Consider the following 72,089-nt stretch of genomic DNA (forward strand, 5'->3'; position numbering starts at 1 on the left):
AGATGAAGAGGACAGTGGTTCAGAAGGCTGGACTTGATGGTGAATTTGCCCTTAACCTTTCAGACTATCCAGTTGTAGTCAGTTTGATAGAGAACTTTAAAAAGACGGGGAAAGAGCACATTCACAACAGTGGTTTTTTTCTTTTTTTTTTTTTTGCATAATGGAATTTTCAGTGACCTTTTCATCTCTTCATTTATAATGAATGAATATGACTAAAAACAAAACACTCAGTACCATTATTTATTGTTGCATAGTCCAATTTAACTAGTGAACAGATTACAACAGCAATATATTTTTTAATTATTTTTGATAATCGCATTAAATAAGATAGAAGTAAATAAATAAGAATAAGAAGACTTGTAACCCAGTGGTTGTATGGAATATTTGTCCCCAGATTTGTCACTACTGGGGAGAGGACAAATATTCCACTTTTTTTCAGAAGTAAACCAATAACTTCATTTAAATTATTTCAGTTGTAATTTATGAGATTTGTTGTATTTTGAATCAAATTTTCCTTTGCAAGAAGCAAAAAGTGAATCATACTTATTTCAAAGTTAAGGATTCATTAGTTTGAATATACATTGATCCAAAAACATGACATCTTAGAGAAAACATGCATGTTTTGGTAGTGACTGTACATTTTTGCTAGTGACTGTTATGCTTTTGTAGCAATCACATCACATTACAGAATTTTAACTTGCATACTAAAACACTCTAAAACATGCTTAAATACAAACAAACAATCAAAAAATCTGCAATATTGTACTAAAATTTTGTTTATTTCACCCAAATATGAGGATTATGTATTCCCTTTACTCACTACCGAAAAAACTGACATGTTTTGGTCATGAATATTTTGGTAGTTATTTATTTTTTTGTAGTAATTTTATGGGATAGCACAGTTCTGAACAGTGGTACACAAATAAAAACAAAATTTTATGGAATAACACGGAAAAAAGTGTGCTTAGTTGCAGAATAAAAAGGTGTTCAGTAGTGATGTTCACACTTCACACTTTTTAACACATTTACCTCAATATGACGGGCCTATCTTCTCACCATGTATCTATGAGAGAGGGGGACAGAAATATTTCCTGATCATAAATTTACGGTGTAGTTAAAGTCAGTCTCAGCCTTTCAGTCAGCTATTAGCTAGGTATTTTTATTCATTTGTCAAATGTATCCATGCTGGCTTTCAGATTCATTTATAGTGAAGATAATAGGCCTTTTTGCAGGTTGAACTAAAAAGTAATGAAACTATAACCCCAAACAGGTTAATGTGCTTCATATCAAACCCTATTTCTGAAAACATTTCATATTGTTGAAACTTCGGAAATTAAAATGTCATATTTCTCTAAAAAGAACTCTGACAATACAATTCCAGATCAAGTGAAATGAAACTGTCATTTTATTATAATCATTTTATTCTCTCCTTTTGGTCAGAGATGTCGTTTCAAATAAAAACAAGAATCTTCACTTTCACTGGGCCTCAGAAAGCTGTCAAAATATGCCTGATTTTATAAATTCGAAATTCATAAATAGCATTTAAGGTTCAAGAGTTCAGAACTCCATCTGAGTGCTACACACATTGCTGACTGTAGTATGTGGCTCTTCCTGCAACAAATCTATTGAAACACACTGAACCCTTGTGGCCAAAACAAATGAATGCTTTGGTTTGGTAAGTAGACTTTAGTCAGGGTAGAGCCATATTCCATTTTCGACAGTTATAAAAATGAGGCTGTGAGGGACAGAAGTACGACAGTTGTACTGATTGTTCAGATAACAAAATATCTTTCCAAAAAGTAGTAGACAAAATGATTTTAAGCATAGAAGAAAATTACATGAACTAGTAGGACCTTGTGCAGTGCATACCATTGTTTTCATTTATCCAAAAATCAGTATGGCGGTACCCATAAGGTCTATCCCAATAAGTTTATATCACTCAGTTTCATTAACTACAGTAAGTTCATTTAATTTGTAATTTTACTGTAATTGTATTACTTAATTCCCATGAGTGAAACATTAATCAGTTTGTTTTTGATTCAAAAAATTCATTACTAATACAAAACAACAGTTTTATAACAAGTTTTATATAAAATCTAAAAATGTGCACCTGACAATTCACTGTTTTAGTCAAATAAATAAGAAAATGTTTAAGCGCCAAAACATCTGTGCGATCCACTTTTATTTCACATTATGTACATGTAATTTATTTTAAAGGACAACTGTTTCTGTCACTCGTCCAGAAGGGTCTCAGGTTTGTCATATCCAAATAATCTGAAGTCTGCTTCATAAAGATTGTACAGTTCTCTCCTGTCAGCAACTGAAATGTTTCGAAACCAGTCTCGTTCCCAGTTTGCAGCTGTCTTGTTGCGGTACCCTGGAGGAAAGCGAACCTGATTCTCCAGCCCAAGAATCTTCAACAAATGATCTGTATCCTCATCAAGAGTTTCCAGTTTGCCTACAAAGTCATACTCAATTTGGCACGGATGGCAGAGTCTGTACATCTGCTGCCAATGCTCATTAAATGGCTTCTCTTCCTCCGTCTTTGGATCTAACAGGTACTTAATAAAATGAGTAAAGGACAATCTGATACCTGCAGCAAAGGCTTCTTGAGCGGAGTCAGGGGGCTTTGAGATATTAGCATAATGATGAAGCATTACAGAGCCAAACTGTCTGTAAAAATCCTCATTAGGCAGAGCAAACTTGTTCCGGAAAGCAGAAATAAGTCGTACAAAAGGATCCCGCACAAAAAGGAACTTAGTGTAATTCTTTAGCTTGTTATGCATCAAAGGACGAGAGAAACGACCAAACAGCCTCCAGAACTTGTTAAATGTGAGATGCAGAGTAGCATTGTGGGATAACGCTGATGGTATGTCAAGAGGATCCAGATACGGAGCTCCATCAGGTGCCTTCAGGTTCTGGCTGAGCACAATCATGACTCGTTTCCAGTTGGTACAGGCTACCTTTGGTACAAAACAGTAAATAACACCATGATGATCATCTACAATGAGGTGGTCCAGAGCTTTGCTTGGAATCTGGTCAAATGTCTTCAATTTTCCAGGGAAACTGAAGCTGCTATCGGCAGAGCAAAGTTGTCTTATTAAATGCCTACGATGTGCTTGACGCAGTTCGAGGTGTGTTGGAGAAGACTGCATAACGGGCTTTGTTAGGTTGTGTGGGCCTTGATCATGTTTTAGGTAAGTTGTGATGTTTGGTTTGACTGACCCGCTTGACTCTTTCCAGAGAAATGAATCCTCACTTATCCAGTGTCCAGAGGACATCATGTTTGTGGGTAATGCAGGAGATGATGAAGCCACGTGCAGATAAAAAGTCCCATCGCTCACGTCATCCCAGTGAACTATTATGAAGAATATGATAAATAATGTTCCCAACAGAAGGAAAAACTGCAGCTGCTTTAGCATTTTCACTGGGAACTATTGAATGATGTGGAAACTATGGAAACTACCCAGCTGGAATATGTGACAATATCATCTCTGCAATGAGTCAAGTGGAGAATTCTGGAGAAAAACACAAAAATAAAGACATGTGGTTTCATTTCAAAATCTGTTCCCATAAAATATGATCCATCACTCACCTAAATCTTGTCTTCTTGTGCTCTACATTTCAGAATGTTCCACGTGCACACTGTTAAGAGGGCAGGATTGCTTGAAGCTACATATGTAAACTCACAGTAGGATGTGAACACAGGAGAAATGCTCCGCCTTTCAGCCAGAACTAAATCATATGCTGTTATTCCAGAGTTCAGCTCTCTTCCACAAATATTCACAGGAAACCACAGCTGAAAATAAACGGACCGGCTTGTAGTGTCGACTTCAGAATGACAGAAAATGACCAGCAACAGCATTGTCAGTTATTTTATTTCAAAATCAAATTCAATGGTTCACTTGTGTATTCTGTAGACTATTTTGTCTAGGATTTTCATCGGTGGCTGTAGGAGATTGCTGGAATAAAAAACATCTCCTGGGCCTAAAAAAACATTTTTGTTAACTTAGCTCGGACTACAAAACAATCCACAACCTGCCAACTACATTTCACTATTAAAAACGTAGAGGAATAGAAAGCTGTCGTTTGTAGGTTGCCTGTCCTCGTTTGATATCTGAGTGCTTTTGATGAATGGTGCTGGGTGGCGTTCCCCTGATATGTAACTTCTCAAGATGCACTTCTAAATTCATATTGACAAAATATCAAAATTTGCAAATTTTTAGGCCCGTTTCACATCTACAGGATAAAAGCGACACATATTGATTTTGAAACCCATATTAAAAAACAGAAAATCTTAATTGTGGTAACAGAAGTTCTGAATTTTCTAACAGAGATCACATCCAAATGCTAGCCTGCATAAAAATTTTGCTGTGAGACTGGAACGTCTGTGGGTCTGTACCTGTAAATTTAGAGAGGGTTTTTCACTTTAGCTACTGGGGGTGTTGCTGGGTATCCAGCACTGCTGTTGAGTGGCTGGATCATGTTTAAAGCTGGTCTCACAAGCCGGTTTCACTGAGATGCTTTCCAAAACTGGATATCTGGAAGGGTTCTGGCTTGGTTTTTGTACCAGTTATGGTATGAACAGATCAAGTTTAACAGCTTCCTAGATAATGTTTCTTGACATTGACAAATTGATGCTGATTTGATGCATAAGAAACATTTCTCATGATCATTGTTGAAAACAGATGTACTGCTTAAAGGGCACCTATTATGCCCCTTTTTACAAGACTTTCTTAAAAATCAAACCAGGGTCAGAAAGGTTCCCCTTATCAGTGTTGTTTCAGTATTACTCAGATAGTTTTCATTCATATTTTGAATTTTATTATCATTTCCATTTATTAATTTTTTAAATCTCCATTTTCATTTTAGTTAAAGTTTTAGTAATTTCGTTTTTTTTTTTTTTGTCATATTTAAAACTTTGTTAGTTTTTATTAGTTGTCTATATCCTTCTTTTATAATTATTTTAATAAATGTTAAACAATTTGTTAATGAGAAGTGGTGCCTACACACACACACACACACACACACATATACACACGTATAAATAATTTTAATTCAGTAAAAGGAATAGTGCACTTAAAAAATGTATCACTTTCGCACCATCAAATTGCTACAAACCTTTAAGAAGTTCTGTCTCATAATGAAAATAAAGACATTTTGAAGAATGTTGGTAAACAAACAGTTGGTGGTAGACACTGACTTTAATAAAAAATAAAAAAATACATAAAAACACAGTGGAAGTCAAAGATTACCTGATTGGTTACACACATTCCTCTACAAAAAATAAAATAAAATACATAGTTGTTGAAAAGAATGAAGAAATTCATACAGTTTTAGAACAACATGGTGAAAAGGTGAAACGTACATGAATCATTTTTAGGTGAACTACAGTAGCTACAACAATAACCATTTCTAATTGAAAAATGACTGATGACTAGAACTCTGTCTGTATGTTTAAGTGTTTATCCTGAGATGGGGAGCAGATGTCTCGACGTGTCTCTATGTGGAGATCCATATTCCAGTTCTCCAGCTCCATGAGCCTGCGTCTGAGCTCCATCTGCTCTCTGAAGGCAGACAAGAGCTGCTCCTGCAGTAAAGCCATCTCACCATGACTGTACTGCTGCACCTCAACTAAAAACAGCCCATATAGAGAAACCAGATGTCAATGATACATTTTTTTTTACTTTTTACCGCTGTTTAAAAAAAGATTCGCAAATTATTACTCTTATATGAATTTGAACAAATTACAATTCAAATAGTCAGTGTATTTCTGTTTAAAATCATGGTAATGAAAAAAGTTTATTTCAATATTATTTGTCAACTACTGTACCCAAGTTCTAAAACACAAATTTAGCACACCTTGAATTTCATGAACGTCTGCTTTCTTTCATTTGTGTTGCTCTTGACTCTGTCAATCTTTGCACGAAGTCAGTCGATTTCACGCCACAGATCAGCAATAATGTGTGTATAATGCGCCACATGATATGAAACATTCATCCAGTGGTAACTTAGCTCCAGTCTGGATCCAGAACACCTGAGAAGAGATGATGCTGACCCTCAGAGGACCTCAGATGATGCTTACCCTGAATCAACAAACAGAACTAACAAATATTGCTACAAGTGTGACTGCATCAAATAATAACTATTAATTATTATTATTATTAAAATTAATAATGTTCATCCTCTGGCTGACTACGTCTTGTATTAATTTTTCTAAGAAATCCTGTCATACGTGCACAAACTGACAGTCGCCACTTACAGTATAAGCTACTACTAAATATTGTAGAAAAATGTAATCTTCTGTAAAGCTGCTTTGTAACGATTTGGATTGTAAAAAGTGCTATACAAATAAACTTGAATTGAATTGAATTCATCAAACTATGTTTGAGATTTTAAAACAGAATAGCAGGATAGAGACCTGGGCTGCTTCTCAACAAAATTAAGTCACCAGTAATAACAGACATTCAGAATAGAACGATTACATAAGGATAATGTGACACTGAAGACTGGAGTAATGGCTGATGAAAATTGAGTTTGTCACAGAAACATACTGTTTTAAAATATATATAAAATGAAACACATATATTTTCAGTTGTAATAATATTGAAAAATATAATACTATTCACAATATAACTAAGTAAGCATGATATATATATATATATATATATATATATATATATATATATATATATATATATATATATATATATATATATATATATATATATATATATATATATATATATATATATACACACACACACACACACACACACACACAAATAATAATAATAGAAAACATTTAAAATCTTACCAGCCCCAAACTTTTGAATGGTAAATTTCTCATAAGCCTAAACTTAATACTTTTCAGTGAATCTATTTTTTAGGGCCGGGACTTTAACGCGTTAATTGAGATTAATTAATTACACAAAAAATAACGCTTTAACTAAGATTAATTAATTACAGAAAAAACATTCCCGCATTTTTAATAACTTATTTTTTGCACCGCGGAACGTTTCTCACTGGATGAGTTTCGGCGGACCGATTACACTGGAGCACCAACTAGCGTTCGCATATCACCGCAGCACACATCAAGCCTCAAGTATCACCCAAGGGGCAAGGAACTCGACCGGAAGTTGAAGTCGGGTGGGGGCTGCCATCTTTTAGCAGAACTTCACTTGCGTTAGCATTCCCATTGACTCCCATTCATTTTGGCGTCACTTTGACAGCGAATAACTTTACATCTGAGGCGTTTAAAGACTCTGTTTGTCCATTATTTATTTCTAAAGATACACGACAATGTATAAAGGGCTCCATTACCTTCTATGTTACATTATGGCCCCGTATAAACAGTTTTTGTAAAAAATAGGCTAACGATTGCGTCATAACCACTCGGCTCTCTGTCGCATTATCGTACAGACAGGAGGAGAAGCTCGCAGGCAATTAACTTAATATGGTGTACTGGCGTTACATTTTAAAATACTATACAAAATAATTAATCAGAATACTTACTCCTGCTCACTCACGCCAAAGAACTCCCCGCTCAAGCTCGCCGTCTCTGCAAGATTAACGATGGCAGTTTTTACGCACAGCCACTTAGAAGATTTACATCTGTCAGACAGGTTGCTGACGTCGTCAAGCTTCGTTTGAGTCTGCGCGTCAGAAATGGAAGTGCTAAAAAACGCTAAAACTGGGCTTCATTTGTCTCAATTGAGTTCCAGTGGGGTCGCTGTGTCCATTTCTTTTACTGTCTATGGTATCACCTCAACGCAAAACATATAGCAGCTAGCGTGGACTTTACACTTTATGTTGAACTATGAATTATTTTGTTGGTACAACAGTTTATGTTGAACTCTTTATTGTTTTGGCCAAGGTTATTGAGAGTTGGACTTAGTATGTTATGGCCTCTGAAGCAACAGAGAGATGTTTTCTAATAGTCAGTGTTTCCAATGTTCTGAATGTAATTGACAGTATTGTGTTTTACTTAAAAAACACTTTACAGAAGGTTCCAGCACCTATAAGCGTCCTGAATTTCTGAAATGTACTATTTCTAAATTGTTTCTAAATATGCTATTGCTACACTTCATGGCAAAAATTGCACTGGTCTGCTAGACTTGATTGAACAAAAATAAACAATATTTTGTTGCTTAAGCTTATGTATTCAGTCATTATTCAATGGTATACTATAAATCCATGTGAAAAAAAATTACTTCTCACTGTTCTCGGGTCAAATATTTATATGCGATTAAAATGCGATTAATTTTGATTAATTAATTACAAAGCCTCTAATTAATTAGATTATTTTTTTTAATCGAGTCCCGGCCCTACTATTTTTGTGTTATACTTCTTCAGTGGTTATTTTCAAATTTTGCATTAAAAGTTTTACACTTTATCCAGTAATAAGTTTAATATAATCAGCTGGTTCTACTATTAAGCATGTACATATGTTTACCTTGTTTCTTATATTTTTGGCTTTGTCAGCATTAACCATCGCATTTCTAGACTCTTCGAAATTGGAGCTGGCAGGAGTGATATAGGTTATAATGACTGTGCGACTGTTTCCTCCTAAAGCATCCTGAAATCCACATCAAAACATATTGCAACTGTGTGATAGCTGTAAAAACTCTAAAAACATCTTCTTTAAAGGAGTTTTATGGGACTTTATTTATTTATTTATTTATTTTTGCCGTACAATCCAGCGTGTTTATGGTTATGATAATCAATTTAAGTAATATGATACTAAAATATCCGTTTGCAATATAATTAAGCATAAAGGATTGTTTCTGCACAGATAAAATAACTGGAAGCTAATGTCTCTGGAATCCTTGCACATTAAGTTAAGTTGAAAAAAAGGTGGATACTTGATGGGGGACAAAAAACAAACACAACTGTTAATGCAACAAATTCGAGTTTTTAAAATATTAAACCACAGGAGAAACATCAAGTCATTTACATTTATAGTATGTTTATTATATTATATAACATACACAATCTTGTAGGCTAGTATATGGAGTTTATGGGAAATTGAATTAAAATAAAACATTAAAGGTGCTGTAGGGAACTTTTGTTAAAAAAATATTTTTTACATATTTATTAAACCTGTCATTATGTCCTGACAGTAGAATATGAGACAGATAATCTGTAAAAAAATCAAGCTCCTCTGGCTCCTCCCAGTGGTCCTATTGTCATTTGCAGAAAGACAAAAACAACCAATCAGAGCTGCGGTCCGTAACTTTGTTTGTGTTCAAAATGTAGAAAAATGAACATAATAAGCGAGTACACCATGAATCCATTTTCCAAACCGTGTTTTTAGCTTGTCCTGAATCACTAGGGTGCACCTATAATAAGTGTTTATATTCAGACTATTTTAGATTGCTTCGGGGGTACCGCGGCGGAGTAACCCAGTACCTTTGTGATTCTTGACATAAACAGAGAGAAGTAGATCCAGCTACGATGTTCTTCTGCAAGACGCAAGCAGTTCTGTTTATTAACCGCTAGAGCGTCAAAAGTTCCCTACTGCAGCTTTAAGTAAATTAAATAAAATACAAAGAAAATGTTCATATACATTTTTTTTTATGGTAGTCTGTGATTATCTGGCTCGGCTCGGTGTTCATCTTCAGTTCTCTCTTCACTGCAGTTCAGTCAGTGTACTGTTTGAGTAAATGAGTTACTCCGGGATATTGGTTTGTTTGAACTCAGAGGGAGTGTCAGCCACTTTAAAAAAGTGAACAGCTTAAGTCATTTGTGGATTAATGTGTATTAGAGATGCGAACCGTTTAAAACGATTCAGTTCGATTTGGTGAGCTGTTTCAAAAAGATCCGGTTACATCGAATGATTCGTTCACGGATATCACAAACTGCTTTGTTTTGAACTCTCTCTCACAACAGACACGGAAGAGAAGACAATGCTGAAAAAAGTCATAGTTTTTGCTATTTTTGGACCAAAATGTATTTTCGATGCTTCCAAAAATTCTAACTGACCCTCTGATGTCACATGGACTACTTTGATAATGTTTTTCTTACCTTTCTGAACATGGACAGTAGACCGTACACACAGCTTCAATGGAGGGACTGAGAGCTCTCAGACTAAATCTAAAATATCTTAAACTGTGTTCCAAAGATGAACGGAGGTCTCACGGGTTTGGAACGACATGAGAGTGAGTTATTAATGACATATATATTTTGATTTTTGGGTGAACTATCCCTTTAAGGCAGGCGATAGGACAGGCTCTACACAGAGAAGGTCTACTACTGCTGTTCCTTGAGAAACCCACTCAGCCGGAGTGCACATGGAAGTCTCTGGGATGGCTCAGGGGCTGCATCATTCAGAGACTGCAGAGCGAGAAGGTGCCTCAAGACTTGTTTCCTGTCCTGAGTCACCAGGTAATGACTAGATCCAGAAATGCACATCTTTAAAAAGACACAATCATCTGTGTTGCTCTTTTAGTGCTGAAGCATGCAGATAGCTGCCCACTGCACACACCTGGTGTGGCTTTCTATACGGAGGATCTTAATCTTCTTTCCTGTGAGACAGTGACCACTGCTGCTAACAGACAGAACATCCGCACTCGCGTCAATCACTCGAGAGGAAGGAGAGCAGTAGTGATGCACCTGCTGACACTTATACCCGTGCTGCGAGGTATGACAGCCAGATGCAAATCTCACATGTCAGTGCCCACTGGCTCGTTTAGTTACATTCGAAGTGGATTGGTATCTCTGTTGAAATTCCCAGTTCGTTAGTCACCGACGTGATGTTGAGAGTGACCAACTGAAAGAGAACAACAGTGCCTTCCGTGTACGTCTAATCTCCAAGATTAATGATCTCGTCACTGATAAAGAACTCGATGGTTTCCTCTTCCCAGTCCTCCACATTACTGTCCAGTTCATCTGTGTCCACACCTGAGAGATAATAATTCAATAATATAACTAATGGAAATACATGTTAGCAGAGTATGAGGATGATAGAAAAAGGAAAAGGGAAAAAATGTCAAAAAAAAGAAAAGAAAAGAAAAAAGGATAGTGTTTCTCAACTCCTCTGAGCTGAAGGCGCAGCTTCCTCTGTTGGTTATAAAGCTGAATGGCACTGTCTTTAAACCCTCTGTACTCTTCCAACATCAAACAACATTTGTCCACACACTCCTGCATCAAGAGCATTACGGAAACATTGTAACATTAAACGTTGTTAACATTAAGAATATAAATAATACGTAAATGCTGGGACAAGTCTTGGTTAGTCTAACGCAGTACACATTGCAAGTTTATTTTATTTTTTACAATGAATAAAAGAAAGCAAGTCGAAAGAATAGTAATATAATAGAGAACGCTACTGTTAGAGGGGTAATCTTAAAAATAAATAAATAGGGAACGCTGTTAAAGGGTTAAATTGTTTTAAATAAAAAGAAAACGGGTCAAGAGTAAATTAAAGAGATCTGTTTTAGGTTTTGAGATCCAGGGTCACAAATGAATCAAAGCCAATAATAAATGAATAATGATAAATGAATAATAAGTAAACAATGGATGGATAATTAATTAATTAAAATGAAAAAGACAAACATGTCAATGTAATAAGTTACATTTTCTATTGAATACATTTCTGTTATAATGATTTTTATATTTTTATATCTTATAAGTATTATTAAAGAACAGCCAGCTAAACACCTTTACTTAGTTATTAAGAATTATGAAGGAAAAAACAACTGACCTTAGAAGCCTTAGACTGGCTCGGTCTGTCTTTTTGCTCAAAGATTTGAGTACTTTTTTAGGTCCTTCTTAATGGCCTGTTAAAATAAGGAAAACCTCCATGTTAAAAATGTTATGGGTGAGGCCCTTATAATACAAAATAGTGTGTAGACATTACAACAACAAAAAAATATATATAGTAGAAAAGGCCATCTGTAGAAAAGTAAAGTCAACTGCACCATCTGCTGGACACTCTTGGGTATCCAGGTTAACAAGCATCCAGGCCACCGTAGTTATCATGCACTGATCACGCGACAGGGCAGCCAATCAAATCACTGTGTTATCGGATGACTGTTAAAATAGAACCTTTAAACTTCGTTTTGCATGGTCAGAAAGAGATGGTTTGTGTCGTTTTCTCCTGATTCCTGTCAAAGTCGTGTGCGTTAATGACCAAAAGTAAGTGTTTGCTTATCTTGGATGGTGTTGTTAATGCTGATTAAGATCATTTGTTGAGATGTTTATGTATAAGATTAGACGATCGCGCGGAAGACCCGCGGCTCTGCAAGATCATTTGTTTATGTAAACATAAGCGCTGTAGACCAAATATGTATACTTAGAATCTTCATATTCAAATAATTATTGTGATTGTGCAATATTTCCACCTAATTCGAATGCTAATCAGTTCAGAAGTGTGGTTAATGTTTCAAATGTACATTTAATGCATATCTCCATATGTTTACATGCTGCTTAGTTTCTAAGGTTTACATTCTATAAGTTTATATGCTAAACTGATTGTTTACATTTGATAATGTTATCTTGTTTGTTCTAAATCACTTGATTTATGTAATTTTATTTTTCCTTTCCTTTGTTTAGACCACAAATACACACTCATGCCTATATCCATATGACCATGCACAAGTTTGTATAGAGCAATGCCAACATACCAATGTAACCGGCAAACTTGATGGATATTAAAGTAACCAAACTGGAATTCCTGTCTCCGTGTCCTTACCGACACTCCATGGCGATGACCAAGAATTATACCTAAGAATCAGCACAACTTCCCTTCAAATTTGGTCCTTCGAGCCGGATCCGGGTCGTTACCATGGCAACTCCAGAGTCTGAAATATCTAAATCTGCTCCTGCCTCATCCCAGCGCCCACGCAGAGCAATCCAGAGGCCTGCCTTCTTAGACGACTATGTGGTCAACTATACTGGGAACCCATCAGGACAGACTGTTAAACCTAAACAGAAGGTAATGGTGACTTCAACCCCCATCTCCTCTCACCACCTATTTGGAACAGCTGGGGCATCAGAAGATTTCATGCTGCAGATAATGGAAATTACAAGGCAACAGAGCGAGACTGCTAGACGCCAAACAGAACTCTTGGAAAAAGTCCTGCTACACTGTACTCCTCAAACATCTGCTCACTCCTCACAAGCATCATCTCGGCATCAGACACCTAGAACCCAGATCCTGAAATCAGTGGAAAAGGGAAGGCCAAAATACGATGCCAGTCTTGATGTTGTAACTCCAGATCGTCATCCTTGGCCACAGCCTGGGAAAACCCAAAGCACCCAACCCCCTTTCGTTGAGGAGCTGTCTCAAATGCTGAGGAGAACCCAAATCAGAGACACTAATTTCCAGTCACCACCCCCAATGAGCAGAGAGACCAGTCTGTCGACACACCATTATGCCTCACCATGCTGCAGCCCCTCAGCAGATCCGATTAGAACACATGTACATGCCAGTGCAGAACCCTGGATGAAACCATTACCTCCTCTCCCAGACCAGAGACCGAGACAAACCACCCAGCTCCCATACTATCAAGTACCACCACCTTCTGAAGCTTTCCCAGTGCAAAGTCAGTTTGCTCCAGAGACTGAGCCAATGTCAAGAATTTCGTACCCAGTTACAACATCTCATCTTAGAGCTGATGCAGTGCCCTACATTCCCCATCCCTCATCATACTGGCCTCCAACAGTAGAGGGCCCTACCTTCCCAGATTTCATTAAAGAAGACAGAGCCCAGTATGTGGAACTTAGGATCGCCCTAGACAACCTGCTTCACCCCCAATTACCAGAGCATTACAAATACTCCATCCTGCTTAAACATGTAAAGGTACCTAATGCACACAGACTGGTGCTAGCACATGCAGAGTCAGTTACGCCGTATACTAATGCTCTACAAGCCCTTGACAGAAGGTATGGCCGGCCCTACCAGTTTGTGCTAAGGGAGATAGAGACTTTGGAGAATCTGCCACCTATCCATGCTGGTGATGAGCGGGCATTTGACAGCTTTTCCCTTAGAGTCCAAGCCATAGTCGGTATGCTCAAAGCCTTGAAGGAGGAGGGGATTGAAGAACTACACAGTGGATCAAATGTGAAACGCCTTCTGAACCGTCTTCCTCGTTCACAACAAACCCAATTTAGGAGACATCACCTCAAAAGAAACCCAGATAAGACCAAGTTCTCCCTCCTCGAGTTTGCAGATTGGCTACAGCTAGAAGCCAACTGTATGGAATTTGACCCAACTGATGAGACAAAACCCATAAAACGAGATCAAAAGGCAGTGATTCGGGGATATAGCAAACAAACGACCGTATTGCATGGTGTAGAACAAAGACAGGCCACAGAACCATTACCTGAATCCAAAGCAGTTCATCCCAAATTACCTACCAAGCGCAAAGCCGTCTGTCCATACTGTTGTGCAGAACATTACCTCAGCCAGTGTACCGTATTCACAACATTAACTAAGGAGCAAATGGTTGGATGGATCAAAGACAATAAACGATGCTGGAAATGTGCACGCTCCCACATGGCCAAGGACTGTGACCTAAAGAAACCGTGCCATCTTTGCCAAGCCAAACACCTCTCCATACTCCACGACATCAACCAAAGGAAAGGTGAGGTTACCAGTGAGAACAATAGTCTGTACAACTCCACCACAGAGACTCTTTACTTAGACCAACCTCGTTGTGGTGGGAAGGTGTTCCTGAAAGTTGTAAAGGTTACCATACATCATCAACAGAACGCTTTGGACACATTTGCTGTACTTGATGACGGTTCAGAGCGCACCATTCTGCTTGACACAGCTGCACAGCATCTAGGATTAAAAGGCAAACCTGAGCAACTGAATTTACGGACAGTACACCAAGACATCAGGGCATTGCATGGCACTTCCGTAAACTTCAGCTTATCCACTCCAACTGACCCCTAAGAAAAGGTTCAGCATTCAGGGGGCCTTCACAGCTGATCAGTTTGGTTTAGCAGAATACACCTACCCTGTGAGTACCCTGCAGGAAAGGTACAGACACCTGAGAGGGATTCCTATACCACCTCTGGTGAAAGCTTGCCCACTTCTTCTTATTGGTTCAGATCACCCTGAGCTTATCACTCCAATTGAACCAGTGCGACTGGGTCCACCTGGGGGTCCAGCTGCAGTCAGAACTCGCCTTGGCTGGACCCTGCAAGGCCCTTCCAAACATCTGCAGGAACAACTATCAGTATCCCATCGTCTGTTCACATCCAACTGCTCCCCATCTGTAGATCTGTTTCATCACGTTGAACGGTTATGGCAGATGGACATCCTGCCTTATTGCTGTGAAAAGATGGTAATAAGGTCACAACAGGACAGAGAAGCACTGAACATGCTGGAGACACAGACTGTCCGAGTAAAAGTAGATGGAGTTGAACGATACGCCACTCCACTTTTGAGAGTTAAAACTATGCCTCTGTTACATGCTCCAAAGGATGCTGTTATGTGCCATCTCCGTAGCACTGAACGTCGGTTGGCAAAGGACCTAACATTAGCTAACAAGTACAAAGACGAGATCCAGAAATTGGAGAAAAATGGTTACGCCACTAAGATATCACCTGAAGAAGCAGCCCAATCTACAGAATCATGGTATCTACCCCACCATATTGTCACCCACAATAGCAAACATAGAGTGGTGTTTAACTGCTCATACACCTACAATGGTCAAAGTCTAAACAAGCAGCTGTTACCTGGACCTACTCTAGGCCCCTCTCTCCTTGGAGTGTTGATCCGCTTCAGAGAACATAGAGTAGCCATTAGTGGAGACATAAAGGGAATGTTCCATCAGGTCCGCCTGCTCCCCAGAGACAGACCCCTCCTAAGGTTCCTGTGGCGAGACCTAGAGCCAGAAAACCCACCTGATGTGTACGAGTGGCAGGTTCTTCCATTCGGCACAACCTGTAGCCCCTGTTGTGCGACATTCGCAGTACAGCGACACGTTTTTACTCATTGCCAACCTGGTGATAAGCTACGACAGTTGAACGCTGCTTTTATGTTGACAACTGTTTACAGAGTACTGCATCCTTGACAGAAGCCAAGGAGCTGATCAATGGGTTAAGGTCCCTACTGGGTTCAGGCGGGTTTGAAATCCGTCAGTGGGCGAGCAATGAGGCCTCAGTGGTTAGCCATCTCCCCAAAGAGGCTAGGTCAGAGAACACTGAGTTGTGGATTTCCCTCAGCCAATCAGATCCACAAGAGATGACCCTGGGATTAAACTGGCGCTGTGTGGTAGACACCCTCCATTACCGCCATCGTCCTCTATCCTACCATGAGGTAACGATGAGAAATATCTACCGTGTTCTCGCCAGCCAGTACGACCCCTTAGGCTACATAATACCTTTCACAACCAGGGCTAAAACCTTAGTGCGACAACTGTGGGTGAAGGAAAGAGAATGGGATGACCCCCTTCTTCCATCAGATCTGCTAAAAGCCTGGCAAAAATGGGAAGCAGAACTAGAACATCTACCACTGATCACCATACCTCGGTGTTATGTGTCAGCCATGCTGGATATCCCAGAGGCAGAACGAGAACTTCACATCTTCTGCGACGCCTCTGAGACAGCCTATGGATCAGTAGCATACCTTCGCACTGAACACCAAGGCCTAGTGGAATTGGCATTTATCCATGCCAGATCAAGAGTATCTCCAAAAAGGCAACAATCAATGCCTAGGCTTGAACTTTGTGCTGCCCTCACTGGAGCGCAGTTAGCCAAGATACTTCATAATGAGATATCATTGGAAATTAGGAACACATTCTTGTGGAGTGATTCAACAACAGTACTCACTTGGCTAAAATCAGAGTCCTGCAGATTTAAAGTTTTTGTAGGAACCAGAGTAAGCGAGATACAAGAACTCACAGAAGGTTACTGCTGGCGCTATGTAGATTCAGGAAACAACGTTGCAGATGACATCACACGTGGCAAAACCTTGCTTGAATTATCCCAACCCAATCAATGGTATAAAGGGCCAGACTTCCTCTACCTACCACCCGCAACATGGCCAGAAAGTCCTGTCATTGGGCTGAATGAGGACCCCACCGAGCTTCGTAACACAAAGTTTTGTGGCCTCACTTTGACTTGTACTGGATTATCACTGCCAGATGCTACCCAGTTCTCAACCTTTGAAGAACTTCTGGAAGCTACTTGCAGATCCAGTCAGGGGTTGGTGGGGGAAACGGGTGACCCAGGAGCACTGGAGTACCAGCAGTCTGAATCAAGTCTTTTGAGGCAAGCCCAATTAGACAGTTTCCCTACAGAATATCAGGCCCTAACAAATGGCAAGCCAATCCCTTTGTCCAGTCGTCTGCTCACTTTGTCACCAGAGTTGGATAAAACGACGGCACTCATCCGTGTAGGAGGAAGACTGCGGCAAACTACCAACCTGAGTTACAGTACTCTGCATCCCATAGTCTTGGACCCAAAACACCCGATTAACCGCCTCCTTATAAAGCAGTATGATACCAAACTCGGCCATCCTGTTCCAGAGAGGGTCTTTGCAGAAATGCGAAGATATTACTGGATACTCAGAGGGAGACAAGCAATACGGCGCCATCAGCATTCCTGTGTCGAGTGTCAAAAGTGGAGAGCTAAACCTAAAATTCCAAAAATGGCAGAGCTTCCCCCCGCCAGACTCCGCCTGATGAAACCAGCTTTCTACTCCACAGGTGTAGATTGCTTCGGCCCTTTCCTGGTAAAGCGAGGAAGGAGTAATGAAAAGAGGTGGGGAATAATTTTTAAATGTATGACGACCCGCTGTGTCCACTTGGATTTACTGAGTAACATGGATACAGACTCGTTTCTGATGGCCCTTAGGCGTATGGTTGCTCGACGTGGAACGCCTTTTGAAATCCTGTCAGATCAGGGCACCAACTTTCGAGGAGGTGAAAAGGAACTACAGACAGCTTTCAGTTCCATGAGCCCAGACCTCCAAACCCAGTTAGCAAAACAGAAGATTCATTTTCAATACAATCCCCCAAATGCCCCACATTTTGGAGGTATGTGGGAGCGTGAAATCCGCTCTGTTAAAACTGCCATGTGTACCATCATCGGGTCCCAAACTCTTACAGAAGAAGTCCTCAGAACACTCCTTATAGAAGTTGAGGCTATACTCAATGCAAAGCCATTGGGTTATGTTTCTTCTGATGTAGCGGATCCAGATCCAGTGACCCCAAATTACCTGTTGATGGGGTGGCCAGATGCATCACTACCACAAGTGATTTACCCAGAATCCGAAATTCTTAGTCGGAAAAGATGGCGGCAATCACAAGTACTGGCAGATCAATTTTGGACAAGTTTTATAAAGAATTACTTGCCCACCCTGCAACCACGGCAGAAATGGATGAGAGATTCCAGCAACCTCACACCTGGGACTGTTGTGATGATAATTGACTACCAACTCCCCCGAGCTCTTTGGCCTGTCGGCAAAGTAGTAACCATATACCCTGGATCAGATGGCAATGTCCGTTCTGCAGAAATTGAAGTAAAAAACAAGCACTACCATCGACCAGTGTCTCGTCTTATCACACTGCCCGCCATTCCAGATAATGACCCTGCAACAGACTAAACAAGGAGGTTAGAAATTACATTTGCACAGCAAATGTAGGGGCGGCTGTAGAAAAGTAAAGTCAACTGCACCATCTGCTGGACACTCTTGGGTATCCAGGTTAACAAGCATCCAGGCCACCGTAGTTATCATGCACTGATCACGCGACAGGGCAGCCAATCAAATCACTGTGTTATCGGATGACTGTTAAAATAGAACCTTTAAACTTCGTTTTGCATGGTCAGAAAGAGATGGTTTGTGTCGTTTTCTCCTGATTCCTGTCAAAGTCGTGTGCGTTAATGACCAAAAGTAAGTGTTTGCTTATCTTGGATGGTGTTGTTAATGCTGATTAAGATCATTTGTTGAGATGTTTATGTATAAGATTAGACGATCGCGCGGAAGACCCGCGGCTCTGCAAGATCATTTGTTTATGTAAACATAAGCGCTGTAGACCAAATATGTATACTTAGAATCTTCATATTCAAATAATTATTGTGATTGTGCAATATTTCCACCTAATTCGAATGCTAATCAGTTCAGAAGTGTGGTTAATGTTTCAAATGTACATTTAATGCATATCTCCATATGTTTACATATGCTGCTTAGTTTCTAAGGTTTACATTCTATAAGTTTATATGCTAAACTGATTGTTTACATTTGATAATGTTATCTTGTTTGTTCTAAATCACTTGATTTATGTAATTTTATTTCTCCTTTCCTTTGTTTAGACCACAAATACACACTCATGCCTATATCCATATGACCATGCACAAGTTTGTATAGAGCAATGCCAACATACCAATGTAACCGGCAAACTTGATGGATATTAAAGTAACCAAACTGGAATTCCTGTCTCCGTGTCCTTACCGACACTCCATGGCGATGACCAAGAATTATACCTAAGAATCAGCACAACTTCCCTTCACCATCACCTTAATTTGCTCTTGAATGATTAATCTAGGAGGGTATGGTCTCCATAGCAAATGGCAGAATCTGTCTTTGTTGTTCTTTTGCAGAAGACGTCCCTGTATGCCAGTATGCATTGTCCTCCTATATACAGAGTACATAAATGTATGCAAATAAAAAAAAGCTTTATGAGGATAAGCATAAAGTAACTTAAGGAACTGAACATGTCATATTACCTTGTGGTTCTACCAGGAAACAGAAGTCATCACATATCTGCCTGTAGGATCCCATTCCACATCAGAGGCCATGTAATGCTCCGCGATAAAAATAATAGTACAATCCAATGTGTCCACGAATGCAAGAGCCCCATTCATACAGCACAGAAAAAAAAAAAATATCACCAGTATGAGCAAAGCAATAAAAATGTAAAAGCCTTTGAAAAGCAAAAAAAAATAAAAAAAATAAAATAATAATAATAATAAAAAATAAAATAAAATAAATAAAACCTTTTTAAACAATAATAAGGAATTCAGTGCACCAGATCAGCATATTATGATTTCTGAAGGATCATGTGACACTGAAGACAGGAGTAAAGATGCTAAAAATTCAGCGTTACCATCACAGGAATAAATTACACTTTAAGTTATATTAATATAGAAAATAGTTATTTTAAACAGTAATAATATTTCACAATATTTTAGTTTTTACTGCATTTTTTATCAAAAACATATACAGCCTTGATAAGCATTATAGACTTCTGTCAAAAACAAAACAATCTTATATAACACTGTGGGTATTTCGAATGGTATTTATTATGGCTTTCTTATAAAGATCAGAGTTTACATTTAGTCCAGTATACTATTAAATGCTCTTTAAGGACTTTAAGAAAATGTAAGGTTTTGGTTACCTTGCATCTCTATCACATCATCAGGAACCTGTTTCTCTCTCATGTGGAAAATCTCAGATGACACCCTATTGAAGAACAGAAAACATAAAAAAGTGAAATATGAAAACAAGTGATTAAGTCCTATAAAGACTTTCTACAAACACAGAGTTCCTCTGGGTGTTCGGACACACAAGTAACCACCCTGCCGTTGCCAGTGAAGTTTGCAGTCCACCACGTTGAAAAGAATCCACTTTTCTAAAATCCAATCTCTAAGCAGAATGAGAACTGCATGAGCGTTACCCTGGCTGGAAGGTCCTTGTCTTCTGGGACCCAAAAAGCAATGATGTTGTCTCCTGTGGACCAAGAAAAATCTCTGTCGAACAGAAACAAAATAAAATAAAACTTTTGGGTTGCACTTTAGATTTTTACGGTTTATTTAACTTTAGGGTTGCATAGATCATTTTTAAAGATTCAAAGTTACTCCTATACTTATTTTGTTGCTCTTGAATGCAGAATGAAATCAGTGTAAAAAAAAATATGACTTTTTTATTTTTTGGGGTGAAATCAGGGTTATTATAGTTCATAATGGTGATAAAGTAAATCATAAAAAAATGTTGCTTAAAAAAATAAATGTGAACTAAAATTAAATATAACAAACTCAAATATATTTCAGCTAGTGCCAATATTTCTCTTCTTCAAGTTAGATTTCCAAAATAATAACTTAAAAAAAGTGATGTGACATACAGACATATTAATTATACAGACATATTTAGTTAAAATAACAAATAATAAATATGGCAAAACAGTAAATTTACTAAACGTTAAACACACACACACACGCGTGCTCACACACACACACACACCCACAGTCATGATCTGGTCTATGAACTTCCATTCACTCACCACCAGAGGTCACCCGCAAACTACATGGACTCTTGCCCCACACTAACTGCTGCACTTCGCTAATCGAAGACCCACGCTTTCCCTAAGATTATTCTTGTGTCTTGCCCTCTATATACCTGTTTGCCAGTATCTGACCCATGCCTGTTAAGACCACGTCTCTGTACAATAAAAACTTGTATATGGATCCGCACATCTCATCGGCTCCCACGTTATACACACACACATATATATGAGGGTCCTGAGGGTCCTCTTTAGTGTCCATCAGTGGGTTGAAAGTCACCACATACCTGACGAACATTTTTAATGTGTTATTCGCATACGTAACTCTGTAATAGCTGCTCTCACTTTCTTTCTCAGGTGTTTACCTCTCACATGGGGAGAAGTCAATGAGAGAGACACTCTGGTGGCTGAATCTCTGTATCTGCTTGTAGGGCCGGCTCTAGGTTATTTGGTGCCCAAGGCTAAAGATATACATAAAAACATTTCATATTTATCACTAAATCATAGTCTATAAAAAAAAAAAAAAACTTGCTGTGAAACTTGCTGATGTCTGTGAAATCACGGAAATGAAAAAGAGAAATCACTCACTGTATATACAATTTATAGTTTATGTGAAGATTGTTTTACATTTACTTAAATTAAGTTATATTTTCTAGAGCCTCTTTTTTCATATACTATGGCTAAAATTGAGAGGAAGATGCATTTAATAGAGACATCATCAGCAGTATTATCAAAAATGTGTTAGTAATAAAGAGACTTGGTTAAGAGACGTAATTAAATATATATTTAAAAATACCATCTTTATGTTGTTTCAACAATCATTTGAAGGTGCAGTGTAAAATTATGACAATATATTAATAATCATTTAGTCATGATTAATTACAGAAAATGTGTAATTATTATTATTTTTTTATTTTTATTGATTGACAGAAAACACAAATGTTAACCTTTCACAGACGTTGCTGTTGGTAATATTAATTCATTTTACTACTGAATATCCATAAAGAGATTGGGATGGCCCCCAACCCCCTTGGACCCCTTTAAATGTTCAATTCTATAATCCGGCCCTCAGATAAAATTAATTGAATAGCCCTGCAATACATTATATTTAATACCTGCATTAAAATTGAGAATGTGATTTTTATAAAATAGGTCCTACAATTGCCATAAAGTAAGTAGAGTTTATAAATATATAATTACAGTTCTAAAATTAGAATAAAAACATTATTATTTATTCAGAAGTGTATAAACATAAAAACTTAAAACTTGGTACCTAATCTGACAATTAACTGTAAACTAATGTATTCAAGTGGATTAATTCATTTTAAATAATATTAATTAACTAGTTTATTTAAATGTTTCCAGGTAAAGAACACTTTATTTATTTCATGGTTTTATTAGTATCATGTTCATAAGATTATCACGTGATGTCTTAATAAACAAATGAAATTAATAAAACATATTTGATTTAATTTGAAATGTGATATTGCTTTGATGATATAATTGTATTCTGGCGGAAACCATTTAAAATATTTGCAAGGCCCGAAAGTTGCAAAAACAGAACTAAAAAATAATAATAAATAAAATATAAAAAACAGATGTGCAAAATATGACAGGATGCATAAGACATATTTTGTAGCAGTTTTAGTTCAGTGTGTTCAGTGTGCTTGCTGTTAGTTACACACATAAACGTTAGCAGAAATGCGTCAGATAGTGTTGATGCTGGCTGTCTCCTGAATGCGCACTTGCGCAGTTATGAACTCTCAAAGCATGTGCTGTATCCATGCATTCGAGTGAGTGCGAGGCGGTTACTCTATTCAAGAACATTAAAGTGCACCGGATTTACGCATACTACGCTATAAGCGTCAACGCTCAGGATGTAGTTTCAAATGTCCTTTCCTGCACGCCGTATGGTGCGACAGTACAGTAAGTGCCGCTAACTATTAGATCAAGCTGTTTCAAATGTGACAAATGGGTATTTTTTCCTTATTTTAGTTACGTTCAGAGTGGAAATGTTTTGCCACTTGCATTTGAAAGTCTTGTGGTACAGGACAGCTGCAAACTCTTAAAAACGTTTGATAACGTTTGCATAATTTCTCCATACTTACGTATGTACCCCTGTTGTGTCAAGGGAACTTAACGTTACATATTTTATTGTTGCTACTTTCAGTATGATTTGACCGAGTACTACATTAAACAGCCTTGTCCCATTTGGAGAAACTCCGTGCTGGTGATCCAGGGACTTTGATATGATGGACAGTGACTGCTTCTCTCTGCTGCCAGCGGTGTGTCTGGTCCTGGCCGACCCAAAGCAGTCTCCGCCTGATGACACCTCTTTAGAGAAGTTGCTGGATTGGTTCAAAGAGCTGCACAGCCACAGTAAATAATCTGGGATCAAACTGATATATTTTTAAGATTAGTTAAGTTTTGGTAGAGTAATATATTGTAGGGTAACTACTCTGTGTTTCTTCAGGTAATGGACAGGTGCTTTTTCAGCATCAGCCGTGCCTCTTGGAGTTCATCTCCAGTGTTTGTACGTCTAAAACGACAGACCCTGCTATCCTGTCTTTCACCCTCAAACTGACTGGACTTCTGGCTGCCACACCGCAGGGGTTCCACATGCTTGATGTGAGACAGTTACAACAATATTTTCACAACATCTGGGGCAGAGTACCTATATATATATATATATATATATATATATATATATATATATATATATATATATATATATATATATATATATATATATATATATATTTTTTTTTTTTATACACATATGTGCACACATACATACAAATAGCAATTTCTACCAAATGAAATATTTGTCAGCTTGAAAAATATGTAATGTAATTTTTAAGAGTATATTCATTTACCTTGTGTTTTCTATATTTAAATCATTTTATATTTAATTGATCTTATATTTAAGTATCTTCCGCATTCATTTGAAGTTTGCTGAGGGCCTCTAGTGTGCTCTGGTAGCTTGGTTGAGAAACACTGGTCTAACACACACACACACACACACATAAAACAACAAAAAAGTTCAATGATATACTTTGCAATTTGCAGCATTTTCCATTAACATCCGGTTTATGTGTTGTCTGTTTATGGAGATCAGGAGGGAGGTCTTTTGGTGTATGTGTTTGAGCGGGAAGCCTGGGGTGTGTGTGATCTCTGGGAGGATGCCTCGGTTCGCAGTGGCTGGCTGCAGGGACTGTTGAATATGCTGAAACACCAGCAAGCCTTGGGCTTCCTATGTGGAAATGGTGAGAACAGTTCCAAAATAATTCATATAGCATACAGTCAAACCAAAATTTATACAGATACCTTCAACATTTCGCTGACAGTGAAGATGTTTCCATTGAGATTTATTTTTAAAATAAATGCAGTTCTTTTGAACTTTTTTTCCATCAAAGAAAATGTACAGTGATATACTGATTATTACCATAATGATAACTATAATATCTGCACAACTGTTTTCAACATTGTATCAAGTGACAGTGAAGAATGAAGTGATGCTAAAACTTCAGCTTTGCTCTCACGGGAATAAATTTCATTTTTATTTATTCACACAATTCTCAGTATCACTGTTTTTCTGTATTTTTGATCAAATAACCCATAACAACCCCAAACATTTGAATGAGAGTATATATAAACATGCATGCTGTGTATTAAATATTTATGACAGATCATCACACAGAAGTAAACGCGTTGTGTTGTTTTAAATCTAATTTTTCTAGTTAGTTTCCTGTTAGCTGGTGTTTAGTGTAAGATGAATCAATGAAAACATATTATTGAACTTTTCATGCTTTAAGTGTTATTATGAATGCCGTTGTGTCCACAGGACTCATCAAAGTGATTCTCCAGCTGCAGAACGACAGGAGTCTGTTTGTTGCCTGTTTGGCTAATCAGCTTTTAGTGCATATCCTACATTTCCTAACTTCATCAAATATGACCAACGGCAGTGATGTTGTGGGATCAAGTGAAACATCTTTGAGGTCTGACTGGGTCTCAGTCTCGTCTGAGATTATGAATGCTGTGGTTGAGGCGTTGAGCTCAGAGGATCATCCTCAGGTCCTCCAGGGCTTACGTCTTCTGTCACAGGTTCTCGCTCAGTGTGGAGAACCTATCATAAGCACGCTGTGGAAAGATGTGCTAGTACCCCTGGAAGTCTTGATCAACAGGGGCTCTGAATCATTGATTCAGACTCTGATAACTGTTCTAGAAGCTGCTTTAGGGTGAGTTGAATAGGAGATTTGTTAAATTAATCTATTAATTAGAGTTGAAATATGTTTTTATTCACAAAAGAATTACATTATAATAATACACTAAATAATTAAGTATTAAAAATACAATTAAAATGTAATTTGTAATTTCAAAATGAAAAAATGTTTTGTTTTGTTTTTATATATGAAGAGTTTTCCATCCCAGGAATAAATAACACATTTAAAATACATATGAATGAAAATTCTTAATTGTAACAACATTTTGCAAATAAATTCAGCTTCGCCATTACGTGAATTAATTACATTTTCAAATATATTTTAATAGGGAACCTTTGTTTTAAATTGTAATAATATTTCACAATATTGTTTTTTTCCCCTGTATTTTTGTATAAAATTGGTGAGCATAAAAGATTTATCTCAGAAGCATTACAAAATATTTAATATTCCCAAATTTTATAATTATATTATAATTTAATTATTATGATTGTTCTCAGATAAAATTTTCTTATAAATTCATTTATTCATTTATTATTTACTATAAGTAGTTTCATGATAATGAAACATGTACTTTATTCCTTACATATTTCAAAAGGTTACACCTGTTTATTAACATTTTTGTAGTTCAAGTGGTAATATAATGGTTTTAATGTTTGTTTTTTGCACATTTTTCTTTTAAGAATTATTATACAGTACAATAATACTATAGTTTTCAGTTCCTCATTTAAGGGAAGACTATACAACAATGTACATTCTGTAATATGTACTCAATATTATTGTCAGAGATGCTTTTGTACCTGTTGCTATTAATTGAAACAATTAAGGCAAGTATGCAGGGGAATGATTATTGTTTGTTACAGGACACCTCTGCTCAGCAAAACGGAGTATAAAGTGGAGGAGTTATTAGAAGCCATGTTGGGAGATGGAAACAGAAGAGAGTGTTTTCAGTGTGCGGCACTAATTGTAAAGCTGGAGAAATGGTAACTACCATTGACTTTTATACATATACGTATTACAAAACACATACATTTGAACTAGCAGTCTGTTATGTATTGTATTATTCACTCAAGATTTCTCTTGCACTTTCTCCTTTAGTCCTGAGGTTTTAAAGAGGAAGGCTACGGATATCATCCTGCTTCCCCTGCATTGTGTGTCAACACAGCCTCAAGCAGAAAAGGAAATGAATGTAGTCCTGAAGGAACAGCTATCTCAGAAAGCCTCATGTATTTCCCTCCTCATGCAGAGTTTATCAAGCCTAGCTCAGCTGGCACACACAGTAAGTAGACTTCTGCTTAGACTGTCACTCCAGTAAAGAATTTCCTAGGGCTGGTTCACACTAAACACTTTTTTTTAGTGTTCCATTGCAATGCTTTTTTACTTGTTTTTCTATGTAAATGAGCTGTAGGTGAATGGCTTTGACCATGAATGCAATATTTGTAAGACATTGTGTTAAGTTAAAGGTTCACATTCATAATGTCTCTTGAAACCTCTGTATGCATTCTACAGATATTTTCATTGTCCATGCTGACTTCACTGTAAAGTCTGTGGCAATATATCTAAATATTGTAAAGTGTGTACTACACAATGAAATGTGTACCTTTCTTTTGTTAGAAATACCTGTTTGAAGATATTTCCGTTCACTCGATCACCAGTTCTGTGCTGTTGCTTCTGAGGATGTGCTCTGGGCATTGCCCCACCTCTTTGCTACATATTAATGCCTTCACTCACCTGATTGGCTGCTGCAAGGTTCAGAGGTGTGGCTTGGATACATTAGGTGCACTCAGTGTATATGAAGGTGAGGCAGTGATGAGTAAGCCATATTATAAAAATAAAAGATATCCTTACCAATATACACAATATATAATTTTTTGTGGTTGACAGTCCTGGATTTTGAATCATTGACCTTGAAAGTGATCAGTGTTGATGTTGAATGGTTTTATTATTTGATTAATCTTTCTATATCCAGAAATCCTGGATTTAAGGAAGGATATATTTGGTGTCCTCTTGGACTATTTACAGAGTCCAGATTCCCATGCCACAGTAAGTATGCGCATATTCGTTTACTGGATGTTACTAATATTAGCTGCTTCATTTTTTTTCTCTTTTAAAGCTGATGGTTGTTGAAACGCCTTATTTACTTGAAGCTTTCTGTGATTTCCAAGGTCTTGAAGAAAACATTTCAAGCCTTTAAGAGGTGGATTGTGTGTTCGCCTTTCCCTGATCTCCTGCAGTTTATCAGCCATGGTGAGGAGCTCTAACAGAATTCGGATATTTTGATAAAAGAGGCCTGCCGAAATTATACCTGTTAAAAATTTGTTTAAACTATAAAAAAACTATTAAACTAATTATTAAACTGAACAAACCAGTTATACATTTTTAAAAAAATACTAAGTGTTACTAAAAGATTTATTTTAGTGCGAGAGATCTTTATCATAACCCAAAAATAAAATAAATTTTTACTCTCATGTCATATCAAACCTTTTTGACTTTTCTGTCAAACACAAAAGAGGATATTTTGAACCAGACCATTTTGGGTCCCACTGACATGCATTGTATGGTCAAAAAATATGATGGAAATTCAGTGGGAACCAAAACAGTTTGGTTCTCAACATTCTTCAAAAGATCTTCCTTTGTAAACCACAGAAAAAAGGAAGTCATACAAGTTTGGGATGACATGAGTAAATAATTTTTGCATATACACTCCCTTTAAAAGAAACGAATACCGAACCTATTGTTTTGAAATGAAACCGCTTGATGTGCTGACATTGTAAGTTATTATGAATATTTTGTCAGTGGATGGTAACGAAGCTTGCTCGTGTCTTGCAGACCTCTTTCCTGTATTGGAGAAACGGATGTGTGATTTGCGATGGGAAGTGAGAGACTCCACACTGGAGTTCATCACCCAGCTGACTACTGCCCTCAACAGTACCACAAGCATATTTATCTCTACACTTACATTATTTCAATTATACCTATGCGGACTATTTTTAGTGATCATTTACATTCCTATTATGTTACTTCTTGTCTCTTTCTCCCAGGTAACAGTGGTTTCACTGAAGCTCTCCACACCAGCGGTATGGTCTCCATTCTGCTTTCTTCATTGGCAGATGCAGAAGGCTATGTCAGAGCTAGTGCTGTGGCTGCTGTCGGGGAGGCAGTTGCTGCTTCTTTCCATCAGACGGTGCTTGTGAGCAATAGCAAACTTCTGGTGAGAAAATTACTCCTTGTACATAATTCCAGCTCTTCGAAAATGATCTTTAGAATGCCCCTGCACTTTTTTTTTTTTTTTTTAATTACACTTTGTTTTTTGTTTTTTTTTGGTGGATGGATGGACATTTATTTTGCTTCAAAATCTCACTACCATTCACTTCCATTAAAAACCTTGGAAGAGCCAGGACATTTTTTAATATAACCCTGATTGTACTCGTCTGAAAGAAGAAAGTCATATACAGTTAGGATGGCTTGAGGATGAGTAAATCATGGGGTCATTTTCATTTGTGGGTGAACTATCCCTTTAAACTAAGTAATTCATAAACAGTATGTTCTTCACTAAGCAAGAATTAAACTCTGTCTGTTGTAACCCATCAGCTGACCAGATTGGAGTCAACAGGTTGACTCATTTGATATGACTTTAAATGAAAAGTTTGGGCCACCAATGCCTACAACACTTTTGTAAATGTAGCTTATTGATCATTTTATTTATCTGAAGCTTGGTAGCATGTTGATTTTCTTGGTTTAGTTTAGTTTCTCGGTCTAATCACACATTTTTTATGTAACATTGGAATTTAGGAGGAGGCTCTGGTGCAGATGATGGCCATTCTCTCTCAGGACACAGAGGGCTTTCCTCGAAGAGCAGTGGTCCATGCTTTCACATCATGGCTGAAAGGATCACACCTCACAATGGGTTTGGAGTCGTCCCTGAGCTCTGTCCTGTCATTGGGAGGCAGCGATTTTGACTGGGAAGTGAAAATGCTCACACTGGAGCTAGCAGAAGTGTTGATGGAGAAGACACTGGCCTGCTGTCCGTACGCAGTCCAGAACTCCGGTTCCTCTGAAGAGACGCACTTTACGCAAGCCTTGATCAAGTTTAAAGATTTTGGGCTATTTGACTTGCTGTTTAACAGCTTGTTTGACTGTGACCGACCAGTGTGTGAGAAAGCCTGTGCACTCTTGATCAAACTCAGAACACTTATAGCTGAGATCGCAGATTTGGATAATAGCATTCTGTTCTTAAATTTATGTGGGAACAGATGGGGGGATGAGGTGCAGGGAAGATACCTCAATAAACAACAGGCCAAAGCATCAGTGTGTGTCAAGAATGGAGCTACAGGATCAGATGAGGGAATGGACTGTGGTCTACACTGCATCAAAAACATTAGCTTACCCAATATACTGCAGATTCTAGATCTAGATGACATGCAGAAGATGTTGACATTAAGTAGTGATCATGTTGTGAATTCACCCCGATCACTAATGGAGGACATTCTTTCAGCAGCCCAGCACAGTGAAGAGAATATAGTTGATTGCTATTGAGAATCTACTGTGTAACAGTTTTTATTTTGGGCCACTGTAAATTTTCAAGATTTATTCAAGTTTTCTATAAAAGTTTCCAAGCTTTATTGTCAACCAAACCAAATGTTAAGTATTTACTTTATATTTACTTGTTAAACAGCCACTGATATTTGGTAGTACTTGCATTGGTTAATGAGTAAACATGAAACAGTTAATCTTTTTTCAGTTAGTGCTGTATATTATTTTAAACCCATGTATGTATTTACACAAATGTGTGTGTCCTGCACGTGTCCTGCAGTTATGTTATCTGTCACTGTAAATGCTTGAACTCTATAACACAGAATTGATTTTGATTTGGCTGTCAATGTTTTTATCATTCATAGGTAGGATACAATTTGGTCTGAAAATGATTTGAACAAAATTGTGCCATTATTGTTATAGTTGTGTTGTGGACTCTGCTATTTGTTTAGATTAAAAGTTTATAGAACCATATCTGGTCACACTTTATATTAAAGGTACAAGTTGTAGGACCTGCCACGAGAGGGCGCACTACCAAAACAATAACAATCGCGTCGTTTGGTGACGCTAAAGAGGAGCGTGGAATTTGCAACAGCTGCAAATGGAACGGATACAGCGACCGGAAGTTTGCTGTCAAACCGCCTTAGCCAAGAACATAAAAATCATTAAGCAATGGTAAACGTTGAACTGAGCAGCTGGTGACTCGCGCAACACTGAACCGAGCTCTCCTTCAGGACGTTTGCGTCCTCCTGCACCTGAACGAACAAATACAAATCGCATTTTAAATAAACATAAGAAAAAGAGCGAAAAGTGAAAGAGCTCAATTCAGCAGCGCGGTGTTCTGCTGTTCAGGGAGCAAGCAGAGACGCGTCTCAAAGTCTTCTTGCTTTTGTACCGACAACAAATACATACAAAATACGTCGAAATACCCATCTTGGAAAGTGTGTTCGAAAAAGTCTGTAGTTATGTCTTCAGTGAGAGTAAAGAGTTGGAAAGAAATCGGATGTGTATCTTTATAATGGATTCATTCGTCTCTTAAAGTGACCGCGCCTAATTTACTAGCTCTGCTGTCAGTGTCTTTAATGTATGAAAATGAAAGTAAATCACTCACTGCTCTTGATTGAATTACTTTGTAGTTTTAACAAGAATTTATCCAAAGTCAATCCAAAAATCAGATAGAATAGATTATATTGTTTTACTAGTGACTAAAAAATACAAAAAAAAAAAAAAAATTAGGGACCTGAGCATGTTTTGCTTAAGTGTTTCTTTCTTTAATTGCTAATGCAACCTTTTCACACCACAGACTGAACCAAATTAAGCATTGCATCTGACATTATCAAGATGAATTTGTTGTTCTGACACAGTTTAACCCTGAGTTATAGTCATTTTATTACCAATATCTAAACTACAGCAAATAAACTGTGATATTGTAAGAAACGTTGAAGGTGTCTGAGTACATTTTGGTTTGATTGTGTATTTTATTTTACAGTGAAGACTATGCAGTGCTATTTTAAATGAAAAAAAAAAAAAAAAAAGTAAACTTTGTGTAAATAGCACAAGTAAAGAAATAGAATGAACATACAATACAAATATAATATAGGTGGTTGTCTATTTCAATAATACTGTACTTCATCTTGAAAGAATGTCATATGCATTGCATATCATTCAGGACGAATGCATATCTTTTTCAGAGAGCATGTATATTTTTCATTGAGAGCAGGCCTTATGTTTATTTTATAAATACCATTCCATAACAGACTGATGGAAACATTTAGTTTACTAGACTAAGATTAAAAGACTTAAGACTAGACTAAGACTAAAACTCTTATGATATTTAGTCGACTAAGACTAAAACATTTCAAATGACTAAAATGTGACTAAAACTAAATGGTGTGTTATTCAAAAGACTAAGACTAAATCCGAATTTGCGGTCAAAATTAACACTGGCATCAACGGAGTTGTGCAAGTGTTTTTGTTTGTTCCCTGCATTTCGAAGATGCTTGTTTTAAAAACAAGGCCCAGTTTGACGCCGGATTCGCATATCGTTTATTTCTTAAGGATAATGCAATCCCAACGAAAAAGGGTCATGATCGTGTGTTGGAACCGCAGGCGGTGAGTAAAACTGCTTCAAATATCTCTGTGTTGTTAACTTAGCTATTGGCACGTAAGCATATCAAGTAAACAACATGCGATGTTGTCATCAAACTGCACTTTCCACATGTACACCTTAAAAAAAAAAAAGGCGACATAAAGTTGAACTTTCCAAAACCGCTAAGCAAATATATACAGTTTCAATACATACCACATAGAAACGTCCTGCTGTAGTCGTTGATGCTGCTGCTCTTGTTCAATTTCAGCCTCAGGATCTGATTCTGGATCATAAATATACGGCTGAATCTGACTGTTAGCCATGGTTTGTTTTGGATGATGTTTTTTTTCCTCACGGCAATGTCAAGCTTCCACATGCTCTCAACGCAAAAGCCTGTTCGCGCTCGTGATTCTTTACCTCCGCCCACACGTCACGCCTCCAGCCGGTCGTGTTTTTCTAAAAAAAAAAAAAAACGGTACAGACTATCTTTCTTTTATAAATATAATAAAACTAAAGACTTTTTGGAGATATGAAGGATGCAGTACTACTCTATAGGTACTCAAGATTAACAGGAGATTGAGTGAAAATGAGCATTTCACCCCCCCTTTAATTTATGCTAACTTTGGCAAATTCTGTGACTGTCCATATTACAGTGTAAGTTTAATTTTCATGACTGGATTTTGAGATTCTGTCTGCGTTTTCTGCTTCTCGGAAATCATAGTGCTGTATGCGTCAAGAACCGGGTTGACCGGGTCCTCGATACCACTGGTATTTAAAGAAACCCAGCTGTTACAATCACATTTTCATTTTTTTTGTAACGACTTGGTACCGAAGTACCGGGTCTTTTGACAAAACTTCTTTGAAGATATCAGTTTAACAGTACTACAATGTCTAAATATGCAATGTTTTATAGGCTTTTATAATATGATCACGATATAATAATAATACTGTAGCAAAGCAAGAAACACTTAACACTAGCTGCTTTCAAACCAATCCAACAAGTTTACAGTAATATAATTTCAAAGGAATGTAGTCTTGGCTAGGCCGAGTGATTGATAGCCTACACCCCAGCCAGAATTTCAACTTCGAGTCACCGGTGAATCATCCATCAACGCTGGATTAATAACGTTTACATTATGACTTTTACCTTCAAGCATGGGTGAATTAAGGTTGTTCTGTAGATGTTGGATTAACGTTATGATTCGATTTTGCTAACTTAATCGACATTGATAACTCGATGTTGTTTCATCATCATACAGTACCTTTCAGGGTGAATGCACAGCTGTACATTCAAATAGAACCTTTAGAACAATTTCTTTAAAGAATCATAATTTACTTAATTGTACCGACATTTGCCATTATTTGATATTCAGAAAGCATGAACAGAGTATGTTATCTACGAGACTATTATTATATGATAAAAATTTAACACACCTAGACCTTATGCATGGCATTCATGAGAAACGTGAAAAATCGCTAAAGGACACACATTACCTATGTTTCCATATGTGCATTTTGGATTATTGAATAAAAAAATGCTGGATAAAAGCGCCAGATGTGCATATAGTGTTTTGAGTTTAGATGTGTTACTTAAAGGAGTCCTGCACTTCTAATGAAAGAGATAAATCAAGAGTGTTCATGTGGAACATTCTGAAATGTATAGTATGGTGGACAAGAAACTGGGTGAATGATGGATCATATTTTGTGGTGGTAAACATTATGAACTCTGACTCATTCATATATGTCTTTATTTTTGTGTTCTCCGCCAGAATTCTCAACTTGATAGACAATAATGTTTAGCATTCAGTTTATTTTAAGGAACTGGTTTAGACTCCTGGTGAAAATGCAGCAGCAACAAAAGTTTAGCTTTTTGGGGGGAACAATATTGACTGCATTCTTCATAAATTTGCTGGGATTCAAGGAGAGAGAGGACTTTTTACCAGCAAACGGCTTTATCACTAGATCACACACACCTCAAAATGCGGCAAGAACATAAAAGGCATATAATAAGAGAGCTTTGCTCGGCCAGCAGCAGTCTGAATTTTACAGAGAAATTAATCACATTTGACCAGATTCCAAACAAAGCCCTGGACTACCTCATTGTGGATGATCATCATGGTGTAATTTACTGTTATGTACCAAAGGTAGCCTGTACCAACTGGAAACGAGTAATGATTGTGCTCAGCCAGAACCTGAAGGCACCTGATGGAGCTCTGTATCTGGATCCTTTTGACATACCATACAAGATAATCCATAATTCTACATTGCATAAGACGTTTAACAAGCTTTGGAGGCGTTTTGGAAATTACTCATGTCTTTTGATGCATAACAAACTGAAAAATTACATAAAGTTCCTTTTTGTACAGGATCTTTTTGTATGACTTATTTCCGCTTTTCGGAACAAGTTTGTTAAGCCAGATGAGTATTTCTATACAGCCATTATGGCTTCACAATGCTTCAGCGTTAAGATAATATCTCAAAGCTACCTGACTCCTCTCAAGAAGCCTTTGCTGCAGTTCAGACAGGAACCACTTTGGCAACTTTACTTGAGTTTATTGAACACACTTTTATCTTGGGTGGTTATGGGGGTTCTTGCTTCCAAAATAAATGAAGAAACTAGAGATTTAAACATTAACCCCCGGAACCATCAGCTTGGAAATAAATAAGGAATAAATAAGGAGTTTACTGAGGACGAAGGAGAATACAGACAAATCTACATTCAAACATACCAACAATCACGGACGAGGGAGAACTCAACAGAACGGGTATTTAAACAATCAGGAGGTGATGAGGGAACTGGAAACAGGTGGGAAGAATCAATTAACCAAAACTAGGAGGAAGGTGACCAAAAAAGTGACGTGATAGTTCGCCCCCTCCCGGAACGGTGCGTCCTCGCACCGCAAGAGGAATACCAGCGGAGGGAGGGAGGGTGGGGGTTCTGGAGGCGGGTGAGGAGCAGGCCAAGAGCAGGTGACGAGGGAGCAGGGGGGAAGGGAGCCCGGAGCCAGATGGTCCACCAGAGACGAGCCAGGACTGAGATCCATGGTGGAGTCGACGGCGGGAGGAGCCATGGTGAAGGAGGGGTCGACGACACCAGGGGGCCAACAGGCGGAGACTGTACCGGTGGGTGAGGAGCCCAAGATGGAGCAGCACAGCCGCAGAGCCAGGGTGACGAGGATCCGGAGGGCCTAGGTGGAGCAGAAGGTTTAGACGACCAAGGCGGAGGCAGGGTTCTGGCAGAACGCTGTGGAGCCGGAGCGACCGAGGATGGAGGTGGAACCGGAGGGAAGGAGGAGCCTGACAGAGCCGGAGGGATGGAGTGACGAGGTGGAACCAGAGGAGTGGAGTCCCGAGGCGGCGGATGGTCGACGACTGACCAAGGTGGAGCCGGAGGGACGAGGGAGCACGGTGAAGCAGGTGGGGAGCCAAGGCTGAGCCGCTGGGTCAAAGGACCGAGGAGGAGCCCAGGGCTCCGAGGCTGGAGGCGGAGACAGGGCCTTAACGCGCCAAGGCGGAGCAGGAGACTGGCAGTCCAGCGGCGAACCATCGCACCCAGATGGCGCGGACTGAGGGTGAGCTGCGGGACTGACTGGCACCAGCAGGGATGACGAGGAACTGGCTGGTCTAGGAGGAGGAGAGAGAGGAAGGATGGGAGGAAACACAGGAGGATCAAGGCTGGACGGAACCAGCGGAAGTGGAGTAGGGAAACTGGCAGGTCTAGGAGGAGGTGGGAGAGGGAGGCTGGGAGGGAATACAGGAGACACAGAAACTTCAGAGCTGGGCGGAACCAGCGGAGACAAAGAAGATTCAGAACTGGGCGGAATCAGCGGAGAAACAGAAAATTCATGGCTGGATGGAACCAGCGGAAATGGAGCAGAGGAAATGACTGGAGGAGGTAGGAGTGGGAGACTGAGAGGGTATACAGGGGAATCAGGGCTGGACGGAACCAGCGGAGAAACAGGAAAATTAGGGATTACCTCCATAGACCAGTCCATCAGATCCATAAGTTGCTCCATGTTTTTTCCCGAGATCGCATACAGCTCACCCTCAGTCGCAGGAGTGTGGGCAGGGCTTTCCTCCACGCCCTCGATCTCCACGAGGACTCCCACGATGCACGGTGTTGCCGGCTCGCACACCTGGTCAGTCGCGCTCTCGAGATCCTGCTTCCTGTCGGTGGATGGCTCGGGCTCTGCGGCTGCGGTGGGCTCTGGCACCATGTGGCGTGATGGTGGCTGGCTGGTCTCTGGGTCGGGAGTGGGGATGGAGTTATCCTCTTCGGCGGTGCTGATGGTCCATGCAGATCCATTTTTCTCCAGCACCCACTCCACAAAAGTGGCGAAATCCTCTTGGGGACTGTTCGCTGGCAGGCGTGCCTTACTCCGGTCGGGGAAGTGGGTAAGGCATGCCAGATCTAAAAAGTCCCTGGTGTGGTCCTCCAGCGAACGGTCCAGTTGCTCCAGGCATAGGAGACGGACTGCTGGGATGGCCATTCTGGGAGAGGAGAAAAAATATATAAAAAACCAAAAAGAAAGAAAAATGCCGCTAAATTAACTAAACGGTTTCGGTCCGTGATTCTGTTACAAATTAAGGTAGTGCTAAACATAAAACAAAGTGCAAGAGGATGATCTGGAATAAATAAGGAGTTTACTGAGGACGAAGGAGAATACAGACAAAACACTAGATTACATTCAGCATATAGACATTTAGGTTGGGTTACAAACATCTACATTCAAACATACCAACAATCACGGACGAGGGAGAACTCAACAGAACGGGTATTTAAACAATCAGGAGGTGATGAGGGAACTGGAAACAGCTGGGAAGAATCAATTAACCAAAACTAGGACACATAAATGCAAATTAAGTATGTTATTTTTGCTGCTTAAGTACATTGTATTTGTAATTAATTTAAAATGTACCTGTATCACATTTTAAAGTTACAAACCAGATTCAAGTTGTGACACAGTACAAATTGTGAGTAAAAAAGGAATGGAATAATTTACACGTCTCATAAATTTATATTTTATTCACAATAGAATATAGATAACATATCAAATGTTGAAAATGAGACATTTTGAAATGTCATGCCAAATATTGGCTCATTTTAGTTTTCATGAGAGCTACACATTCCAAAAAAGTTGGGACAGGTAGCAATAAGAGGCCGGAATAGTTAAATGTACATATAAGGAACAGCTGGAGGACCAATTTGCAACTTATTAGTCGCATGAGTGTGTGTGGCATGGGCATCTTACACATCTGGAAAGGCACCATCAATGCTGAAAGGTATATTCAAGCTCTAGAACATATGCTCCCATCTAGACATCGTCTCTTTCAGGGAAGACCTTGCATTTTTCATCATGAAAATGCCAGACCAGATACTGCATCATTTACAACATCATGGCTGCGTAGAAGAAGGATCCGGGTACTGAAATGGATAGCCTGCAGTCCAGATCTTTCACCCATAGAAAATATTTGGTGCATCATAAAGAAGAAGATGTGACAAAGAAGACCTAAGACAGTTGAGCAACTAGAAGCCTGTATTAGACAAGAATTGGACAACATTCCTATTCCTAAACTTAAGCAACTTGTCTCCTCAGTCCCCAGATGTTTGCAGACTGTTATAAAAATAAGAGAGGATGCCACACAGTGGTAAACATGGCCTTGTCCCAACTTTTTTGAGATGTGTTGATGCCATGAAATTAAAATGAACTTATTTTTCCCTTAAAATGATATTATCTATGTTGTATTCTGGATAAAATACTGAAATTTGAAACTTCCACATCATTGCGTTATGTTTTTATACACAATTTGTACAGTGTCCCAACTTTTTGGGAATTGGGTTTGTATATTAAATGCAATAAGTTGAACTTTTGAGTGATTAATTTAAACAACTTAAGTAGGTCTTAAGTGGGACTTGTAGGTTCATATTTATATGTACAATTATATCTTGATAATTGCTTCTAGTGCCTTTAAAATATGGTTAAAGTGTACTACTAATGTACTGACAAGCAATTAATGTGAACTACTTTAATGTCAGTTAATAATACACTTAAGTGTGAATTAAATGTAATGTTTTTGACCACATTAATGCATATTATTTGTACTTAATCTCAAATATATTACAGTTTATAATTACATTAATTGCAATTAGTTTAACTTTTGAATGATATTTTTTTTATTATATTTTATATGTAATTTGAAATATGGTAAATAAGCAATTAATGTGAACTAAAATATACTTCAATGTCATATATCTAATAACCTAGATACAATCAATGCAAAAACACAAAATCGAAAACCCATACATTCATTGACAAAACAATCTCTCAAACAAATACACAAAAATGTTTTTGCTGATGGACAAGAAAAACCCAACACTATACAGTCACAACACTTCAACTTATAAGAAAGAGTATGGAGAAAAATGCTAATTTCCACTTATTGGGGACCTAGAAATTTCAAAATATACTGGTATTACTATCCTTGTGGAGTCATTTGGTCGCCATAACATATATGATTACTAACACACAGACAGACACACACTTACAATACAATACAAATAAATAAATAAATAAAGATTATCATTCATTTAAAAAAGTATCATTCAATGTTCAACAAACGAGACCTTATTGTAAAACATTACCAAAGTGGGATACTTGTACCCCTGGTTTTACAGACAAGGCTTAAGACCAGCCCCAGACTAAAATGTAATTCTGAGCTGTTTCAACTGTTCTCACTGAACTTTAAAAATACCAGTGCCTTTGTTTTGTCTCAAGATGCAAGCCAGTACTGTTTTTTCTAAGGCATGTTAATGAAAAATACATAAAAGTCCTTACTGAACTATGATCCTGACTTAGTCCAAGCCCTGTCTGTGAAACCAGGCCAATAATTCTCAAACCTTTACTAGCACCAACATTAAACAGGATTGAAAGTTTTCTTCTAAAATCTTACTCCATCATGAGTGAATGCAAGTTTGACTAAATTAATTAATTAATTAACTAACTAACTAATAAAAAAAAAAAAAAAGAACTCCAAATGAACTTGCTCTCCATCGGCACTAAACTTGTCATGAAGCTGCTCACTATCTCTCCACAGTGTGTGAACGGAGATGTTCCAATGAGGCAGGGAAGTCCAGAACAATTCCTTGAGGAAAGAAATAACAATTGTTATAAAACATATCCAGTCATTATAAATGTTTCAGTTGAGTTAAAGCAATAGACACAGTTGCAGTCTTAAGTTTATACACTCCTTGCAGTATCAGCAAAATGTTAATAATTTAAGCACTAAGAGGGTAGAGATGTAGAATAATAATAATAATAAAAAAAATGCTATTACTGCCCTGATGAAGCAGTATATTCTGCAAGGTGTGTGTAAACTTTTGACCACATCTGCATCACTTAAGAGCTGAATTATTGTTACCTAAATCATCAGGCAAACATTGTAGAAGAATACTGGAAGATGTAGAATTCCAATGACCACACCATCTTCACTGACACTGGGCTTTAAAAATAGATAGCATTCTTACAAACATTTTATTATTCCTACTTTACAGAGAACATAACTCTATCAATTACCAAATAATAGATAAATATCCCTTTTTGAATATTAAAAGAAAAAAAATCATCATCATCTTGCCTTACATGCTTCTCTTACACATGAAGGATGTTCCTGTATTTACCACATCAAAGCTACTGACCTCATCCATTGGTTTGTAACCTGTAAAATATATGATGATTAGAGGGGGGCTGTAAATGCACAGAAGGGAATATATTACTTGCAAATGGAAAAGATTCAAAGCAGTTAAAATCCATAGGTATAGTGACTTAATATAGCACTTTTAGCTTGTAATGTGATCAGGGTGAGCTGACTGGGCAATAATTCATTAAAAACTTTTATCATCAGCTCTGATATCTCCAGTAACAAATCTGTACTGATCCTGCAAAATGAATAACTCCAGATAAGTAAAAAAAAAAAAAAAAGTACTACATATTACAAACACAAACAGTAACAGAACATCTTGCTCTTTAAATGCAAAAAGAAAAAAAAAAAAAAAGCATTATTTCTAGAGGTGGCTGCATTGAATATTACTTGTGGTTATAATATAATATTTCCATCCCAATGAAGCACAAAGTCACTTTTACGTACTTTAAAATTAAATGTTCCCTCCTGATGGAATGACCTGCCCAATTCAATTCGAGCAGCTGAGTCCTTTGCCATCTTCAAGAATCGGCTTAAAACACATCTCTTCCATCTTTATTTGACCCTCTAACTTTAACACTCCCTATTCTAATTCTATTCTTAAAAAATCTAAAAATCTACATCTATTTTATTTTCATTTATTATGCAATTATACTGAATATGTATGTGTGTGTATGTGTACCTCTAACTAGCTTGCTCTATTCTTTTTTTTATTCTATCTGTTTTCTTTTTATTTATCATATTATGTAAAATCCCATGCTACGTGTACTGTGTTAACCTAAATGAGACTTGTTATAGCACTTATATATCATTGCTCTTTTTGTTGTTTTTGATTGCTTCCACTGTCTTCATCTGTAAGTCGCTTTGGATAGAAGCGTCTGCTAAATGAATAAATGTAAATGTAATATCGATTATGTACATTAAATATTGCAAGACCAGATGTCTGAATTTTGTTCAGTAGCATTAAATTTAATCTTAAATCGTTCAATTAAAATAAAATATTGTATTTTCAGTAGCCAATTTATTTTTGGTCCACACACGCAATCACATTCTGATATCAGAATGCAGTCAGAGATAAATTACATGATCAACTTCCTCCCGAGTTCATGTAGCAAGAACTGCCATATGGTGAAAGCTGCAAGAATGGAAAGACTAAATTAAGTATAAAGAAAACTTAAATCAAGATATACTTACCTGATTCATTGTCTGCAGTACATACATGTCTCATCTGTAATCATCTAAACGTGGCGCTCTGTTGTTCCCTTCTTGTTTGTTCCCTCACACACACACACACACATTGCAGTTACACAAAACATTTTTCTAAATCTGGTGAAGTAGTGCGCCGTCATGACGTAGTATTTTGGTGCATGCGCATTAAACAAGAGAGACACTGAGTGGTTATTATTTCAAGCTTTTCATTTCTACTCAAGTTCAAGTTGGTTCGTTGGTTAGAGTCATTCACCTAACTAAGAGTCATGTTTACAGTGCAGTTTAGCCTATAATAGAAACCAAATGTAGGCTATTTGAATGCAAATTAATTTGGTTTAGATTTGTTGAATTTTTGCTTGCAATTAATGCACTTAAATGTCTGTTTAAGTGAACAACATAATGAAATTGAAAGTATTCTTTACTCAGATGTAAATTACGGTACTATTACATATAGATGCTATACTCTATTGAAAGGAAATTGTATGTCAAATATTATGTAGAAAATATAATTTATAGAATTCATAGAGCAGGAGCTGGTGATGAAAATTTCAACAATAAGAGTTGGCTATACTGAATAAGAAAGTGTATTGAATTTTATTTGTATTAATTGAATTAATGCATATAGTATATAAACTAAATAGTAATACATTTAAAATACATTAACTATGTATATAATGTAATTTTGGAGAACACACAGTTGAAATTAAAATCAATTATTTTACATGCACTTTAGTTTATTGATAAATATATACAAATAAGTGTAATGTTTTAAAACACAATAACATCATAAAAACATAATCAACATGCATGCAGACTTTACGATGATGACACAAGCTTGTACTTACGTGATAGTGGTAAACAAAAAGAGAGAGATGAATCACACTTTGGCAGTTGGGAGTTTTTGTGTGTGCTGAAAAAAACAAAAGTGGAAGAGATAAGGGCTTGAGGTAAGCAGTTTTATGTTTTATGCCACTCTGAATTTTTTTTATATTCTTTGAGTAAATGTTTAAGAAAAGATTTGAAATAAAGAAAAAGTTAAAATACATAATCTAAAATAATTAATAGTTATTACAAATACATTAGTACTAACTGGGAAGACGATGGCTTGCTGTGTAAAGCACTACAGGCTTTTGATCTTGTTTTTCTAGGTTTTCAGGTCTTCAACTGTTTTTCCCCCCTCCTTCTGTTTTCTGGCTACAGATAAAAAAAAAAAAAAAAACATTTGTTTTCACATGTTGTGGTAAGGTCAGAATTTTAAGTGGCCCAAAAATTCTGGTACTCTACTATTATAGCCTTTATAGCCTCTCTCTCTCTCTCTCTCTCTCTCTCTCAATTCAATTCAATTCAATTCAATTCAATTCAATTCAATTCAATTCAATTCAATTCAATTCATATTGCTTTATTGGCATGACATACAAAGGTACATATTGCCAAAGCATTGTACATAGCAGAATAGAAACAAACAAAACAAAAATTCATATATATCCATAAGAAAAAATAAAAAAAAAATAGAATAAAATACATGCAAAATAAATCTATATACATTTTCATAAACATTGATGGTACTTCTAATGTAGATGTGTTCACTCTTTACCTCTTAGTTTGTGGCATTTGTAAATATAATGTGCTACCATAGAGGAAGCAGGTCCTTCACCAAGTAATATTTTTAATTTTTCATGTTCACTGAGTGACTGGAACTCAGGAGTGTTGTGCTGTATTTGACTGTACAGTGAGTCTCTCAGAGATGTGTATTTGTCACAGTGGAGGAGGAAGTGCTCCTCCGTCTCGACTGATCCTGATCTACACTCGTCACACACTCGCTCTTCTCTGGGTAACCAGCTCTTTCTGTGTCGTCCTCTCTCTATGGCCAGCTGGTGGTCACTCAGTCTGTACTTGGTCAGTAACTGTCTGTGTGATATATTCCTGACTGAGAGCAGATAGTCAGCCATACTGTACACTCTGTTGAGTTTCAGATAACACTGGAGGCGACTTTGCTCTTTGGTTTGTTCTTTCCAATACTGTATGTATGTCTCCTTCTCTTCATTCATAATCTCTTTGATTCTTCTATGTTTTTCAGGATTGGTGATATCGAGTGCTTTGTTAGTTAGCTCTGATACCATTACACAAAGATTACTTTGAGCACTCTTTTTTTGTGTTTTTAATGCTTTATAATGAAGAGAATCTTCTGAGCTAGAGTTTAAGTGGATCCAGAACTTTAAAACTCTTTTTTTAATGATGAGGTTTAGGGGAAGACGGCCTAACTCGGCTCTGCAGGCGTTATTAGGAGTGTTTCTGTGCACGTGAAGGATGCTTCTGCAGAACTCCACATGCAGAGCTTCTAAAGGGTGTTTGTTCCAGTCTTTATGGCTGGAGTTACTCGCTGGACCCCAGATCTCGCTTCCATACAGGGCGATGGGCAGAATCACACTATCAAAGATCTTGGTCCAGATTCTGATGGGGATGTTTATTTTAAATAATTTCATTCGTATAGCGTGTAGTGCCCTGCGGGCTTTTATAAGTAATGTTTTAATTGCCAATTTGAAATTTCCAGTGGGAGTTAAAACCAGACCAAGATAAGTATATTGTAAAGTATGTTGAAGTGTGGTGTTGTTTAATGTGAATAGATGTTTATGTTCTAGATTTCTGGGCTTTTTCTGAAATATCATAATCTTAGTTTTTGGGATGTTGACGTCTAAGGCCCAATCCTGGCAGTATTTAGTTAAAATGTCGAGGTTGTTCTGGAGACCTTCTGGTGTTTTAGACAGAATTAGTAAGTCGTCTGCATACAGTAGATATTTGACCTCTGTGTCGTGTAATTGTAGTCCTGGACTGTTCGACTGGTCCAGAAGATCTGCCAGTTCATTGATATAGATGTTAAATAAGGTCGGGCTGAGGCAGCAGCCCTGTCTCACTCCTCGCTGTTGAGGAAAATACTCTGTCCTTTGCTGGCCAATTTTTACTGCACATTTATTTTGGTTATACATGTTTTTAATTAAGTCATATATTTTACCCCCTATGCCACTTTGAATGATTTTATAAAATAGTCCATTATGCCAGATAGAGTCAAAAGCCTTCTTAAAATCTATAAAGCATGCAAATATTTTCCCCTCTTTCTTCTGGTGTACATGTTCATTTATGAGCGTGTGTAGTGTGTGAATATGGTCAGTGGTTCGGTGTTTAGGGAGGAAGCCGATCTGAGATTTGCTGATGACATTGTGCTGCTTTAAGAAAGATGAAATCCGAGAGTTGACTATAGAGCAAAACACTTTTCCTAAATTACTGGTTACACAGATCCCTCTGTAGTTATTAGGATCGGTTTTGTCTCCACTTTTAAAGATGGGAGAGATGAATCCTGTGTTCCAGACCTCAGGAAAAACACCTGAACTCAAAATCAAATTAAAAAGTTTGAGTAATGCAGTTTGCAGTTCAGGGGAGCTGTTTTTAAGCATCTCATTCTTTATGTTGAAAAGAACATGAAATGTCTCTCTCTCTCTCTCTCTCTCTCTCTCTCTCTCTCTATATATATATATATATATAAATATGTGATGACTCCCCTCATCCCCTGAGGTAACTACAACTATATTGAAGGGGTTGTACATATAGCAGTCAACAGACGACCTTATAAAAAAAATAATAAATCATTTTATTAGTTTGTGGATTTGCTTGAGCCAGAAAGAGCTACTGAACATAAATAAAATGTGCAAAAGGATTTTGAAAAAATACCCTTAGAAAGAGCTACTGCATTACTTCATTAGCTTGCGTCTGACCTGCAGCGATAACATTCTGGCTTGGTGGGGTGTCAGCCAGCGAGTCATCTGATTCTGACCGTGTTCTTTTAGTACTCTGAGTCTGAAGTCAGGATAGCATATTAAGTGTTGTTCATTGTATTTGTATTTTTACCGAGCCGAGTGTGCACGTTTCACACACCCTCTCCGGCCACGTTGAGTTGTTGACACTGACAGCGTCAAAAGCGACGCATGTGCTTTTCCAACACAGTCTCACTCCTTACTCGTCAAATGTCTGATGCATGGTCAATGGATCTGGCGTCACTTTTTTGACGCACTGGGTATACCTTTGGTGTCATTTTTCAACGTGCAGGTTAGTCCGATAGACTTCTATAGAACTCAACAGTGTTTAAATTTGATGTCTTTGGTCAGCAGACTGCAACTCATTGTCTGCCTTGTAAGGGTCGAGACTAATTAAATACAAATAAAAAAGAATAGGCTACAAAAAATTATATATGACAGAGATCATTTTATCTGGCCCTCCAACTTGTTTTTGAGGTTTAAAAATCCTCGCAATCTGATATCAAAGTGCTCTCTGTGCAAAGGCTTAGCGTGTTCATCAGTGGTGAGTTTAACAACACTCAACTGCAGGTAAAACAGCATTCAGCGGTGAGTTTAACAACTCTCAACTGCAGGTGAAACAGCATTCAGCGGTGAGTTTAACAACACTCAACTCCAGGTAAAACAGCATTCGGTGAGTTTGACCAAAGCAACACACCACTGCAGGAAAAACGGCATTAAAAGGTGAGTTTAACAATGTTCCAAGGCGAGTGCAAGTAAGCAGTTTAACCGTTTCTTACAACCCATTCTCGCTTATCGCTTATTCATAGTTTATCACTATGAAATCACGTTCAAGAAGTCTCATTCACCACACAACGTGATACTTGCCATCAGTTTACATGTGCTACAGGTTCGGGTGAGTAGATGTAAATACGCTCTTTTAATGCCTGTTATAAAATGTATTCTGTCTTCTTTATTAATCAGATTAGCGCCGTATTGTTTACTCGCTGTATTATATCAGTCATCTGAGGCTGTCTTTGAGTTTCATGGCGTTTAACTAAATGAACACACCTGCTAACTAGTATGAATAAACTTCACATGACGTGCCATAGACTTTCAATATATTCATTTCATGACAAAGATGTAAATTTGTAGTAGAATCATGGTAACCACGACACGTACAATAGTAACAAATTAAATTTGAAGTTAAAACCCAGGAACGGGACATTTACCTTGTTTTTACCACTGGTCCCCCTCCGTTAAGAAGGTATATATAATCGAACTCACCATACCCTGGGAGGATTCCAGTTGAGGAGGCATATGAACGGAAGCACCTGCGGTATGCCGACCTAGCCGCCGAAGCAAAACATTGTGGCTGGAACGCCGAAGTCCGCCCAGTGGAGGTTGGGTGCAGAGGGTTTGTGGGAAGATCCACCACAAAACTGCTGAGGGATCTGGGAGTTAAGGTCCAGAACCAGCGCACAGCCGTTAAAGCTGCATCAGTGGCAGCAGAAAGAAGCAGCCAGTGGCTCTGGCTGAAGAGGAACGACCCCAGCTGGGCCCCCAAGTAGTGTGCCAGGAGATAAGTCTGCTTTGGCTTGACTCAGGGAACACGACGTCTCTGCCATACACAGTCCCCTGAGATGTCCGCCGCTTGGCAACAAGGTGACTCTCATGGCTAATTGGACTTGGGACGCAAGCTGAGGTCTGATCAACCTTGAGCTGGCCACCTCTGGGGAGGGTGTATACTGTCAAAGGCCGAATTACCCCATGACCCAGAGGAACACTACTGATGATGCGTCCTATAATTCCAATTCTTCTGCTGTAAGTCCAATTCTTCTCAAGAATCTACCATCCACCATTCACCGACAGCTCCACCAGTTACTCGCATGTGCTCGCACAGGGAGTCTCCATCTCATCCTGTGTTTTCTATAATCCGTAGTTTTACTATGGTATATTAATAATCAATACAACAATACAATAATCATCAAACTAACTATGGTTGTACAACTGTAATGGTTGTTTTTGATGTTCTTTTATATGACAGATATCACACTATCACATTTACTGTACCATGCTTTTGATACCTTTTTATGTAAATCCAAAAAAAAAGTAAATAAATAAAAGGACAAATTTTTCCCCTCTTGCAGTACCTTCATGTCAGTTTATATTTTAAATATTTTGCTCACATAACATATTAAAATTCTGTTTATAATTCTATTTTATTCTACCACAACCATGCCGCCCCAACCCCCCCCCCCCACCCCATGTGAGATCTCAGCAAAAAGTCTCACAATTTATTCCAAAACATGATACATGATCGGATACATTAAGCCTGGTATAGAGCTCCGGAGCGGTATTGGAGATAGTGTGGGTTTAGTGTGTGTTGAAGGCACTGCACTTTGGCATTATTAAGACTTGCGCACTACTGATAACAGTCCTGTTAGCTTGTAATAATTTTTTTTATAATTCATATGAATATAGCTTGTTATTAATGACTTGCTTTTATTAATGGAAGCATTTAACATTTAAAGGGATAGTTCACCCCAAAAGGAAAATTGTCATTAATAACTTACCCTCATGTCGTTCCAAACCAGTAAGACCTCCATTTATCTTTGGAACACAGTTTAAGATATTTTAGATTTAGTCCGAGAGCTCTGAGTCCCTTCATTGAAACTGTGTGTACGGTATACTGTCCATTTCCAGAAAGGTAAGAAAAACATCATCCAAGTAGTCCATGTGACATCAGAGGGTCAGTTAGAATTTTTTGAAGCATCGAAAATTAATTTTGGTTCCAAAAATAGCAAAAACTACGACTTTATTCAGAATTGTCTTCTCTTCCATGTCTGTTGTAAGACAGTTCAAAACAAAGCAGTTTGTCATATCCGGATCGCGAACGAATCGTTCGATGTAACCGGATCTTTTTGAAACAGTTCACCAAATCGAACCGAATCGTTTTAAACGGTTCGCGTCTCCAATACGCATAAAACCACAACTGACTAAAGCTGTTAACTTTTTTAATGTGGTCAGGATGGTACATAGGTGTAGTGTTGCTGGTTGCGACAGCACTGCTGGACTGCATAGTTTTCCAGCAGACTTGAAAATTAGGCACTAGTGGTTGCATGCACTTTGCCTGGAAGATCGCGAGTTCCTGCCTAGAGCTGAAGTGAGCAGACTGCATTTTACGCGGGATTGCTTCTCCAACGCAATGGAGGTGGAAATGGGCTTCTCCACACAGCTCGCACTAAAAAGTGACGTGGTGCGGGAGTTAAGACCGCAGTTTGAGCCAGCGGCTCGAATTGTTATGGCTCAGGCCACAGACACCTTGACATTCTCCACTTCAGGTGAAGGTGGGAGAGAAAAGTCCTCTACTTCAAATGAACGCTCTGTTGCAAAGCTACTTGCGTCACTACAGTCACTCCCCATTTTAGTGACTCTGACAGCAGCTGTCAATCAATCCGTCACTGCGGGTCTCAGGTTCATGCCCCACCCTCGGTTCATTCCCTTTATCTCCGCTGTGCTCTCCCCACTTTTCAGCATTTTTCAAATACTGCCAGTGGGTGGAGTCAGGCTTTTACCAGGGCTTTAGTTACAGTACCCTTTAGGCAGAGGCAGGGATACATTGACCAGAAAGGGGGAAATCCCACGCATCCCCCCTTTTAAATCGCACCCTGAATAGGCTAAACTACACATTTCAGAGAGCGTGTGACAGGAGTCGTTTACTCTGACTCGCACAGCAAACGCTCACAAGTGCAACATTCCTTCAAATGAAACCGGTTACTAACACGTCGCCTTCTCCCTTTGTGGTCCGAAAAATTAGGAAGAGGAGCATACAACACCATGATAAGGAGATTCTAGTGTGGGTGAGTGAATACGGTTGATTTTTTTATTTTAAGAAGTAACCCAAAAACTACAATATGTTTATTCTGTGACATCGATAATTTAGGATTATATCACTTTGAAGATATCTGTTTAACAGTACTACAGTGTCTAAATTTGCAATGTTTTATAGGCTTTTATAATATGATAATGATAGGTCTATAATATTCAAAAGTGTAGCAAAGCAAGAAACATGATGCTTTCAAACCAATCTAAAAAGTTTACAATCATATAATTTAAAAAGAATGTAGTCTGGCAGAGTGGTTGCTAGTGCACAAGAAAGTGGGTGAATGATGGATCATATTTTGTGGTGGTAAAGATTATGAATTCTGACTCGATTGTTTATGTCTTTATTTTTGTGTTCTCCCCCAGAATTCTCAACTTGATTAATTCCTAAAACAATAATGTTTAGCGTTCAGTTTATTTTAAGGAACTGGTATAGACTCCTGGTGAAAATGCAGCAGCAGCTCAAGTGTTGCTTTTTTTTGGGAACAATACTGATTGCATTCTTCATAATTTGCTGGGATTCAAGGAGAGAGAGGACATTTTACCAGCAAACGGCCTCATCACTAGATCTCACACACCTCAAAATGCGGCAAGAACATAGAAGGCGTATTATAAGAGAGCTTTGCTCGGCCAGCAGCAGTGTGAATTTTACAGAGAAATTAATCAAATTTGACCAGATTCCAAACAAAGCCCTGGACCACCTCATTGTGGATGATCTCCATGGTGTTATTTACTGTTTTGTACCAAAGGTAGCCTGTACCAACTGGAAACGAGTCATGATTGTGCTCAGCCAGAACCTGAAGGCACCTGATGGAGCTCTGTATCTGGATCCTCTTGACATACCACGCAAGATAATCCATAATTCTACATTGCATAAGACGTTTAACAAGCTTTGGAGGCGTTTTGGACGTTACTCACGTCCTTTGATGCATCACAAACTGAAGAATTACACAAAGTTCCTTTTTGTGCGGGATCCTTTTGTACGACTTATTTCTGCTTTTCGGGACAAGTTTGTTAAGCCAGATGAGTATTTCTACAGTCATTATGGCTCCACAATGCTTCAACGTTATGCTAATATCTCAAAGCCCCCTGACTCTGCCAAAGAAGCATTTGCTGCAGGTATTAGATTGTCCTTTACTCATTTTATTAAGTACCTGTTAGATCCAAAGACGGAGGAGGAGAAGCCATTTAATGAGCATTGGCAGCAGATGTACAGACTCTGCCATCCGTGCCAAATTGAGTATGACTTTGTAGGCAAACTTGAAACTCTTGATGAGGATACAGAACAATTGTTGAAGATTCTTGGGCTGGATGATTACATTCACTTTCCCCCAGGGTATGAGAACAGGACAGCAGTAGACTGGGAACGAGAATGGTTTGCAAACATTTCAGTAGCTGACAGAAGAAAACTCTACCATCTTTATGAAACAGACTTTAAATTATTTGAATATGACAAACCTGAGACCCTTCTGGATGAATGATTACATATTACTGTCTAAAAAACTGATTTCTGCTCAGTTCTGCTCTTTCTGCTTTTGGAAAACCTCAATGCCACATGCAAATATACTGTAGGTCTATGTGTGTGTGTGTGGGCATGTTTTTGTGACATATCAGGACACAACTTTGTATAATGACATGGGTATGACACAGGTATTACAAGGAGAGGGTGACTTATGAATAATCTATTTATTGATTGTTTATTGTTTTTATTATTTTAACCATGTCTGCATGGTAGGCAATTTTTGTATTGGTACTTTGTGTGTGATTGTGTGTGATCTGTTATACTATCTGTTGCAAAATGAATTGCCCCATTGGGGACAAATAAAGAATTTGAACTTAAACTTGAACTTGAACTTATGAGGACATAACCCATGTTCCTATTTTTCAAAACGCTTATAAATCATACAGAATGAGGTTTTTTTGAGAAAGTAAAAATTGCACAAAGTTTCCTTTGAGGGTTAGGGTTAGGGGTAGGGTTGGTGAAGGGCGATAGAATATACAGTTTCTACAGTATAAAAACCATTACGCCTATGGGATGTCCCCACTTTTCACAAAAACAAACGTGTGTGTGTGTGTTTGTGTGTGTGTGCTTTGCTGTATATCCAAAAAAGTTGGTCTAATCTTAACCTAATGTTTGACAGATAATCGTCAGACAACACCTATCTAAGATACTGATTCTTCGAAACTTTGACCTATTAGATGTTAACAAATTCAACCTAAAATTGATCAATGGGCCGGTTGAGATTGCAGTCTCACAATATGTTTGTGCCAGTAATTAGAATAACTTTGTAACTACAAAAGCAGTTTGTTTACATACATCTTCAATGCAAAATTACAATGATTGCTTATTGTATGTTCATTTCAGACTCCTGTGTTGTGGTCCTAACCTATTCTTGACCTCTTTTAACCCTTTTTACACACAATTGTTTTTCTATTCAATTTTCTTTTTTTAGCTGATCAGGTCAAACAAATGTTAGAAACTCTCACAATGTTGTAACATATGTTTTTCCTCTTTATATGAACTAATGTTCACTTATTAGATATGTATTTGGTATACGGATTTGGCTTTCGTGAATACCAGATAACTCCCAGTGTCTACAATATCCTGTTGGTAATCCAAAGTTCCAATTAAACCAAAAGAAAAGATCAGTGGAGTCAAAGATCATTTCAGGCTTATGAAACATGTTAAATGATAAACACTGCCGTGAATGAAATGAAAAGTGTCAAGTTTCATGTATATTCCTGTTCACAGGAGGAAGCTATTTTAAAGAACAAGCTTCACATTACTTCCTTGAACCAGCAGAGTTTTAGAGCTGGGTGTGCATTCAGAAAGCATTCACGTAAACATACGTGTCACACCCTAAAGCTACATACTGTCCTATCATACTGTCACAGGGGAATTTACTTGCTAGTATTATCATGAGCTAGTGTTATGTTGTAATGCTTAATATTTAAAATAGCCCAATGAATTAATGAAAGCTTTAACCTGGGTTAAGACATTTTGCCATTTTATTTAAGGTAAGTTGAAGGGTATCCCAACATTAAGACAATTATGATTTTTAATTTAAGTTTTGAGTTTAACACTCTTAAGAAAATATTAATAATAATAATAATAATAATAATAATAAACAATTTTTTAAGAAGTCTTTGGGAATGCAACATTTTCATTTTTTTTCTTAAAGTAACTTGTATGTGTGTGTTTTTTTTTTTTTTTTTTTTTTTTTTTTGTGACTTTGGAGCCCCCTACAATTAAGTGTGCGGAATTCACTTAAATGAGTCACTGTCGTAATTACATTGTACACATACAGTGCCATCCACTAATATTGGGCCCCTTTTTGGAATATTGGTAAATATGAGCAAAGGTAGCTGTGAAAATCAATCTGCGTCGTTGATTTTTTATTTTTTTTTTATCTCTAATAAAAAAAAAAAATACAATCAGTGCATGCTGGCCACAATTGTTGGCACCCCTAGAAATTCTTATAAGTAAATATCTCTGAAGTATATTCTCGTTCATGTTTACATTTTTAGCACACCAGGGAGATAGGGGCATGAAATGGTCCCGTCATGACTTCCTGTTCCACAGAAATATAAATATGAGGAACACAAAGGTAAAATTCCCCTAATCATCCATCACAAGATATAGCTGATATGATGTTGATGTGCAGGACAAGATTGTTGAGCTTCACAAAATAGAATGTGGCCTTAGACAAGAGCTAAAGCACTGAAAATCCTCATTTCCACACTGTAAAAAAATGCTGGGTTAAACACATCCCAACTTGGGTTATTTGGCAACCCAGCTCTAAGGTGTTCAGACTGAACACATACAGTTATGGGTTATAGGTTGTTTTATTCAAGTCAAACCAGTGCTTGAAGTGGGCCAGTACGCATCGGTATGCAGTACCTGCACTTCTATAATGGAATTTTTAGCGTACTGGCACTTTTTCGTGCGTACTGGCACTTATGAAATGTTGCCGATAATGAGTCAAAGCATAAGTATCTAGGTGAGGAGGTCATTTAAAAACTGGTAAACTTCTGTTAAATTAAAGGATCCAGTAAAGGAATGCATTCGTAATAAGTTCAAAACAGTACATATGTTGGGTTAAGTATCTTGGTTCTCAAATATATGTAAGTAAATGCATTTTGCACCTTTATAGATCATGTTAGTTTATATATTAGATCTATTAGGTATCTGGGCAAATAATGTAGTTTAATCTATTAACTACACATTAAATCAGTCTTTTTAATTAAGTAGGCCTACCAGATATGGGTGTAATATCATAAGATATTTTTAATTTGATTGTCTTTGTATTTAGCGTGAATTTAATAAAAAACATTGTAAGTTAGCCTACTAATACAAAACTTGGGTACAACATGCATGTAGACTTTACGATGATGACACCTATTGACTTGTACTTACATGTTAGTTGTAAACAAAAAGAGAGAGATGAATCACACTTTGGCAATTGGAGCTTTTATATGTGCTGAAAAAAATGAAAGTGCCAAAAGAGGAAGAGATAAGGGCTTGTTTTATGTTTGGTGGCATGGATTACTTGTCATATTTGTGATCCTGGACCACAAAACCTAGCAGAATATATTTATAGCAATAGCCAAAAATACATTTTAAAAATACAAATTATCTATTTTTATTTTATGCAAAAAATCATACGGATATTAAGTTAAGATCATGTTTCATGAAGATATTTTGTACATTTCCTACCGTTAATATAATAAAACAAAATTTTTTCATTTTTATTAGCTGGACAGTAAACGTGCTGTAAACACACTGTGTGATGATCATGCAAATTTTCTGACACTGTCCTAAAACTTTTGTTGGCTATAATTAGTCACAAGACAATGACAAAAGCCATCTTTGAGCATCTCTAACTATACGAAAGGAGCGCAGATTGGGAGCCACAGAAATCTCTATGATTGTTTCACGATGCCAATACTTCATCTGGGACAGTCAAAAAAACTATATATATATATATATATATATATATATATATATATATATATATATACATATAATAAAAATAGTGACATGACATACAGCCAAGTATGGTGACCCATACTCAGAATTCATGCTCTGCTTTTAACCCATCCAAAGTGCACACACACCATGAACACACACCCAGAGCAGTGGGCAGCCATTTATGCTGCGGCGCCTGGGGAGCAGTTGGGGGTTCGGTGCCTTGCTCAAGGGCACCTAAGTCGTGGTATTGAAGGTGGAGAGAGCACTGTACATGCACTCCCCCCACCCACAATTCCTGCCAGCCCGAGACTCAAACTCACAACCCTTCAATTGCAAGTCCAACTCTTTAACCATTAGGCCAAGACTTCCCTCGAAGTATTATGCAGTGTGTCTAGCTTATTCGCATGGATGAATCTGCATTGCTGCATTTCTTTTTAAGAATCCCAGCTGGAAAGGAAATCTATTTAAATTGAGTTTTTTTCAGACACACTTACTATATTTAAACTAGTAAGCGCATATTACATTTATTCTTTTGAAACAACTTTAAGTATATTTAGTGTATTTCAAGATCAAGTTCAATATATTTAATATATTGAAATTGCGTTAAATTGGAACCACTTAAAGTATACTTTTGTTAACATATAATATATTTGTTCAAATACATTTAAATGTACAATTAATAATTCATGAACTACAGTTAGAGTATGTTGGTTTTAATGTACTTTAAGTACATTTCAGTTGTATTTCAGCTCATTAGAAATGCATTAGCATTACTAGTATATTATAAAGCTGCTTTTTTCAGTATATACACACACACGCAAGTATTAAACATTTTGATATATCTAGAAAACTTTAAAGTATTATATATTGTATACATTACAAATATTCATTAAGTACTTTAAAAAAGTACAGCAGCGTACATATCTTGGTGAAAAACAAAACATACTATTAAATGTATTACAAATGCTCTTGAAATACGAGTACTTTTATAGTATTTGTATTACTACAAACATGCAAGTATATTAAAACATACAAAAATATTATAATAAATTAAATGCTCTGGCAAAGCCATCTTATACATTTTTTAGAACATTTCTGTTAAACCTGTATTACTAAAAAGTGGAGATTTTTACATCAATTAATAAATAAAATTTACAATGCAATTTTTTGAAGGGAAAAAAATAAAAAATGAACTGAAAAACAAAGTGCAGAAGTGAATGCAAAGACTAAAGTGTGTGCAAAGACTGATGATAAGATTATAAAGTTCAAGCAACAGAATAGGGAGGGATGGAGTGAGTTTTGGAGGTGGATGAGGAGATGGTGTAGGGATGGTTAGAGGCAAAAGTGTGGGGATGATGGCATGATCTGGTGAAGGGATGGTGATGGGAGGATGATAATGCCCTGCTTAGATGATGTTTGGCTCATGATACACACCCAGAGCATCCCAGTGCTGACAACACATGGTGGAGTCAAGATGGGGACCCAAGATGAAGATGGTGTGGCTTCCGACCGATGGAGACAGAGCTGGTGGATCCGCAGGTTCAGACAGAGGGCCAGTATAGCTAAACATCATCAAAGGTACCAGAGACCTGGTCACAGCCGCAGCAACAAGCATCGCTGGTGGAGCCAGAGTACCAGAGGACTGGGGGGATGCCAGTGTGACAGAGGACTGTGGTGTACCAGACGGGAAAAACCCACCGCAGCCAAAAAAATTCAATGGCTCTCGAACCAATCAGGTTTAGTCTGTGTGGTTTGAATTTAAACACAAGTAAACGCTTCCTTTTATATGTATATAAGTATATAAGACCAGTAGCCTATTACAATTAATGAATAATTAATGGACAACAGCCTATAATCAACCATAGTAGCATAACATTTAAGTAAAACTGAACAATACTGAAAAACATTTTAAATATTGATAGTGGAACCTGAATTACTCCACTGCAGTCACAGTGCTGTTCATGATGGTGAGTGGAGAGCAGAGGGATTTCTTCTGAAGTCCACGATCTCTGATTTTGCTGTAAATGTTCAAAGCAAATTGCTTTTTCGGACTGGGGGCACTTTACCCCACCCATGTGGGCAATGTGAACCATAGGTGGGAAAAAGCTCCCCTTGGTACAAATTAAATTTTTATATAAAAATCTAATAACCTGAAAACTCTGGACATTTTTAATACTTAGTTTATGAATTATGCCAGTGTCACTAGAACTATGATAACTTTCCGGAACACATTTCACATTTGTTTTACAGAAGAAAAAAAATGACACCGTCCTTAAGGGGGACGTTTCCCTCCACTCTACCCTACCAATGTATTATTAAGAAAAAACAGGTTCTCTAAAGCACAACATGATGTCCTGCATTTATGTCTTTGAGGCAGGCCTGGAAAAAGACGTAACAACTAACCCCTCTGCTGAGGCATACTGTAGTTACACTGTTTATCCAGTAGATGGAGCTTCATGACCACTAACTGATCACAGAGGAAGCTCATTCAACTCCCATCACCTACCCATGAGGTCATTGTGATATTATCATAGTTCTTAATATTTTAATCTTTTAATTTTAAGTTTATGTATTAATTTTATTTATTAATTATTTGTACATCAAGGTAAACTAAATAAAAATAAGTAATATCTGGAATAAAAAGTTACATTTTTAGTTAACATTTATTTTATTTCAATAATTATTTTCTCTCTTTAAATTATATTGATACAATAATTTGTATTAATTTCAGGCCAGGTGTTTCATATTATCATCTGATGTTAAATAACAACAAGCAAACTCTTTTCATTTTTTTTTTTTTTTTGGCCCAATCAAATGATTCGAATATCAATACAGTCAGAGGTACATTAGAGTGGAAGGGAGTATTTTATCTGTTCATTCACTGCTTTATTACATTTTAGAGAAGAGCTTGGCTAATGAAAAAGCTTTTAGGCTAATTAGCATTTTATGAACCATTCTGCATGTGATTTTCTCACTCGGTCTGCGAGTTTGTGTGCGCTCTTGAACACATGTGTGAAATGCACCACGTAAATATGCTTTGTAACAGCTCCTGGTCACACAAAACTCCAGTGACCACAACAAATACATTTTTTTAAAATGCATTCATATTAATGTGCTCCTCTTATGTTGTCAAGCCTTAACAGCATTTTCATCATGTTCTTCCCATCACTTTACGACTGATGACTGCCCAGACACACTTTCACTTATGGTTTGCAGGTCAAATCACAGCTTGGTGAGACCCAAGGGCAACCTACAGCATGGCATGATTACAGCTCTGGCAATGTGAAGGTGCAAAGTGCATCAGGAAGTAACAACTTTCTAGAAAGACAGTGCTAAAAAAGCTCATTTGGGCATTGCGATGCAACTAGACAAGCAGAGTAATGCAGCTAGAAATAAAGAGCTCTTACTGATTGATGTCATTTTTATTTAAATTCATATCAAAATGTTTATTAAGGACTTTCAAGGATTCTGAAATGGATCTCTACTTTGGCTGACAAAATCCACCATTTGCTCTCCATTTAAAGAGATAAATCTCCTTGAAATTAAAATTCTGTCAAGGTTTACTCATCCTCCTGGCTTTCCAAATAACTTACTTTCTTCTGTGGAACACAAAACAAGACATTTTGATAAATGTTGCTCAAATCTGTGCAAGACAAAGGTAGGACAAACTAGGATGTAAAACAAAATGTAATGCAAATGCAAATAACAATCCATCAAGATTTGTTATATTTTTTTCCTCAAGCCATCACTTCTGGCCATATTACAAGTTCATAATACATAATGACATTTCCTATATCCTATAACATCAGAGCCATATTTCTTTAAAGCTGTTTTGGACTGTGTTTACTTCTAAATGGTGCTGGATCTGTGCACATTTCTCTCCTAATTCTAACAAAATTACCTTTTCACCGGAGAAAGCAATATTAAGGATAGAGGACGTGTATTTTAGCAGTGATTTTCAGAATAAAGATGGTTTTGATAGTTTTATTTATTACAAACATGCAGCTTTTCTCCAAATCTGTTCAGATGAAGAAACAAGCTTGGATGACCTGAGGATGAGTACTGGTAAATGTCAGAAAATTTTAATTTTGTACATTTAATTCATGCACTATGATTATGATATGACCTGCTTGTTTTCAAAGCTGCATTGCCCATCTTTTTTATGTAGTGCTGCATGTAGTTTAAGAGCATAATCTTAGGTGATGTTCAGCTAGCTCGGAGGACTCTGCGGGCGAGATATTTGCGCTTTATGTGCATGCTTGAGCTCAAATCACAGCAAGATGCTGTTTCATTTACAGTCACTCTTTCTATCTTTCTGCTTCTGTGAACTCTGTCAAACACCTGTTTGTGCTCGACTGCTTATATATGCATGCACACTATTGAGATCACAGAAAAAGACTGTGTGTATCAGTATTATCAGGCATCGTTGAGATACATGTATTAGATCATTTATCCATTGCATACTCTTATTACAGGGACAGAACACCTGTGGCAACTATACTGCAATGAGTAAGCAAGTTAATAAATAAAGTCAGACTGTGTTTTTCTTGTTTTCCACCAATTTTATCAAAAGTATCATGTATTAAAATATATTTTTTAATTAAATGTTTGCTTGTTACTGTTTTTCATATTTATCTTGTTTTATTTAATTAGCTTATCTTTTGTTGTTCCATTTTGTCAAATAATTACATTTATTATAAATGTTGATGTTAAGAAATGTATTTATTTTCGCATTGTAAATGTGTTGCCCAAGGGCACAATGGTAATTGGTGCTTGAAACTTTCAAACTTTTAATTCTTTTAATTCATTTTTCCTCATAATTGTATTTAAACATGTTTTCAGCAAGTAAAGACAAGGCAGTGACAGTTTGTCACCATCCTATCCTCCATTTGAAAAGAAAGAATCACAGAATATAATCAACATCAGAGCATCAGTGTATTCAGGGTGTCAGGGTTCATTTGCTCATCTCTGTCTCTGTGTGTCACCAAAGATCAGTTGAATTCTCATTCTACACACTTGGAAAAAGTGAATGGACTGATTAAGAAATGCAATTACAGAAAGTAAATAACTTTCCAAGATCACATGTGAGTTTACTCTAACAATGAGACTGGAGGTTGGGAAACACACACACACACACACACACACACACACACACCTAGACACAAAGATATGCAGACCCGAGGGAACCCCGTCGCTCCCCACCCCCTATAATTACCAACCGCTCTGTTTGTATGCGATAAACCCAATAGGAAGCAGATTTTGGGTGAAAAATAAGAAATCAAGAATTCCACTTTGCATTAAAGACTAATTATATTCAGTTTACTATGCTTGGGGGTTAGAGGAAGGTTGCGAAATTGATATGTATGTGCGTGTTTGTTTATATGTATTTGCATGCATGCTGCCTTGCATACTTACACAGGATTCTACCTTGCCCATCCTGATTAGTTTTTTTAACACGGTGTCTAGCAAATCACACCTTGGTTGTAAAGCAGATTTTGGAATCATTTTCATTATCATTTCATTAATATTCTGGTGCGTGCAAACAAACAGACAGGAAGTTAATTGATGTTTTTGTGCAAGCCACTGATGATCCAACCCCAAACTTGATTGCAAATTGTGTTAGTCTTGAGCATTTGAGAGTCGCTGGTTGCATGTACGTTTGAATGACATCCAATTTTGATGTTTACCATGATTAGCTAGTGAGCCGAGCTCTATAATCTAGTTGTTAAATAAGCCTTTAATATCTCAAGATTTCTCCTAGAATAATAACTCTGAATTTGATATGCACTATTCAGTTGCCCAGTCTTATAATTTATATTGAGGTTATAGCAACAATACTTAAGTTTGGCATATTAACTTTTCATGTTTTTGAATTTTTCATGACAAACTGATATGTGACTGCATCGTTTGTTAGATTGAAAGTGTCAGTGTGTGGAAACAGCTGCTCCGTGAGAAAAAGCTCACGCTGGACTCTGCAGTTAATATATGTGTGTTACATGTGCAATCTGAAAAGATCACAGGAGAACTGAAACATGAGGCTGAAGTATGTGCCATAAGAGATCGCTGCATCAACTGCAACAGATAACATGTCCCTGCTAAACTCAAGTGCTTTGCTTTCAGTGTACAATGCAGCAACTGTGGTTCAGATCACACAAAACATCACCACAGTCTCAAAGTCGTGAGTATCATCCTAAGCGAACTGCAGCACAATTCAGGTCTAGTCTAGTCTAACCGAGTGAATGAATTGGACACAACTCTGGTTGTCCCTGAGGATACTTTCTATTGTGAGACATTGGGTGAGGTTTCTCAGAAAGGTGAACTATTCACAACACTACATCTGAAACATGGGTCTGGCCAGTTAAAACTGATAGTGGATGTAGGTGTCAAATTTAACGTTATACTTGCCCAACAGTTACACTTCATTGTGCCCTAAGCTTACATAAACTGCTAAAAAAGTGAACCTCATTGCATATGGTGGGCGATCTATCAACACTGAGGGCACAAAAATGCTAGACCATGAACAAGGCCAGTTTAAATTTTGGATTGCTTGGATTGCAAGACAGCGTAGCAATTGGTGTGATAAAGTTATGACCGCATGTGCATACAGTGTAAAACCAAGAACCAGGTACAGGAATTCAGTGATCTGTTTGACACCAGAATACTTAGCAAACCGCCTGTTGTTTATCATACTGTATGTGATTAGATGAGTCAGTAGTGCCCACTGTATGATTACCCAAGAAAGTGCCCATTGCAACGAAGGAGAAAGTCTTGGCAGAGCTCGAAAGAATGACTAAACTGGGCATTATGCCTAAAACTGATGCCACGGAATGGGTGTCTGCTATGATCGACAAGCTTCATTACAGATTGCTCTGTAAGGATATGCATAGATTCAGTGCATCTCAACAAGGCACTCTTAAGATCACACCATCCCTTAAAAAACTATTGAACAGGTCATAGCCGACATGCCAGGTTCCAAGTTTTTCAGCATCCTTGGCCCAAAAAGTGACTTTTTGCAAATCCCTTTAGATGAGGCATCATCTAAGGTCACCATATTCGTGATGCCCTTTGAGAGGTACAGGCTCTTGGCATTCCTTATACTATGACCGCAATCCCCAAACCCTTTCACCCTTACAACAGGGTCAGAGGGGAAGGATGCAGGCAGCTCAGGGATTTGATAAACTGGTGGTCACACAGGACCCTGCTTCTTAACGTAATAGCTATGTGGTATCCTCTAAGGGCAGACAGTACACAAGAAATGGATGACTCCTAGCTTCTCCAAGTTCAAGAGCCTGCACCATCTGAAGATGTAGAGGATGATTATAGGGACTTTTCACCAGTTGCTGCTGCAATTGCCCAGCCTACAGAGACTCGTTCAGGAAGAGTTAGCGGTCCCAATCCCTGTTATCAGGAGTATTTATCTAGTTAAGGACACTTTTTCTAGTAATTCCCATGTTACGTTATGTTGTACTTACTGTATATGTAGACTACTCTTATGGTGAGGAAAAAGTACACCCCTTTTAAGTGTGTAGTAGAAGTAGGCAAGTTTTGGACATATTATTTCTCCTTTAACAGACCTCTGTTGAGTAGTTACGTGAACCCTGTCACTGTAAACTGGCTTGTCAATCATCTTGTCACAGTTAACGTCCTCCACATTGAAAGTATTTTCACTCTTTACCGCAACAGATAAAAGAAGCAGAAGCAGCATGTTGATCTGCCAGCTGTCGGTGTTTATATGGAGAACTCTGTTCATAATTTTTGCATAATGAGGCATTTAAAAGTTAATGGCCACATGGATGTTTACAAAAGTTCACATTGTTGTTGCAGATGAAATACACCCCATATAAAATCAAATAAATATATATTTTTACCAGTTTCAAACCCCTTTATCGAAAACCTCTCTAATATTTAGCAAAATACAAATTTTATATTTACAACATAACATGTAACATTGTGAATTACTAGAAGAAGTGTCCTTAACTAAATAGTCATGCAGATCCGCCATGTATTAGTTTTTTTAAACCTTTTTATTTATGTTTGTAGTTCTGAATCAAATCCCTCACAAAAGAGCAATGGATTGTGGGCAATATTAGCAATTAAAGTGTGCACAGATCCAAACTTCAAAAATCTACTGTACCTGAAATAGACTGTCTGGGGACTTTTGGCTTTCTTTTTTTCAACATACTAGGGACGCACTTATTCTAATCTCACATGTTATTTAGGATTGATAGCATGAATAATGAAACACAGAAACAGGCAGATGGTGATAAAAGTAGATGTTCTGTTGATAAGTCTATTCTGCATTTTATAAAAAAAATTTGATAAAAGATGAAAGGCCAAAATATTACATAAAAAGTTTAAATGATGAGAAAATTTTGAGAAAAGGTCTTGAAATTATGACATTAAGTAACGTGGAAATTAATTGTCAGATAAAATGTTGACAAATTGACTTTTTATGTCGTAAGTATGTCTTCATCTCATAAGTTTGACCTTTTTCGGAAATTTTTAGAATTTATAAGAAAGAAATCAGACTCAGACTTATCAGACTAAGATCAGTTTCCATCAAACCTCTCACCCTGAAGGAGCGACCTCCAAGCAGTCTCACTCCTGTTCGGTTTGTTCCTGTTCTGCTCAAAGCTTAAAACAGAAACGTCGCTTGGACATCTACATATCGATTGAACTGGACTTTTCAGTGTCCTCATGCCTTCATTATTGGCTTCATTCTTTATATTCAGTTATTTTCTGCATGACAACACACAATGCATGCTGTTTATCCTCCTGCATGACTGCACACATACACGCACACACACATGAAGATTGCTTTGGTCTTCCCTGATGACAAAGGCTCAGCTGCCACCAGTCTCTGACCTATATTCCAGCATTTATTTATGCTCCCTCTTTCCCACTGTTTGTATCTCATTCGGTCTCTCCTCGCTTTGCCTGCAGTCCTTGCTGTCCATCTGTCCCCTTAGCAAATACTAATAATGAAACCTAGTATGAAATATTGAAATATAAAGCCTTGGCTATTGCATCAAGCAGGGCAAAAATAGATATATTCATGATATGACAAATAACAATATGACCAGGGAGCCTGTGTATTTATTTGACATATTTAAATTGAGATATTTCTTAAAATTGCCCAAGACAATACTGTTTGATGCAAAAAACAATATTATGATATTTTAACATCATGCTATTGAGAGGCACTGAAGAGCTTTTTACTTTCATTTAATATGCAAAAACAATCAATCTCAATATCCAACAGGAGTGCAGTCATTATTTACTCGTTAGTCAAGAACTAATGCTGCCTTCCGGTCATGTTGGAATAATCACATTTATGAGATGAGCACACACGAGTAGCACCAACATGTCATAAATACCTATGATGTCATAAACAAACTTGTTAGTAGGAACTTCCCAAGGGGACTGATGAATATTTGAGTTGTAATTATAATTGTGTAACGTGTGTCCGTTTTTAAAATGCACACAAGTAGAAACATTTCTGCCAGTAGCGACTAGGTCTGCCTTCATTTAGTTTTTTTTTTTTTGTGAGTCAAAGTTTGTTAAGCCACAGTTTACAGTGTTCTGGAAGCAGCTTTCACATCGGTCTGCCTGTTCCGATCAGTCCCAGCAACCCACTTCCTTTGATCTAACTTTTTGCTTATGAAGAACGCTGCAACCCACACAGATATATGTGCTTATGTCAAACACATGCTGAATATGCATCAAAGGTAAGTGGGCTCAAAGAAGCGAAAAAAACTATTTTATGGTGTGTTATTTTTTTCTCTGTCATCTAATTAGCACAAAGAAAGCAAGATATATAAAGAAAGAACTGTGTAGACAAGCTAGAAAATATTTTTTTAGACATAAACATGTCTCGGGTGATCCAATTAACATGCATCTCAAATGTGACTCTTTTATTTTTTACTCTTGAGTCATCCGTTCTATTGTTCCAAAGATACTTTTACATTCTAAATGTTGTGAACATAATTGTTGTTGTTGTTGACTACTGTTAAATTTACTTCAGATGTAAAGTCTGCATTATTGCATGTTGAATTTAACCAGAAAAATACAGTGGATGATTGAAAGGTTTGTAAGCGGTTGTTCACTGCTGTCCTGCACACATCAGGGAGCGTTCATTTTTACACACCAAACGCTACCTGAATGGATGATCTGTGCAGTGCTCTTATGAATGCATGCTAAATTGGCCTTGCTAGTTCATCCTGATGCATCCCAGACAACATAATACATTTAGGATAAAAGATGCAAAAAATTAGTAGAGGCTCAAGCTTATGAGAAACACTGTGAACCTTTTTTTCTTCTGAAGAATGGTAGCATTACCCATCTGTTTTCCACCCAGAATCTTAAATATCTGATTTCATACTTGGTTCTCCCAGGTGAGGAGTAAACCAAGTGTGCATCACCATGACAACAGCTCCCAAACAGCAACTGCAGGAAGATTGGGATGCAGCTGGTGAATTTAAGGGAAACATTTTATACACGACAACTCATAAATGTCTAAGGCACTGATCTGTCACTATAAGCTTGTATTTGCACTTGTGATGAACAGACCAGGTACTCTTACATCATTCTTAAGATAAAAGAGAAGATTCACCATCACAAATGTAATCAGTTTCATCTCCAAACTAAATTCTTTACCAGATCCATCAACATGCTTTTCCTTTTAGTAGACAGGCATTCCATTATGCTTCAAGAATACCAACAGAAATAGATAAAGAACCAATAGAAAATTGAAATGAATAGTTTTCATGATCTTTCTTGAAGAGACATTTCTGAGGTGCTCATTCTACAGAGCTTGATTGAGCCATCTAAAATGATTGATTTTATCTACAATTTAACTGAGACTTGGCTTGGAGTTTGGCTGTAGAGACTACAAATCAGCAAAAATACTGAAAGGTATAGTTTCCTCCAAATTAAATATATACTAGGGCCGGGACTTTAACGCGTTAATTGAGATTAATTAATTACACAAAAAATAACGCTTTAACTAAGATTAATTAATTACAGGAAAAAAAAATTCCCGGGTTTTTAATAACTTATTTTTTGCACCGCGGAACGTTTCTCACTGGATGAGTTTCGGCGGACCGATTATACTGGAGCACCAACTAGCGTTCGCATATCACCGCAGCACATCCGAGTCTCAAGTATCACCTCAACGCAAAACATATAGCAGCTAGCGTGGACTTTACACTTTATGTTGAACTATGTATTATTTTGTTGGTACAACAGTTTATGTTGAACTCTTTATTGTTTTGGCCAAGGTTATTGAGAGTTGGACTTAGTATGTTATGGCCTCTGAAGCAACAGAGAGATGTTTTCTAATAGTCAGTGTTTCCAATGTTCTGAATGTAATTGACAGTATTGTGTTTTACTTAAAAAACACTTTAAAGAAGGTTCCAGCACCTGTAAGCTACCTGAATTTCTGAAATGTACTATTTCTAAATTGTTTCTAAATATGCTATTGCTACACTTCATGGCAAAAATTGCACTGGTCTGCTAGACTTGGTTGAACAAAAATAAACAATATTTTGTTGCTTAAGCTTATGTATTCAGTCATTATTCAATGGTATACTATAAATCCATGTGAAAAAAAATTACTTCTCACTGTTCTCGGGACAAATATTTATATGCGATTAAAATGCGATTAATTTCGATTAATTAATTACAAAGCCTCTAATTAATTAGATTATTTTTTTTAATCGAGTCCCGGCCCTAATATATACATATATATATATATATATATATATATATATATATATATATATATATATATATATATATATATATTATCATTTATTCACCCTCATATTCTTCCATACTTGTAACAATATATTTTCTCTGTTGATCACAAAAGAAAGATATATTGAACAATGCACATAACCAAACATTAGCCACTGACTTCATAGGTTTTTTTTTTTTTTTTTTTACATATATTTTGAAAGTTAACAGCAACTAGTGTTGTTTTTTTTGTTGGCCTGTTTTAATTTTAGTTTTAGGCTTGTATTTATATTTATGTGAAGCTGTCATTTTAGTATCTGCTATGATCAAACATCTGACAGATGTCTTTAAGATGTCAGATTTACATACTTTCTAAATCATAAACATGTTAGACATCTGATAAATGTCTATTTGACATCTGATAGGAATCATCCTATAGAGGTATTGCAGATGAGCAAACACTGAAAAAAAATATTTGATGCATGTACTATTATATATGTAAATTTCTCTGATGATATTTTAGCACTTATGTCGTGTGTTTGTAGTATGTTTACTTAATAATCAGAATTAGTGATGCGATGCCAGATTGATTGAATAAATTATTGTTTTGAATTGGTTCCTTTTGATTAATTATTTAAACGGGTTAGCAGAATAGAATCAGTTCAAAATTCAGTCTGAGATATTCAGAGAGTTTACTTCGAATCATTTATGGTGGTTTGTTGACAAACCAGTAATGATGGCAGGACGAAGTGGAGGTTTATCTTCAATCAATTAAAACAAGTTCTAGTGTTTGCCAGCGACGAAGACTGTTCTCAACAACTCAGTGACATTTTTAAAAAAAAAAACTCTGTACTGCAGGTAAAGTTATTTTTCTAGTATCTAAAAGACAGTACAGATACTGTGTCATTCCATGATTCCTGGACATGTAAACCCGACATCTTAAAGACGTCTATCAGATGTTTATTCACAGCAGATGCTTTCCAGATGAAGTGCAGTGTTTATTCATATAAATGTAGTATTTCTTCATTATTGAAAGGTTTGGTATGGTGTGTATTGTTACAGAAGCAAAGAAAGTTAAGCCTCTTTCATTTTGTGGAATGATTTCATAGAGTGCAGCAATCATCAACATAATGGCTAAACAATCCTAATTTTGATTAAATCAGTTTTACAAAGTTAAATTAAAAATACATTTAATTAAAAAACAAATGATTTTGTTACAGTGAACTCCAACTCCAAATATTTAGCATCAATGTATATGACTGTCACTGTCACAAAGCACTTTTGCAAACATATCAATCACCAGATTCCTGCAACGAGTGCTGATGATTACCTCAATGTGCACAGGACAACAAAAGGGCCTGAGTAATTCTTCGAGAATTCTGATCAGCCGCAGCAGAGGAGAGAATGGGAAAACAAGAGCCCCACCACAACTTTTCCTTCCTAGTTGAAAACCCCTTCAAGTCGTCAATGCATATTTATAGAAAACTCTTTATTCAGGCTTTCTGCTGTGATAGCATTCTGAATTATAGATGTGATATGATGCATTCAACAGGGAACGTTAACCTCCTCTTTTCAGAGTGAAGTGTAAATATTTAGAAGAATACGATCCAGTATTCTCTTGAATGTTGTAAAGACCAAAGTGAAATGGAAACACAAGCAATGTTATGTTTGACAGCATGTGTGCATGTTGCCGTATCATTGATCGACTGATATTTTATATTTTTTTGAATTCTGACAACAAAGAAGATTGTTCCATACAACAGGGATCAGCCAGCCCAAATTCTAGAATGAACTTGTAAATTAAAAGTCCTCAAAGTTAAGGCCTTGATATACTTCAAACAAACTGAAGAATGAACAGCTTTGATATTTTGAACAAAATCTTGCCAAAATGTGATCTCAGTGGTGCAAAATGACTTGCCATTGCAAACCTTCTGGAAAACTTCATGCTGTCGTTGCGCTGTTATTTTAAATGTCTGTTTACTCTGTTTACGAAAGAGTTTTATCTTCTTAAAGTACTTAATATGAAAATGGGGAGTTTTAATCAAAAATACAATAAAATAGTGTGTCTTAACCCAAAGGCATTCCAAGGTTTAAGAAAACAGCAAATATATAACTACTAAAATGCTTACTTCTGAATGAAATAAATAATACTATATATATATATATATATATATATATATATATATATATATATATATATATATATATATATATATATATATATATATATATAATCATTTTTTTTATTTTATTTTTACCAACTGCTGAACCACACATGCATAATTTTGGAATTTCATCAGCAGTAAAGGGTACATCTTATAAATATGACCTTAGGCAAATATTGCAATCGAACATGCCTTGAAGCCTTCCTTCCGTCTTTGAAAAATATGACCAGCCAAGGCATGTTAGTTGTGTAAGAGTCCTGGACAGAGTTCTATACATCTCCTTCCGTCGTTTGATCATCTGCAGCATGCTATGGCATCCCCACCCACAGAGCCTCATCTGTATTCACACAGGCACATGATTTTGGAACTATGTCAAAAATCAAAAGAATATTTAAAGTGCTTGAGATGCTGCTGATGAGTGCAGTTTGGATTCATGCCTTCATTCAAAGACAAATAATTTTGCAAGTCTCTGCTCCTTTGAATCTTTTTTTTTTTTAAAAAAGGAAAGCAGTGGGGCAGGAAACGATAGGTTTCAGGAAAAGTTGAGATTTGTGTAAGCTGTTGTGTGATTTGCAATGTGAGAAACTTCTCCAATAATGTGGCCTTTGTCAAAAACTGTGGAAATTGAGTTGATGACCTTCAGGAATTATAAATCCTGCTTTTTGTTAAACAAAAAATGTGAGCTGACCTTCTTGTGAAGCTGGCATATTAATGCCATACTTTCTTCATTGAAATACCTGTGCGTTCGGGATCAGTGCTATTTGGCCTTACCCACATTTTGTTATTAGGCTTAGTCCATCGAAATGCACTGACATTCTCCTGTGTAACTGGCTTCTACAGTTGCAAATTATGATACTTGCAGCATATGTTGTGGTTGGAATGAGGTTAATTTTTAAACATCCACTTAAGTTAAAATGAACATTTAATTAGCTTATTCATTTGGGAGTTTTTGTGTAGTAGTACATGTTTTGGTGTTACTTTAGTTGCTATACAGAGCATACTGTATAGAAGAAGAACCATAGAAGAACCTTTTTAGTTCTTTATAAAGGTTCTTCAGACTCTAAGCATATTGAACTTGACAGAACTTCAAACCTATTTCACAACATTCTAGGAACATTGGCTTTTACAAACCAATTTAAATACTGTAGCAAACTTTTTTTTTTTTAATGCAGCAATAGTCATTCAGACAACACAATTTATGTAGTAAGCATCTGAATCCTGATTGAGCTACACTTCTGTGCAAATTAATTTCCGTTTCAATCTAAATGTCAGACCCTCCAGAAAAACGTGGATTATTTTTGTGATTATTGCGGGCAAAAATCCTTGATTTTGCGGCACGGTTTCTTAAAAAATGCGATGGAATATGCGGGCTATTTTTGCAATTTTATGCGATGAAATTGGGTGAACTTGCAAAAACTGTGGTTTGATGAAAAAGAGAAAAAAAGGTGATTCCCCCAACACCTTTTTCTCACTAGGCTACTACCTTAATGTAAAGAGTAATTTCTTATTACTTCCTATGATAAGCGAGCATACTAAATCACAGAATATTTAAGTTACAATCTCTTACTGCAACGTAAATAATTTTACATACTACTAATATAATTACAACTGTAAGTTTTTGGTACTGTTCTGTAACAAAAAAGTGCAATCTTACAACTTTAAAGTTGTGTCAACTTCTGAATGAAACTACAACAGTGTTAGCCTAGTGTGAAGGGGGTGTTGGGGGAATCACCTTTTTTTCTCTATTTCATCTCTAAACTGCTTCGCGCGTTCTTTTGCGCTTATTTTTGTTGGCAAATAAGAATGATTTGCACGCTTCAAGTTTCACCCTGGTTTCCCCGCGGGGTTTGCAGATGATGTTCACGTCACGTAATTACATCAATTCATAAGGTTCCCATGGCAATAGGGGAAAATTGCGCTTTACTTGTGTGAAGTAAACGCAACATTTTTCAACTTTCTGCTAATATATATGTGCTTTTTTTGCAACGAAAATACAGTGATTATGAAATCATGCTAGCCCCGCATATTTTGCTTTCTGAAATTGGCAATTAATGCGGCAAAAGTATTTGAAAAAATGTGACCCCGCATAAATATGCGGCCTTTGGCTGATTATGCATTAAATCAGGCGATCGCATAATCACGTTTTTCTGGAGGGACTGAAATGTGATCTCGCTGTAGGTTACATTTCACTATTGTATAATTTATGGTCACTTTTAAAGGGGACCTATTATTCCCCTTTTCACAAGATGTGATATAGGTCTCTGATGTCCCCAGAGTGTGTATGTGAAGTTTTAACTCAAAATACTTTACAGAAAATTTTTTAAAGCTTGGTAAATTTGCCACTTTTAGGGTATGAGCCAAACCCCATTATTTTGGCGTCTTTCCCTTTAAATGCAAATGAGCTGGTGCTCCGGGGGAAGAGTGTGGAGCTTCAAGAGCTCAAGCTCCGGCAATATCGGTGCTAGCCTTTGTAAAGAAACACTCCACTATTAGTACAAGCCTGTTATCTTTACAGAAAACATACACGGTTTAAAAGTCAGTCATCTGATTGTACTGTGCATAAAAAAAATGCACTTTATGAATTAATCAGACAAGAGCACGGCGCAATAATAAATAACTCATGGTGCCATCGCATGCTATTTCAAACTTTATAAGCCCCACTTGTGATTATGAGCTTGACTACTTCCAGCAGTCGACTTCACATTGCTTTCATATGTAATTTTAACTCCTACTTATATTCACAATATTTCTGGTAGCAAAATATTTGTTTACAAATGTTTCACATGTAAACGATGCTTAATTTGTACATAATTTTCTACTGGTTCAGATAAGACAACTTTTGGATAGACAATTCATATTTTTAGCCAATAGTAATGTTTTGAAACTAGGTTCTTAAAACTAGGTTTCTGTTCTCCTACCTTTTTAAATGAGCACTTTACACACTTCAGGTCCTTGATCAAGTCAAAGTCATACTCTTATATAGGTTTGTGATAAATGAGTGGACGGCAATGTGCTTCTCAGACAGTCTGTCGAGAGGGTAGAACGAAGACCCTTGGAGAGACTTGTGAAATACTAATGAGTGGGGAGACTTTCAAAATACAAAAGCAGAGGCAGACAGACTTGAGCTGGAGGGGTGAGTGGGAAAGACTGGGAAGAACAGGGCGGAGGAGAGGCTGCAGGAGAGCTTTCTTAAAAAACCCATTCATCATACAGGCAGCATGCTTCAGTTCAGTAAACAGAAAGGCGAGCGTGAGGCCGTATGTGTATTATGTGTTTGCATGCATGTGCATGTGAACGCGTGTGACACGGAGAGTGATGAATGGGATGATTTGCATGGAAATGTTTTGCCGTGGATCCAAGATCCAAGCTCAGTATGCAGGCAGTGCTGTTCATTGTTCACCTGTTGTTTTTGTTGACTAGCCTGTGCCCTCTGATAAAATATATGTAGGCCAGTTTCAGCAGACACTTACTGATAATATGTATATTATGGAAAACTTTTAGATAAATAAGTGTTTTTTTATTTGTTTTATATATATATATATATATATATATATATATATATATAATCTAACAAAATAGTTTTGCTTTGCTGTTTTTTTTATTGAGGTAGAATCAATGCATTTCTGAACTGTTTGCTTAAAATCATTTAGATTAGTCAAGCAATTCTAGCATAGCTCAACTGGTAGATTATGGCTCTATAAATGTCAAAGATATGGTTTTGATTCCCAGGAAATGCATCATACATAAAATGTGCATGACAGAAAGCCCCATATTATGCTCTTGAAGGACTTTTGGGCAATTTTTGCTTCAAAATTTTGGTACAGCAACAACGAAATACTTAATTACTAAAATATTGTGGCCCTTAGGTAAACAACACAACAAACATAGACACACAAAGAAACATGATATGAAGATTTGCATAAAATAAACACTGAGCTATACACTCACTATGATACAAACTATCCTACATTGTATACAGTATTACTTTGAAAGACAAGCATTACAGTTAAAATGCAAATAACCTTTTAAAAGAAATTAATACTTTAATTCAGCAAGGATGCATTAAACTGTTCCCTATCTGACGGTCACTGCGAGTTATGTCGAACGACATATGGGGTCTCACTTGGGAGGCCAATCATCTCTGAGTTTAAGAGAAAACGCCAATGAAAATTGGCTAGTGGATTTAACATACCTGAGCCACTCCCCCGTGCCAACGGGTATAAATAGGACGACAGGTGCATCCACTCATCAGATTTTTGCTTCGAAGCCCCCCTAACAAGGGGATGTGAGCGCCTTTCTTCTCCCAGTAGAGTTCCCCAGTTGGCGTACCCTGGTCGAGCGTCCTCCAGCACCCTCGGCAGTCAGACTTAGCGGAGCAGGCCCAGGTGTTCATATGGCTTGGTTCCCTACGGGTAACCCCATATGTGTATTCTTCCACAGTTAGGTTTCCCTCTTGGCAAACCTGTGTCTTCCCTTGACAGACCCGCTCTGTCAGTCTCTTCTGGCAGCTGTTCCATCCCTACCCTAAGGTAGGACCTGCCTCAGAGACCCATTCCATGTG

At 37.3% G+C, this 72,089-nt stretch overlaps 6 protein-coding genes and 1 pseudogene across 8 annotated transcripts; 5 read left to right on the forward strand and 2 right to left on the reverse strand.

The window, feature by feature from the left end:
* Window positions 1-2,231: 2,231 nt before the first annotated feature.
* On the reverse strand, window positions 2,232-3,446 carry LOC113044781 (carbohydrate sulfotransferase 12-like). Its single transcript, XM_026204955.1, has one exon. It carries the CDS (start codon window positions 3,420-3,422, stop codon window positions 2,232-2,234), a length of 1,191 nt encoding a protein of 396 aa, XP_026060740.1. The 5' UTR covers window positions 3,423-3,446.
* Window positions 3,447-11,877: 8,431 nt separating this feature from the next.
* Window positions 11,878-15,968, forward strand: LOC113044342 (uncharacterized). The gene is made up of 2 exons (XM_026204254.1): window positions 11,878-12,138; window positions 12,556-15,968. The coding sequence occupies exon 2, from the start codon at window positions 12,788-12,790 to the stop codon at window positions 14,900-14,902; it is 2,115 nt and encodes a 704-aa protein (XP_026060039.1). The 5' UTR covers window positions 11,878-12,138; window positions 12,556-12,787; the 3' UTR covers window positions 14,903-15,968.
* On the forward strand, window positions 15,968-19,515 carry LOC113044343 (uncharacterized). The gene is made up of 2 exons (XM_026204255.1): window positions 15,968-18,850; window positions 19,270-19,515. Exon 1 carries the CDS (start codon window positions 16,199-16,201, stop codon window positions 18,560-18,562), a length of 2,364 nt encoding a protein of 787 aa, XP_026060040.1. The 5' UTR covers window positions 15,968-16,198; the 3' UTR covers window positions 18,563-18,850; window positions 19,270-19,515.
* Window positions 19,516-23,057: 3,542 nt separating this feature from the next.
* Window positions 23,058-30,090, forward strand: brat1 (BRCA1-associated ATM activator 1). Of its 3 annotated transcripts, none has more exons than XM_026204256.1 (13): window positions 23,058-23,162; window positions 23,407-23,615; window positions 23,710-23,864; window positions 24,355-24,502; window positions 25,081-25,474; window positions 26,320-26,439; window positions 26,555-26,735; window positions 27,071-27,254; window positions 27,426-27,499; window positions 27,622-27,703; window positions 28,286-28,384; window positions 28,498-28,667; window positions 29,249-30,090. In XM_026204256.1, the coding sequence occupies exons 2-13, from the start codon at window positions 23,486-23,488 to the stop codon at window positions 29,990-29,992; spliced, it is 2,481 nt and encodes an 826-aa protein (XP_026060041.1). In that variant the 5' UTR covers window positions 23,058-23,162; window positions 23,407-23,485; the 3' UTR covers window positions 29,993-30,090. The 3 variants fall into 3 exon arrangements, with proteins under 3 accessions (XP_026060041.1, XP_026060043.1, XP_026060042.1); XM_026204258.1 differs by having other exon boundaries at window positions 23,131-23,162; window positions 23,437-23,615; XM_026204257.1 differs by lacking the exon at window positions 23,058-23,162 and adding an exon at window positions 23,169-23,344 and having other exon boundaries at window positions 23,437-23,615.
* A 3,746-nt stretch (window positions 30,091-33,836) lies between these two features.
* On the forward strand, window positions 33,837-35,240 carry LOC113044782 (carbohydrate sulfotransferase 12-like; annotated as a pseudogene).
* Window positions 34,710-41,649, reverse strand: LOC113043965 (vegetative cell wall protein gp1-like). The gene is made up of 6 exons (XM_026203515.1): window positions 40,971-41,649; window positions 39,732-39,794; window positions 39,498-39,578; window positions 39,142-39,221; window positions 35,788-36,569; window positions 34,710-34,729 (listed from the first exon to the last, which is right to left on the reverse strand). The coding sequence occupies exons 5-6, from the start codon at window positions 36,566-36,568 to the stop codon at window positions 34,710-34,712; spliced, it is 801 nt and encodes a 266-aa protein (XP_026059300.1). The 5' UTR covers window position 36,569; window positions 39,142-39,221; window positions 39,498-39,578; window positions 39,732-39,794; window positions 40,971-41,649.
* Window positions 41,650-47,851: 6,202 nt separating this feature from the next.
* LOC113044345 (carbohydrate sulfotransferase 12-like) lies at window positions 47,852-50,476 on the forward strand. Its single transcript, XM_026204259.1, has 2 exons — window positions 47,852-48,633; window positions 49,022-50,476. The coding sequence occupies exon 2, from the start codon at window positions 49,054-49,056 to the stop codon at window positions 50,134-50,136; it is 1,083 nt and encodes a 360-aa protein (XP_026060044.1). The 5' UTR covers window positions 47,852-48,633; window positions 49,022-49,053; the 3' UTR covers window positions 50,137-50,476.
* The last annotated feature ends 21,613 nt before the right edge of the window (window positions 50,477-72,089 follow it).

Source organism: Carassius auratus, chromosome 26, assembly GCF_003368295.1.
Source record: "Carassius auratus strain Wakin chromosome 26, ASM336829v1, whole genome shotgun sequence".
In the NCBI taxonomy this organism is placed as follows: Eukaryota; Metazoa; Chordata; class Actinopteri; order Cypriniformes; family Cyprinidae; genus Carassius; species Carassius auratus.

Coding starts and splice junctions, on each gene's coding strand:
- LOC113044342 (XM_026204254.1), top strand. CDS start 12,788: ATGGCAACTCCAGAGTCTGAAATATCTAAATCTGCTCCTGCCTCATCC.
- LOC113044781 (XM_026204955.1), bottom strand. CDS start 3,422: ATGCTAAAGCAGCTGCAGTTTTTCCTTCTGTTGGGAACATTATTTATC.
- LOC113043965 (XM_026203515.1), bottom strand. CDS start 36,568: ATGGCCATCCCAGCAGTCCGTCTCCTATGCCTGGAGCAACTGGACCGT. Junction 34,730..35,787: donor ACCTCCTCCTAGACCTGCCA/GTTTCCCTACTC, acceptor TTTATTTCCAAG/CTGATGGTTCCGGGGGTTAA.
- LOC113044345 (XM_026204259.1), top strand. CDS start 49,054: ATGTTTAGCGTTCAGTTTATTTTAAGGAACTGGTATAGACTCCTGGTG.
- LOC113044343 (XM_026204255.1), top strand. CDS start 16,199: ATGACCCTGGGATTAAACTGGCGCTGTGTGGTAGACACCCTCCATTAC.
- brat1 (XM_026204256.1), top strand. CDS start 23,486: ATGATGGACAGTGACTGCTTCTCTCTGCTGCCAGCGGTGTGTCTGGTC. Junction 23,865..24,354: donor AGGGGTTCCACATGCTTGAT/GTGAGACAGTTA, acceptor TATGGAGATCAG/GAGGGAGGTCTTTTGGTGTA. Junction 28,668..29,248: donor TGAGCAATAGCAAACTTCTG/GTGAGAAAATTA, acceptor ATTGGAATTTAG/GAGGAGGCTCTGGTGCAGAT.